The following is a 72,089-nucleotide window of genomic DNA, read 5'->3' as shown; positions in this document are numbered from 1 at the left end:
CCATCTTGGGTTTTCCTTGTATATGCTAGTGTTATGTGATGTCCCTTTTAATGTGAATGCATTTGTGATTAGTCTCCCCACTAACCGATAAGTCTGCATTGAGTTAGATCTGATAACCGGTATACACACATAGGATAGTTAAAGGGAAAAGATTGAGAACCACTGATTCACCCCCCTCTCAGTCATGCATTGTGTCTAACAACCAGCTCATACTATCGAAGGAAAGGTCCAATTTGCTTCATTCGTGGACGTGGAATAAAATTTTATAAGGGGATAGATGGCAAAGGGCTGCCAAAAGCTCTAGTTATGGAATATATTGCAGAACAAGAGGAAGCTGACAAGAGAAGCAGCAAACCAAAACCTAATCATCATCTTGCCAAGGCAAGCTCGAAGAGGCCTTCTAGTAGTAGTGGCTCCGCAAGATCGGCTGGCCCACATCCTTTCATGTCAATGCCACCACCTTGTGAACCAAAGAAGGGTATGGTACACGAAAAGGGGCCCATTGGATACTGTCTTCAAAAATGAAATTAGAGAGGTTGCATATCAGAGCCTTGCTCGTTGCATTAATGGCAATGGGCTTTCTTTCAACATTGTTAGATCACCTTATTTTTAGGACATGGTGCATACCCTCTGCAATACACCTTCTGATTATGTTTGTCCCAAGTATGAAAAGAGAAAGCATCCATAGAGACACAATTGAAAGTCATCAAAGATACATGTGTAATGTCCCCTAATAGGACCCTCTTATATTCAGTCTTAGAATCACAATTTTAGTACATAGAGAGAACAATAGAAGGACATCGATGTCAACTAAAGCTTGGTCTGGAATATATTAAGCACATCCCCATGCATACCACCAAGAACCAAGATGTTATTGCATGTAACTTAATAATAGTTCTGATCTGATCTAATCGATGGTGATGTCACTAGATGCTTTTGATTCCTTTCCTTTATATCTCTCAATGTGAGGGAGAGATCATACCTATTCATCATGTATGCCCTTTGGCAAGAGACACACCCTTTCACCATTAGCACCCTTTAAAAGAGTGCAACTCTTCATTATTTCTTCCCTTTGAAAGGGACACAACCTTTCACAATCAGATATGCACTTCTTATTTAAATCAAATCTGCACTTTTGATCCCCAAAATTATCCCCTCAAATGATGTTCTCCTCTCCATTTTATATCTCATGTTTGAGGGAGTCACAAATATTCATCCCATCTCTCTTGATTATTCATTAACTTAATTAAATTTAATTATATTTAACTATATTCTTTTATATTTTAATTTTTATTGTTTTGAATTTTAATTTTATTATTATTATTATTTATCATTAAATTCTATTCCAAAGTGAGGACATTACAACATGGTCGGAAATAGGTGTATCCATCGTTTCTGATGCATGAAAAGATTGTAAAAATAGGCCATTAATCAATGTTATAGTAATGTGCCCTAAAGGGGTGATGTTTTTGAAAGCAGTGGATTGTGAGGGGCAAGTGTAAGATGCAAGTTTCATTGCCAATATCCTCATAGAATCTATTGACATGGTGGTGCCTGAAAATGTTGTCCAAGTCATAATAAACAATGCTAAAAATCGTAGGACTGTTATAGTGGAGACTACACGTGGTCACATTTTTTGGACACCATGTGCAATCCACTCAAACACAAAGGGCGAGGAGATTCAAATGTTTGTGATAAATCATCATATGTCACAAGCCATATTCAAATTCTTCTCCAAGTTGGATTTGTTGAAGGTAATTTAAATTTTTGTTTTTTAGTTTTTTAGTTTTTTAGTTTTTGTTTTTTATAGTTGATATATGACGTGTATTTTATTATGCCACGTTGGGTTGCTGAAATACAATTTTCATTTCACACGCTCATCTTAAGACGACTTGCGAAGGTGCGAGAGGCCTTGAGTGCTATGGTCATCAACACCTTGTGAGTGTATCGAAGTAGTCCAACACATAAAGAGCTCAAAAGGTAACGGCATTGATCCTTGATGATGAATGGTGGGATCGTGTGGAATATGTTTTGAATTTTATCGAGCCCATCATGAGCATGTGATTAGGTATGCTGATATTGATCGCCCATGTTTGAGTGAAATTTATGATGGCATGGATTGCATGGTGGAGAAAATGAAAGAAATAATACAAAAAAAGGGAATTTGACCCAATGTAAACATTTTTGAAAGTGTTTCACCAAATTGTTGTTGACCATTGGAACAAGCTGGCAACCCCCTTACATTTCTTAGTATTTTCTTTGACGCCAAAGTTTTATAGCTCAGATATGCTTGTATCACCAAAGAGGATGCCACCATATAGAGATGTGGAGGTTGCTACTAGCTATAGGGCTGCCTTTAAAAAGATATCTTCAAATGAGGAGACTAGAAATATTGTCTCGAGGGAGTTTTGTCAATTCGTCTTGACAAAATATCATGATGTTGCAACTCTTCAAGCCAGGTCTGGGATGGATGCTAATGAGTGGTGGTATGTACATGGTCAAGGCTCTATTTTCTTGCAACCTCTTACAATTAAACTTCTCCCAAGTATGTATCTTTTTATTTTGTTTTTTTATCGTTTTCCAATTCCATTTGATGCTATCATATTAAAATATTTTTATTTTATAATTTATAAATTTATAATTATGTTTTAACAGGTTGCAAGTTCTTCTTCAGCTGATCAAAATTGGAGTACATACTCCATCCACTCAGTCAAGCGTAATCATTTGGGTGCAAAAAAAAGTAGAGGATTTGATCTACATACACTTCAACCTTCGTCTATTGTCACATAAGAAGCTTGAATATAATACAAGTGCAACAAGGAATTGGAATCTAGCTTGTAAGTGTGTTGATTTAGATGTTAGAGTTGCATAGCTTACCCAAGTCTCTATAGATGAGGCAGTTGTGGAACTTGACAGAGACGTAGCTAGTGGGAGTGGCATTCCAATTGTGGTTCAAATGATGGTGAATTTGAACCAAATGATGACCTTGGGCTTGGGCTTGGGCTTGATGCTTCAAATGAAGATGAATATAGAGATTAAATCCCATATGGCTTGTAGTTTGAATTTCCATTATGTCAATGACATTTTGAGACTTGCAAATTGAATATTATCATTTTTGCAAATTATGAATATGATATTATATTTATGATAATATGAATATTTATTCGCAATTATGGATTTATGTATGGAAAAGTTACATTGTATGGATTGTATCATTGTAATAATGGTAGTGACAGTTTATATTTTATAATTTTGATGTTTGATGTGTGTGTGTAATTTTGATGTTTGAACATGTGTGTGTGTGTGTGTGTGTGTGTGTTGAGGAGACTAAAAGTAAGAAAGATAGAATAGGAGATATGATAGGCATGAGAAGTGTAATGTCCTCGACTTCGAGTTTAACCTATTTGTTCTAAAAACTAACAATTCCAACATGGCTAACTATCCTATAACCAATCATAGTTTGGTTCAATAAGAAAAACTCGAAAGGTCGCCAATAAACTACCCAACCCAACTAAGCCCAAGAGCACGCAACATCCAATTATGACAACTCGCCTCTTATCCCACAAGCGACAGGAACATCCAACTATGACCAATTTCATCCCTTGGGGTAATCTATTCCCTCTTGGCCCACAAGCGGTAGGAACGTCCAACTATGATCAGCTCCATCCCTTGGGGTAATATATTTGCTTCTCGGCCCACAAGCACCAACAACATCCAACTATGACCAAATCCATCCCTTGGGGTGGTCTACTTAGCTCAAGGGAGCTGATAAACCACATCTCCCTATCTTATTTCCTCCAACATTACATTTGGCTGATTATGGGATATATATAATCATTGATGTAATACACAATGGTTGTATGCCTAAATCTGTTCATATATCTTCTCAGGATCTGTTTATAGAACTTCTCAAGATCTGCTCATATATCTTTCTTAAGCTCTGCTTATACACTTCCTTAAAATCTACTCGTAAAATTTGATTTCAATAATTTCTGATCTGCTTATAAATTTGCTAATGAATGGAAAGATATTCCTTCAGAGTTTCTTTATCTACTCCTCTTCCTTCTTTTAGCTTGCTCTAAATGGAAGAGGTGTGCCGTTTAAAATCCATCATAAATGACCTCCAAAGTCCTTCCTTTGACCTTTTCACACATCGCCCCATTGCTAACGGGGATCCCCTCTTTTCCGGCTTTCTGCGTTGTTAGGTTAGGGTTTTGGTTCCTTAGTGGGCAATTTTGCGTTTCTCGTGCCCGAGTCTCGGAGTTTTGATCATGCCTAGTGTCGCCTACGGTTTTTGAAGTTATAGGATCAAGTTGCAAAAGTTGATATTTAAATGATCCTAAGTTTTGTCTAAGTGTTGATCTTTTGAACGTTAACGTGTTTTTAAACACGCGCATAAGTGATTTTAAAGTGCCAAGGTATTCCAAAACCTTTTGGAGTTGTTTTCTCGCTCCTAGGGTATTATTTAAATTGATTTTGCACTTTACTCCAATATTTTCCTAGCGTTTTGCTCATATTTTGGGGAAATTTGCCTAAGTCCAATCTAAATTTAAAGTTTCTAAGTGATTTCGAGTGGTTAAAATGATAAATTCCTAAGGGAAATCCATATTCCAAGGGTTAAAGAGTCAAATTCCATGCTAGAGGTGCTTTTCCCCTCACATTCCAGACTACCCAACCCATTCCCCTACTCAAAATTCACACTACACATGGGTTTCCCCTGAAATCCATACTGGCTACTGTTTATCCATACCTGGATCGATTTTCCTCTGGATGTGCTAAAATTTGGCTAAATGTCAGGATTTATCCAGACTGCCATTGATTTTCCACCAGGAGTGCGGACTGGAGTGTGGATTATAGTGTGGACAACGTTAAGGATGATTCCATGTCTGGGTCGATTTTCCACCAAGATATTTGTGAGAAGTGACTGCGTCTTTTTGTCAGGATTTTCATCCAGACAGAGGTCGATTTTCCACTGTGAGTATTTTGAAGAGTTTTGAGTCCGGATTTTCATCCAAACTGAGGTCCATTTTCCACCAGGGAGCATTTTTCCAAGTTAAGTGAGTTTGGAGTGTGGATTTTTCAATCCAGACTGCAATCGATTTTCCCCTGGGGAGTTTTGTGTGCATTTTTTATGAAGTTATGCATGGATTTTTATCCAAGCTAGGGTCGATTTTCCCTTATGGGGCAAATTTTGACACTTAAATGATTTTTAAATGGATTTTTCAATCCCAACACAAGTCGATTTTCCCCTGGAGGCTTAATTTTGAATTTAAATTGCAATATTTTAATAAATAAGCCCCATTTTTAATTGTTTTTAAATAAAGATTAATGATTATTTAAAATTTTAAAAGCAAAATTAAATAACTTGCAATAATTATTTAATATTTTAACCTTCTAGAAGCAAGTTAGGTTTTTTTACCAAGCAAGTATTTAAGCAAGTGTTTTGTCCCACATTGCTTGTGTGGTGAAAGTGAGGTAAAAGCAAGTATTAGAGAAGAGCCTTAGCATTATTTTATTATTATTTTTGCCAGGGGTCTCCATGAAAGATGATTTTTCTCCAAGTTGGGTGAATTTTAGCAAGTGATTGAAGTGAAATGTTGGATTGAGGATTCCTTCCTCCTCTATTTTTTACAGCTTGCTCATCTATTCCCCTTTGCTGCCATTAAAGATCAGCTCCAGATTTTCGATTTTCCAAGTTTAGCGATTTTTTGCAAATTTGGTGATTTTTGGTAAAAAGTGGCGATTTTGTGTTTGGAGACTTGGGCGATATTTTCCTCCATTTTTTTTGCTTGTTGTTCCAGACCTCTATTGTTGCAGATCAAGGCTACCATTGATGACATTTTCAGAATTTTAGTATGGCGCCATAGTTGGGAAAATTTCGATTTTCCTTGGAGAGGTGTTTTGTGCCACATTTTGGGTGATTTTCATGCATTTTTGGTGGCTGCCATCATTTCCAGCTTGTTGATTCGCTTCATATCTGAGGTTTGCTTCAGATTTGACCTCCATTAATGGCTGTCATTAATTTTCAGATTTCAAATTTTATTGCCCAGCCAATTCCAACTTAGGCGATTTGCATTTGGAGGTGTTTTGTGGAGTTTTCTGTGCATTTTCAGAACCATCTTATTGTTGTTGCAGGCCTGAAAACTCCATTGTTAGGCGGTTGTCTTCATAAATTTTTATTTCCAACCACCTAACTATTTTGGCGATTTTGCTCGAAGCTGTTTTCTTAGCCATTTTCCATTATTTTCAAGAATTTTTAACTACTTTGCAAGGTGCTAGTAAGTCTGAAGTAACCAATTTTCAAACTTGTCCTCAGAAATTATTTTTTTACCAACCACACTTACATTCCTGAACATGATTATTTTCATCATTAAAACTGATTTTTATCGAGTTTATGCACATTTTTGAAGATTACAACATGTTTTAAAAATCTGATTTTCAAGTTGTCTTCAGAATTATTGACCACCATTGTTGATTGCGGAAGGTGTCTTCAGACATACTTTGTGTGAAAACACAACCTTTCACACCTTTCCTTAGTCATCATTAATCTGGTATACTAATTTGCATTTTAGCTTGCATATTTTCTAAGCATAAGGAGGTATCAATGAATTTTATGGAAGGCTTCCATGCCTTAGTGTAGTCACACTTTGAACTTAATTGTTAAAATTTACCAAGTGTATGGATTATTTTCCTGACTCCATGCTCTAAATTAGCTAAATCTTTAGAAAGTCAAGAATTTTATTAAGAGCATTATTTATTTTTCTAAGTCTAACTTCGAGCTTCGTACAAGTGCGATGTCAAAGTCTGGATATAAGGAAAGGAAAGAACTATTGAAGATGCTGGAGACTGGATTTTATCCAGAGCTTAAGATTTCATCCAGATGGAAGGAGATCACTGATACAAACATGCATTTCCTAAACTTCGACGAGATGCAATGTCGGATGTTCCGAGTCGGAGATCAAGTTCCTTCCCCAGCCTATGCGACATTATGAAAAGTGGCATTTTCCATGCCGCTTGATCTACACAGTCCATACAATGCAATGAACTGATCCTAGAGTGTGCACGATGTTACGATCCGCTCACAAGAATGATCAAGACTCCTAAGGGTGTTGTCATCGCCTACCTTGTTGAGGATGCTATTGCAGAGGTGTTCGAAATTCCACACAGAACGGACATGAAGGATGTAAACAAAGATGAATATGTAGAAAGATACACAAAGAAAATAAGTGATGGGGATACCGCAGGGAGCAATATTTGATGGATGGATGTTCTCCTTCATCCAGGATTGTCTTAGAGGAACACTAGTAAATTGGTCCAGGATTATAAGTGACAACTTGGATTTTCAGCTGAGGAATGTAGAGCGATCCAAGTCATTCGACATGACTTCTTACCTGGTATACCTCCTTGCACGGTTTGTTTCATACAGAGGATTAATATGCAAAGGTGAAATTGGAAATGGACAAGAACAGTTCCGGAGTCATGAATGCTACCCCCAGCTGAGCATGTATAGAATTGAAGACTATAAGAGAGTGAATGATGCATTCACTATGTACATCACACGGATGCTGCAAGGTGGAATCCACAGAAGATTGTCCAAGGAGGCAATAGAGTTAATAGAGAAATATGGATCGTGGTATATGCAGTTTCCCACTTTCACATACCTTAGGATTCATGGGTTTCAATCTGAACCCTACAGACTTCCTAGGTATCCAACCGACAGAATGATATTGTTGGAAATGGTGAGACAGCTTCTAGAGTTCGATGTTATTCAGAGAGAGAAGCACAGGACAGGCATGACATTCCCTATTTCAGTTGGGAAGACATCAGAGATTTGTCAGTCCACCATAGCCGCCAGCACTGCGAGTGAGGAGCTTGCATTCTATCAATTTACTACATATAAGAAGAGAGAAAGATTTGATCCAGACAAGAAGGTCAGAAGGATCAGGGGAGAGAAGTTCATTCACAAAATTGACATAGAAGATTATTGGGCTAACCTGATGGACGAGCAAGTAGTGAAAAGAAGAATGTGGTCCAGAATGTCAGTGGATTTCATGAGGAAGTGTGGACTTTTCCTCATTCATGATCAAGTATTAGATGACAAAGATCCAGAATGTCAGTGGATTTCATGAGGAAGTGTGGACTTTTCCTCATTCCTGATCAAGTATTAGATGACAGAGATCATACACATCCACAGTACGAGAGCGAAATGAAGAAGGCAATCTTATTGCCAAATTGGTTAGAGTCAGAGGAGATTGACCTGAATATATTGATGAGAGGTCTCTTGAGTTTCTCCCGCATATGGGTAGATATACAGATGAACAAGTTAGTTGATATGGGTGTTCCATTCACTTATGAAAGAATGAAGTCGGAAGAGTCCATTTTCGAGGATGCTCAGAGGACTGTCAATGATGTCAGGATTCATGCAGACAAAGAGAGTCAAGCTCCCAAGAGAAGGAAGAACACGTCAGGGGAAGTCAAGGCCAGAGGGAAGAAGATTGGGGAGGTGAAGAAGAAACAGAAGACTATCATTCCTCCACTTATAATTCTTTCACCCCCTCCCAGTGTCTCATCAATTGAAGTGATTGAATTAACAGAACAGAACAAGGAGACTCAGCAGTGTTCGAACACAATGATACTTCCAGGGAATACTCAGGAATTTCATGCCACAGCGACATCTGCACCTCCTAATGAGAATGATGATCAGTCGGGATCCCCTACTGTCCTTTTGGAAGTTAGTTTGGGAAATGAGATATATGATTTAACCAGGAATAATCTTGATGATAATGATGATGTTATCTCGACATTGAGAGGACTTGATTGAGAAATGTGTCTCGATGATGGTATGGATGATGAGAAGTATGGAGAAAAGTAAACAAATGATAGAGGTACAGCCTATTGATGATATTGATGACGACCTAGCTAGGAGTGTTAAAGAGAAAGAGCCCAAGAGAGCAGAGATTTTGTCGCACATAACTAGAGATGAGACAGGAATGCGGATTGCGCAGATTGTTGTTCCTATTGCAGGTGTGACAACGGACATTGCTACTCCTATGGATTTCCAGATCACTTCAGTTGCCCTTAGTCGTACATCCAGAAAGCAAGAATTTCAGGAGGTTAGTGAAAACCTCAAGGCAATCGATGCAAGGATAGACAGAGAGATTGCAGAGAAAGAAAGGTACAGAGAAGAGAATATCAGACTTAAAGAGTATATTGCAGGGACAAGGCATGGAGATCCCACCCTTATTTCCCTTATTGCAATTGACCATGGAATACACTCACACTGTGAGGTAGCGAGAGGTACACTATCAGAGGTGGAAAAACGGATTGAGAGCACAAGAAAGCAGGCAGATGATTTCCTTACTCAGTTTGTCCATGCATATGATAGGACAACAGGGCTCGCATTCAGAATCCAGTATTTGGAGGGAGTTTGGAAAAAATTCTGGCCTATTCAAGAGAAGACTATTCCACGCCTCCAAACTTTGAAGAAGGTTCCTAATTCCACCTTGGTCAGCGAGAACATTGTGCACAATGGAGACAGATATGATTTCCATGGCTAGTATTGTTCATTAGCCATGAAGAAATCAACTTATGAGAATGCCCAGTCAAGTTGTATGGAGATGGAGGGATTGATTCAAGACATTCAGATGAAGATCCTTGCCTTGATTAAGGAATTATTGGTTGTTGATGTTAGTGATGCTAGTGGTTTACACTTAGCTGAATTAAGAGACAAGATGAAATTTATGTATTTTTGTCAATTGGACTCTTTGAAGAAGAGTCGGATAGATGACTTAGTCTCTTTGTTGATTCATGTTCATAGTTCGTAGAAGCTCATGTCAGAATGGGAGAACACTTTGAATGCTTGCTCGAATTCATTGGACGTGATTGATTTACAACAGGATACCTTGCCTAGCATTTCCATGGAGGAGTTAGATTCAGTATTGGCTAGATTTTTGGAGTATGCTAGGAGAGAGAGAGATGTAGGGAGGAATCTTCTAAAAGATTCCCTATTTGATGACTAGGTATCTTTTGATTGGGCCATATGTTGGTGGCACCGTTTTTTATGTAACCCTAATTAGGGCAATTCTAGGGTTTTGTTGGCATGATCTCGATCGTTGATCTTAGATCAATCTTGGCCATCCATTTTGTAAGAGACTCTATATATGCCCCCTTATCTCTCATTTGTAAGGGAGAGTTTTTGTAGAACTATTGGTATATGCTGCAGCTATTTGAATACTAATCATTGTTCAAATGTTGGTGATTTTGCTCTTCAAATGTTGTCTTTGCATTCATGGTTCTCAATTCCTCCAAGTTAGATCAGATTTTATATTAGAATTTATTTTCATGTATGTTAGATTGAGTGGAAGATTTGTTGAATTCATTTGTGTGGAATCCTTAATCCATACCACTAGCCTCTTGCCGCTGGTAAGTGTGCCTTGTGTGGTCAACTGGAATTTAAGTAAGCTTAACTTCAACTATTACACGTCCCTTGACAAGCATCAACTTGGATGGTGTCAACGTTTGATGGTGATAGCCTGAAAATCTTTAAGTATACCTTAGACGATTGCACTAAACTTGTGTCAATACCTGATTGTGAGACCTTGCCCGGTTTGATTCCACTAGATCCATTCATCATTTCCTACATTCCTAGGTTTAGAATAGACTTCCTGAACCCTATTCCTTTTGCCCCCCTTTTTTAGTAAGTAAAATCCACAACCATATTGATAAATCTTAAGTTGTCAGCACACCTATTCAGCATCATTCATGATAATCCAAACATTTGCGTAAGTCCCCAAGTGAAACACAACAATTCACATCGACCACTGAGTTACTCACTCGTTAAGACCTAACATGTAGAAACCTTGGAATCATTTTAGTTGATCTCATTCTTAGCATCTAAGGTGATTTTGTTCAAGAGAGGGTAAATTATCTTGGTAATTTATTCTATATTGTTATGTGCATAAAATACACATCAACAGGTATATATACAACTCCTAGGAATTCCTCGGGCTCAGAACTCCAATTTGCGTCCTATTTTTTTTGCAAACAATGGCGATAACCCCTGTATTAAGAAAAAGGTGTCTACAACCATGTCTTCAAAAGGTGGAAGATAGCACCTCCAAGTATGCTCATGGGCATATGCAATCTCTTCTTGGTCATGGTTGGGCAGTAATCTTATGTGGGTAGTTAGAGGCACCTACTCCCCAATTTTGCTTTAGATTTTCTAAGCATGGCACATTATTGCTTCATCAATTGTGAAATCTAGAGGATGTACTTAGTGTTCATATTTAGGTAAGTATGCTCATGGGCATATGCAATCTCTTCTTGGTCATGGTTGGGCAGTAATCTTATGTGTGGGTAGTTAGAGGCAGCTACTCCCCAGTTTTGCTTTAGATTTTTTTAGTATGGCACATTATTGCTTCATCAATTGTGAAATCTAGAGGATGTACTTAGTGTTCATATTTATTGCTTGTAGTGCTTCCAGTCAATAGAGTAAAGTGTGTAGCTAAAATCTTTTTTTCTGTGGGGTAAAAGTTGGTATATAAAGGTTTTTCTTAGTATTGCTAGGTTAAGACCTCGTATAGAACCCTAAAAAAATCAAAAACTTAGAAGTTGGAAATATAACAGATTATTAGTTAGATATATATTCAAATTAAGAAATATCTCTAAGATTAATCACATATATATCAAAGTAGATTATGAACCACGAGGACCACAAACTCGTACTAAATGGAACTAAGTCCTTACCAAAGGACCAAACTGGGTATTTCATCGAAAAAGGGCACACTGTAACGTAACAATAGGGATATTTGACAGCTTGACCAAATCAAGCCAACTCCCCTCGAAGGGACGAAGTTAACTAGTCAAGTTTGAGTCAGTTCTAGCAGTTTTGCACATAAGCCTTGGCTTTTATAACCTGCAATTTATGACATCTGATGTATTTGTAGTGTGATGGCATCTCTTGGTATAAATCAGAACCCTCGGTATCAATAGATGCCACCCAATCTATTTTCTAGTTTATACAGTCAACACTACAATTACTTCAGAAATAGGAATAGAGCAAAAGCAACTCTTAACTTCTGAGATTCAATTACAAACAATTTCAAGGTAAGTGTTTTCTGTTTACTTTTACGCATAAGGTGCAAACGGCACAAGGAAGATAAACTCAATATCCAGGATTTTTATTTCCTCACATTTTCAATAGATTGATGTACACAACAGCCTTAATGATGCCATAAACCTAAATAACGACAGACCACAATTAACTTTCATCATTAAATTTTAATAGATAATAAAAAAAACATTTCGATTACAAGCAATTTCAAGGTAAGTGTTTTCTAATTACTATTACACATAAGATGCAAACGGCATAAGGAAGATAAACTCAATATCCAGGATTTTTATTTCCTCACATTTTAAAAAGATTTAAGTACACAACTGCCTTAATGATGCCATAAACCTGAATAACGACAGACAACAATTAACTTTCATCATTAATGGATAATAAACAAACATTTACTTTCCAAAACACGCTATTCAAATTTTTGATAGCATATATTTATTATAATTTGCATGAAAACTTGTTCGAATTGACCTCTGAATTCAGTCTTATGGTCCATATGTAAGTCAATGGACATCTTTATTTATTGTAATTGTGTTGAGAAGTCAATTCAAACTAAAATATAGATCCATATTATTTAGATGCCTGTAATCTATGTGGCTACAGATCTGTAGCATCCTTGCACTCCTGATGAGACATGTCCTTTTTACACTACATAAAGTTTAGCCTACTAGGAAATCTCAGTTGAGTTTTTTAACGTCGTTGTAGCAAGAAACTTAAAATTATGGCAATAGGCAAATATGGCCTTTGTCAGTCCTATTTCAATGTCCATTGTGACCCTCTCCTACAAGCCTCTAGACGCTTACATTGCAATAACATAAGAGTGAGATTCTTTACAACCTATACTGTGCACAGGAGCTTAAAGTCACGTTGTGAATAGCTCAACACAGACTACCAAGTTCACACAGTCTCCTGTTCTCATAAAGTTAAAGTCGAGCAAGACTAAATCACGTGATAGACAAGATTTCCCATTCAAATATGATAATGATCAAAACTTCTGAGGTAGCAACAAAGAGAATAAAGTTATCGACAGTAATTCAGCTTATCACTAAAATACAGAGAATTAATGTAAACTACCCAGCAAGTAATATACCAGTAGGCATTTTCTAAAAACAATTATTCTCTCTAACAATGGATTTGAAAACTAGGAAACTTGCACGGGTCTAAATAAAAGTTAACACTGAAAATATACTAAGTGCTTGTTACCACATCTGAAACAAGCATAATGACAATAATCAAACAGAGAAAAATGCAATAACCTTCTGCATCAATCTCAAGCCGATGCTGGCTTAGCTTCACCTGATTCTATCTTTGTTTCATCTGATGCTGCTTTACTTGCCAAAAAACTAAAACCTTCTGGCACTGGTCCACTGCGATGGTGAGGAACATGTTTTGGAATGGGAGTGTTATCCACTACAATCGCACAATGGTAGTCATCGGCAACAACCCAAGGCTTCCATTCTGCAAATAAAGTACAGAAAAGGTTATATCACTTACAACTGAGATGATAATTAACCATCAAGTAAAACAATTCAAAACTAATCATAGCCTTTATCTCGTCCATCTAGGCTTATGTTTAAGTTTTAAAAACACTGCGAAGCTTAACCCTTTGCATTTATTTTTTAACAAGAGCAAGAAAGGGGACAAATTTAAGAGAGACCGATTTCTACATGACCTGTTACAAATTTTAAACCAGATTTATAATAAGCAACTCACTAAAATTTAGTGCAAATACTGATTATTGGTCGAAAAGGCATCCAGCTATCTACAGAAATAACAAAAAAACTGAGCATGAAAATCTGCAAGAGTTTCTTTTCATTTTTAATTTTTTTCCAGTAGAAGTAATTAATATAAATAGTTGAGCTAAAGCCGACTCAAGTTAACCAAAGCTTGCCAATCCACTTACATAGAAGTTCCCTAAAAAAAATTCAAGATTGAAAATACATAAAATTGAAAGCAATCGTTACATAAATGTTTCATTGACAAAAATTTTAAGTGACAATTTATTAAATTAATTTTTAATAAGTTGTCAAAAATAAATAAAACATTCAGACGATGACTTAATAGTTAATATTAATTAATTTAGAAACAATAAAATAATAAATTACTGCTGTGTCACTTTATTAATTATATTTATCCAAGTTGGCCTATCTTCTAGATACTTCTTGGAGACCTTTATAAGGGGGTTCTTGGTTATGGATTGCTTATGCTTTGGATTTGATATGATAATTTATGAACTTCTGAGGACAGAAACCCTTGGAGTTGAAGGTGTGGACAAAAACCCATCCCTCCCATGGAGTGTTTGCAAAGCAACAAGCACTATTAAGCAAATTTGTTAAGTCTCCTTTGGAGAAAAATTTGATGAATGTTTCTAGAATAAAGCTATTTGCAGTTCTGTGGTAATTGGTACCAATCTGAGAAATTAAAGTATTCTAAATATTTTATTACATTTTTTATGTGAGCTCAATTGGAGATTTATTATTATCTGTCGTTTTACAGGAGAGTGTCATGATTTTATAAGCGGTGGGTTTTAATTGTTTGGGTTGGATTTATATCAAAAGATTAGCGAATATAAGAAGTGTGGCAAAAAAAGTTAAAGTGGTCCGCTCTCTCCAAAGTTAGGCATAGGGAAGAAATAAGGAAGTTCACGGATGAAGTAGGTTGGACATTTATATGCAATGATAAAGATTTCTTCCTTCTATCTGTTGTAGCTGCTTCATTCTCATAAGCTTTTGAAAATTTATATTCAATATTTAGTGTCAACACAACAAGAGAAATTGAAATCTCCAGACTACCTCGAATTGGTCTGAAGAGAAAGGATGGAAGGAACTCGGAATTCGACAAAGTGAAGCGATGGCATTTGTTCATTGCAGAGGTTTGAGAATTGATTCTACAGACCAAGTGAGATTCATCTTCATAAGCAGTGGGAGTCTTATATCAACATGATTTGTTGAAGCGCCTCTAACGCTGAAGCAAATGTGTTTATCCTAAACCTTACAAGCCAAACAAATGAGAGAGATTGCCCATCGACAAGTGTGTGTTGGGAAAGAGGTTCAATATGTAATGTTGTTCCAAGTGTAGTACAGTCTAAGATTGCAATAAAAGGTTTGAGGGTTGAATAGTTGTGTTATTTATTCTTTGATTCTCTATCCTATTGCAATTTCATTTACAAGTTCTGAAAAACATATTTGTTAAATCTGAAGCAAATTTAACAACAGAACTGAATCTATTAACACAAGTTCTGAATTGAATACATCCTTTTGTATAACTTGTGGAAAGCATTTTGCATTTTGCTTTTATTCCTATTTAGTGATATTTCAATGGTATCGGAGCCAAAATTCTACCAACCTGTGGGATGCCAAGGATGATTATAGAGATGGAAGAAAGGAATAATGTAATTACGATCTCCAAAATTGCTGAATGGTATAACAGATATCAAAGGATGAAGGATCTACTAACATTTCAGGAATATCGAAGTCTGGCAAGGCTTACTATAATCGTGAATGAGGAGGTTATCAGAAATTTTGACGAATACTTAAGTGAACCTGAGGAGGTCAACGCTACTGAATCTTTTGATAGGTGCTACGTAAGAAAAAGGAATGAGGAAGTGGATCCTGAATCAAGAACTCAATCAGAGTCAAAAGAAGATCAAATTGTGCCTAGTCAAGAGGGAGTTGATGCTTGTGGAGAAACTGAAATGGATGAGAAAAGTAAAGAGCTGAAGCCAGAAGAAAACTCAAAAGTTACCATTGAAGAAAGGACTAAAAAGAAAGAGGAGTCAATTGCTTATGATCTGCATTTTACAAATGATCATGGGAAAGACAACAATCAGCTATATAAGGATATGATAAAGCAAGAATCAATTATTGCACCTACAAGTGGAGAATACATAAGTCTTCATAGTGACTACAAGATTGAAGAAAAGGCTTTCCTGGAATTGGCCAAACCAGCATTGACTGATCAATTATGGAGAGCTATGAATCCTACTAATGTTCCATTGCATGGACCAACTCTACATCTTATTGGTAAATAATCAAATTGTGATTTGAATAGTGATGATGTTCATAAATATGAAAGCAATCCAGAAATTTGGTCATGTAGTGAGATTGAATTTCCTTGCTTTATACCCCTGATTGCATTGGAGAAATACATGTCAAGATCATATGAGGTATGCTGTCTTAGAGAGCTGATTGTGGAGACTAGGAGATTGTCTAACAAGAAGGTCCTCCAGATTGATAATGTTTGGTTTGTCATCGATACTTCACCATGGAGTTGGTTGGAGGCAAAAAACATCATAGCTAAGTAGGTGCAGGTATGGATCAGTTTAATGACAGCTAAGGTACCTAGAAGAACATGTGACTTTCAGCTGGACACACCTCATAGACCAGAACATATGAGGAAGCAACTTACCGTGGAAGAAGATGCAATAAAGAACAATGAAGACACTTTGAAGAGGCAGAAACAAAATTCTGATTTTCTGAGTTTGACCAGCACTCCTTGCATGGAGGACACTCGAGAGTGGATTGATAAGTATGAGGTAAAAGATAGAAACTCAGATTGCTCACAGTTTGATTCCGTATCAGCAGTTGAAGAAGAGTGTAATATCCCCAAAAAGGATACTAAAAACAAGACAATAATTTCTGCAAACTAGGGCACAAATCTGATAACAAAAACTTTTACAAACTAGGGCATAAATCTGGAAATTTATTTGCATTAAAGAAGTTTCAATCCAACCCTGAATTTCTAATCAAATTTCAGATCAGAATTAAAACTGAAAGATAAAAAATTCTGATTATTATTATGCTCAGAAAAAAATGACAATTTAAACCCTTATAACTGCCCCAAAATTTCCAGAACTAAGAATCAGACATTTCCATCAAATACATGTGCAGATATCATACCAAAATATTTCTTCTAACCCTAGCCAACCTTCCAAAAGTGGTGCTGGACTCCCAAATTGACCAGCAATAAGTCTGAAATTGACTATGTTACCCCAAGTTTCCGGGACGGGGGGACGGGTTTCCGAGATTTTATTTTTTTTCCAGAGCATGGGACGGCAAGGGACAGCTATATATATATAGGGAAATCTGAAATTTTAAATATATTCATGAATTATATATTTACATAACATTGTAACACGGTAATATTCATCATAGCAACATAATAACATTTATAAATCAGAATCTAGATTCTAAAATCATTGAATCAATGATCATTCATCGAATCATCATAGAACTAAGAACATAGCATTAAATGAATCAAATCAAATCATCATAGAATAAGAACATAGGATACCATCATGATCAAATGAATCAAATGAGAGTTCAAATTTCAGTTTCATACATTCATAGATATAATTCATTGAAACAATGAAAAGTATCACTATCAAGTATCATATCATATATCAAAATATTTAAGTAAGCAAACGTTGTGTTGGTGTACGTTATATCATATACTGAACATTAGAATAAAGTACCCAAAGATAATTTATCCTCTCTTGAACAAAATCACCGCATGTGCTAAGATTGCTAGAAGATCATATGGCGATTCCAAGATTTCTTTTGTCAGGTCTTGACGTGTGGATAAGCTCAATGGGCGTTATGATATGCTGGTAATACACAAAGGGACTTACACTTGAATTGTTCAATTCGCAATGAAGGTTTAGACAATGAAGCTCTATCATTTGGGACTAGGATCATGAAAAACTGAAAAGGAGACAAGGGTTTAGAAATTCTAATCTATTCCTAGGAATTCAAGAGACGGTATTGATTTGGTGAACTCAATAAACCACACTTTGCTTCGCCTCGCTTAGGACAACTACACAAAGCAGATGCAATCTTCAAGGGATGTGCTTATGATTGGAAGTTAAGCATACACAAAGGAAAGCTCAAACTAACTTTACACAATAATTTAAAAATCATCCATTCATCAAAAGTATGAGCGGAGATTCACCACAAATCAATACTTATCAGATTTTACATTCAATCTAACATACATGAAATAAAATCTAAACTATTGTGTTGAGGAAATTGAAAACCTTGCTAATCGTTCAGATAAAAGAGATTACAAGGCCTTAAGAGAAAGCACACAAGTAATGTATTATCCAAAAATGACCTTCTTGCAACAATATTTCAAAAGCCTCACACTCTCCAAATGAGAGGAGGCAACCTTATTTAGGAGTCCAAAAATTTTGAATGGCTGAGATCGAACAATGATCAAGGGCCAAGATTAAAAGTTCAAAACCCTAATTAGGGTTTCCCAAAACTCTAATAGTTTGAACAAAAGAGAAGATGACAAGTGGCACAACTGCTAATTTCACTGAAGAAACTGTCATTGAATCTAGACACATTGACTTGGAACTATCTGATTGGTCGAAGATGACGAGGCGCCACCTCAACGTGTTGGATGTCCTCCTTGATTTCTCCAATTTGTCAAGAAATTGTTTAAGTATGGATTTCGATTGAGAGCTTGTCTTTAATTCTTCAGGAGATGAAATCCTTCAAGAAGTTGCCCTGATTGCCTCAATAGGTTTGGGATTGTAGATGAAATCTCCCAAGAAGTCAGAAATTTATTTTAATTTTTCATATTTTCACCGAATCTGAGGACTTTTCTTTTTGATACCCTGAAATTCCTTCAAGTGCCTTGAATTTGGAGAAGAATTTCTCCATGCCTTCACCACAGTGGAGGAAATTGGAATTTTCTCTGAAGTATTTCCCATTCTTAGCCAAATTTTGGCCATCTTCATGCTCGGACAAACCTTGCTTGTGGACTTGTCTTCAATTCTGAATTTGGCCTAAAACTCCATTTGTGTTTTCTGCGATCATCCTGCCTCAACCGTCATCTATGATCTGCAAAACCAAAAGAAAACTAAGTTAGGATTCTATCTTTGAGTGTAAATTTTGAAGGTTAGCAGCCAAGTGTATCACAATTTTACTCTTTCTCCAACACTTACACTTTAAAGGGGATTTTTCAGCACTTGGATATTCTGAAAATCTCAAGAAAACTCTTTGAATATAACCAAACTCAAGAAGTTCATGTCTGATTTCAATCCAAAATCAGAATATGGGAATAAACTGAGTCCAAGAAAATTCGATTAAGTTCATTCTAACTGACTTATAGAGCAGAAAATGAGAAAGAAGAGAAGGAAAATCCGTTGTATTTGTTCTTTCTCCTTGAGAACTTTCGAAAAAATCAGGTTAGAAACCCAATATTCTGCTCACAAGACCCATTGTCACCTTTGAAAGAATGAGAAAGAAGGGGAAAGATGCTGCTTAGGATGGAAAATCAGAGGTCCGTCTCAGAAATCTGTGAATTTGCTCTTCAAACGGTCAAGAATCTTCTCCAATCTGTGTGTAAACTTGTTGAAAATCTCAGACCTGCACAAAATCTCTCTCAAAAACCCTTTCAACCTGCACAAAACCTCTTAGAAACTCTCTCCTCTTGCTATCCAAAACTCGAACTTCATGTGAGAAAATGAAAGAATGAAGTGTATTTGTATTGAAGTTCGAATTCTTCATTTAGAAACTCAGAAATCTTCAAAAAAATTGTTTCTATTCAGTCTTTAGTCTTCTGAGTTTGCAAAGAAAGTTTCTAAATTGAATTTGAGTTGAGTTGTCATCTCCTTGCCAAGTTCGAATTGTGAATCTCAGTCTGAATGGAAGTTTCTATTTTGGTTTTCAGTTTATGATTTGAACTTATTCTTTCTTTCCATGTCAAAAACTTTCTAAATCTGCACCCAGTTCGAATATCTTGCTGACATCGCATGAGAATATTCTCCTTCTTTCTATTTAGCATGTTTCTTAACCATGAAGGTGGACTTTACTTGTTTTGTTTCCCTTTTGCAAATTGTTTGTGGCCTAAGTAGAGGGAACTATAACCACAGGACTTATAAGAAGATATGAATTAAAACTATCATGGCATAGTACGACACAGTTATAGAACATGAAGTAACATAGAATGAGAGCAGTAGGCAACAATGTATTATGTGCAACACAGAGATATATCATATTATATTCCACCAAAACTGCCCTTCCAATGTGCTACAAGATTTACTTATATAGTGCTTGCGGTTGGTTAAGTCATCAACCGTCATACAACCGACTAACCCGTAATCACACTTAACACTATTGTTTTATTTTAATATATTCCCAAAAAGGTCTACTTTACTAATTTTCCTGCTTGCATCATTCCCCTTGTAGTCTTCCAGACGACACAAAACAGAAAAAGAACTATCTACTAAGATGGATGAGAGGGCGTCCCTGTTCCAGATGTGGCACGCTCTCGGAGGATCTTCAAATCTCTTTCAGCAGCAAGTTGTTTTCCCCGGGTCGCTTTCAGAAGCCTCAGGGCATCCATTCGGTCCTTTTCGGAGGCAGCCAGCTCTTGTTCCTTTCCCAGCCGCGTGGTTCTTTCTTGTGCCACTTCTCGTTCCAGCACTTTCATTCTTTCCTTCAGCTCACTTTCTCGCTCCAGGGATAGGGTATGTTCTTCTTCTATTTTGCTAGCTTTCCAGATCACCCCTTGGAGCTGTAAAAATGTAGAACGGAAGGTCTGCTCCATGGTAGTGAGGGGCCTAATTATTTCCTCCTCTCCTGAAAGTCCTCCAAGAACCTGTGGAGTCCCCCAATTTGCTATCATCTCGGGTGTTTCCTTATCGGGCCAACCCTGGTTCCTCATTTTCTCAGAGAACTCCCTCTCACAGCCCTCTGTCATAAATGCCATAAGTGCTTCCACTGCCTTCACTATAGCACCCACATCAGATCCTCGAGAATGATCTATCATCTTCTGTGTAGCTGCCCTTATTACTTCTAATTCTGAAAAGAATTGCTGCGCAGCCACTTCAAACCCTTTAGCACCCTCTTCTGGTGAAGACGTGTTGTGCCCTTTCCCAGTTTCTCCAGTCCTTGGGCTCTCCTCCTGCTGATCCAATCTCAACAATGGTGAGGGTGGTGGAACCTCGATGTCCATCTAGAACCTAGCCAGTAGGCTATCAGCTTCTGCCTCCATATCGTTTTCCCCTCCTGGATGAGAGTCTCCTGGATGTGTTTCTGCTTCGGCCTCCATATCCCCTTCCTGATGTGCTTCTCCTGTGTCTTCTCCGCCCCTGGTTGGATCGCTATCTGGGCCAGTTATTGGTGCAACCACCAATGCTATGGCTCTCGCTGCTTCTACCCCCTAGGTGTGTTTATATGGAGAGTGTGGGCCCCTGCATTATGTTGCAGCAAATCCACTAGTCTGGATTGGGACGGGGCTCCCTGGAATCCTGACACCAAGTGTGCTGTGGACAGAATTTGTGGCGGCCTAAAAAGTATTATTTTCTTTGCTCCCCATCCAGGTGCCGCTAATGTGCCTACTGCCTCCTACAGCCTCACTCCTTCCTCTGTTTGAGCCATGCCCGTGGCCTCTGCACTCTTTTCTCTCTCCAAGGTGGTTTGGTTATGCTCAAAATGGAACTCTCCTTCGTCCTCGTCTGATGAAGAGGAAGACACTATGAGTGCCTCCTCTTCTCCTGTTTCTTCCTCTTCCTTCGAGCTATCTTCCTCTTCCATTCCACCCTCCATGTTGCCTAATGGTTCTTGCCTTGCCCTCTTCCCGAGTGCTTCTGTATGTACTACTGCAAAAGTGTCCAGATGTAGCCAGTAGTGCATGGCTGGTTTGTAAGGCTCCACCCTACTTGCCGCCACAAAGTGCCCTCTATGCTCTGGTGCCACCTGAGTCCTTAATGCTTCCAAGAAGAGTGCAATAACATGGTGAGGCATATACAAGGTTTTGTGTTTGAGAAGCATGAACTCCTTCACCCGGCTGGACAACACGCGACCCTAGTTGTATAGCTTCCCATTGTTAAGTCCATACATTAGTAGCAACATCCAGATTGCAATATCTGAGGCCCTGCTTCTTGTTGTCAATTTACTCTTCAAAACGTCCATCACGCATCTCCATTCAGGTGACGTGATGTATGATTTTTTTAATCCTCTTCTATTGTTGTTCTGCCAAATACTGTCCCATTGCTCCTCCTTCAGGTTATTCCCACAAATTTCTTCTAGAAGCCTCTTTTTCTGACTGGTTGACATCCTGGATGATGGTTTCTTCACATAATACCCCTTGCTGGAAATTCCAAAGACTTTAGTGAATTCTTTGGGTTCGTAAGAGATTACCACTTGCTGCCCCACATAATCTATTGTTGACCCATGTAGATTTGGCTCATAACCATGGACCACTGCGCGTAATATAGGTTCAAATTCCTTTATGTTAAAGATTGGCATGAAAATTATCTTGTCTACCTGCGCCTTTCTCAATGCTTGTTTGAGCGGGTGATCTTCTAGATTGTTTGCCCACCAGGTTCTGCATTCGGTACTTGTCACCCCCTCGAATGCCAAATCTTCCACTCTACCCCGCTCCTATTCCTGATTCTTCTTGCTTGAACTTGGGGTAGCCATGGTCGTTATATTTGCCCGCCTCTTGGAATTTCGGTTTTTATAACTGATGTCATAACTTTTGGTGCTAGAGTTGACGTGACTTCCTTTCACCATGTTGTGCCTTGCTGGCTTACGCTCCCCTCTTGCTATGCGTACCCTTAGTGGGCCTTCGTGGTGATGTGCGTCCTCCCCGGGCTCCTCCCCACACACTCCCTTCACTTCTTTCTCTGCACACGTACACTGCGTACGCCTCCCTTCGTCATCTTCGTACACTCCCTTTACTTTATCCGCCTCTCCTTCTCCAAAACCCTCAGCTCTGTGTACGCCTTCGTTTGCCTCCATGTACGCATTATCTGCCTCTGCGTACGCATTGGCTATGCGTGGTACGCCTTCAGGAGACCCCGTGTACGCGTTGGCTGTGGCACCTTTCGGAAACACCTTGCAAGCGTTGGCGTTGGTGGCTATGCGTACGCCTTCCTGCGCGTGATCCACCACGCCGCCCGCTTCGGCTATGCGTACACTATGCGTGGTACGCCTTCAGGAGACCCCGTGTACGCGTTGGCTGTGGCACCTTCCGGAAACACCTTGCAAGCGTTGGCGTTGGTGGCTATGCGTACGCCTTCCTGCGCGTGATCCACCACGCCACCCGCTTCGGCTGTGCGTACACAAAGGTGTACGCAATTCACCACGATGCCCACACTAGCTCCACCATGTACGCTACTAGCTCTTTCATGTACGCCATTCCCGCGGTTACTTTGGTTCGCTTCCCTTAGTTTGGAGTATACTTCCCTCAACGTGCTTTTATCTCCTTTTTTCCGCCCTCGTGCTCCACGCACTTCCCTTAAGTGACCTTCATGCTGCCAAGTGTCTATTAGTATTTGCTTTTCTCCTTCCTTAGCTAGGGCTTCATTGTTTGCTATAGGATGCACTCCGTCAAATATTAAACTCTTTTTCTTTCGACTTTTGCCTCCCCTTAGGTTTTTTCCTTCTTTATTGCTCCCTTTTTTAAAATAACTTAACCATATCGCTTGTACTAAGTTTTTGATTTTTTCCTTTTTCCCTTCTCTTTTCATTCCCATTGGCTTCATTTTCATTTCCCTCTTTTTAATTTTTCTTTTATTTTTAAAAATTTTTGGGACCCTTGTATCCCACTTCTCGGGTGTTGGATACTTTATTAAGTCTTGTCCCAACATGTTGACCACAACAATTCCTCTTTCTTTGTATATTTTGAGCTTCGATCCATTCACCGCGTCCTTGATTGGGATGTCGTCGCCGTCTATGGTTGATAATTTTATAGCGCCGTTAGCCCCAACTTCTCTTATTTGATAGGGACCTAGCCAACGGATGCTGAACTTCCCAGGTCGGAGTTCATTGCGGTCGTTGTACTTGAGCACCAATTGTCCTGGCGAGAATTTCATTCGTCGCAAATGCTTATCATGCCAGAATTTCCTCCTTCTTTGGGCTACTTCGGTTGCCCATTGTGCCATCGTCCGACGTTCATCCATCCGCAGTAATTGAGCCAGTCGCTCCTTCAGGTTTTCTGCGTCCCCTAGCCGGTCATGGACTACTATTCTCAAACTAGGTACAGTATATTCTACTGGCATCACGGCCTCCTGCCCATACATGAGCTGTAAGGGGGTGTGCTCGATCGTGGCTTTGTAGGTGGTACGGTAGGCCCACAACGCAGCACCCAACCTTTCCACCCAGTCCCCTTGCTCCACTGCGCAAGTCTTGTATAGAATGGATACCAATACTTTGTTCGTTGATTTTGCTTGCCCATTCGCCCTTGGGTAGTACGGACTTGAGAGTGTGAAAAAAATTGAATTCCACTGTCATGGTGCGTACCACCTGATTTACAAAATGCACACCCCTATCACTTTGTTCGGTGATTTGTATGGGTATTCTGAACCTAGTTACAATCTGTTCATATAGAAACTTGGCAGTACTGAGTGTTGTGTTATCCGAAAGAGCTCTAGCCTCGACGCACTTTGTAAGGTATTCTGTAGCCACGACTATATGTCGGCATATGCGTACGCACATTGCTTATCCTGAGTGGCCCTACAAAATCTAGCCCCCACCTCTCAAACAACTCTTGAGGCTGGGACGGAAAGAGAGGCATGAAACCCCGTTTTAGTGGCTTCCCTACCCTTTGGCAAGTGTCATAGCTTGACACCCATTCCTGAGCATCGCCATAGAGTGTAGGCCACCATAACCTTGCGAGCAAAATTTTTCGTGCCATGGCATCTAGTCCCATATGCCCTCCTGCTAATCCTTCATGCGATTCTCTAAGAACACCAGGAATTTCTTCCTCCAGGACGCACCTCCGCAGTATCTCGTCAGGTCCCATTTTGTATAGGAGTCCATGAATAAGTTGGAACGTCGTGCTTTTCAGTGCCAGCGTCCTTCTTTCACTAGGAGGCATCTCCTTCGAGAATGTTGTTGTGGATAAATATTGCCCAAGCTTCTCGTACCAAGATGGCAAGACTGCTATTTGGAACAAGTGGCCATCTAGAAAATCCACATTCACTCCCCCTTCTGCCTGTTCACCTGATTTTATTCTTGACAGGTGATCAGCCATTACATAGCTTTTTCCTTGTCGTACCACAATGTTGAAGGTAAATTTTTGAAGTAAGATCAGCCATCAACTTACTCTCCCTTAGATGACCAGTTTATTAACCAAGTACATGAGTGCCTGGTGATCCACGAAGAAGGTAAAGGGTGTGGCCAGGAGGTAGTGACGGAATCTTTGTACCGCGTACACCATCCCTAAGGCCTCTCGTTCTGTGGTGCTATAGTTTCTTTCTGCTTTTGACAATAGGCGGTTGGCAAAGTATATAGGGTGATCCAAGCCCGTGGCTCTTGCCTGTGCCAAAGTGGCGCCAATGGCAAAGTTGGAGGCATCTACATGCACATGAAATTTATTGTCCCAATTTGGGTATATAGGATAGGTGCACTTACAAGTCTGGATTTGAGTTCCCTAAAGGCTTCTTCTTGCTCTATGTGCCATACAAATGCCCCCCCCCCCCTTCCTCGTGAATTTTTCCAGCGGAAGAGAGACCTCAGCAAATCCCTTAATGAACTGCCGATAGTACCCCACATGGCCAAGGAAGGATTTTAGTCCTATAACATCCATTGGATTTTCCATTTCAATGATGACTCTTACCTTATCTGGGTCAGTCTTCAACCCTGCTTTGCAGACGATGTGGCCAAGTAACCTTCCTTGTGGAACGAGAAACCGACATTTCTTTGGATTGAGGGCAAGTCGTGCTTGACGGCACCTTTCCATGCACTCCCCCAATATTTTCAAATGATCCTTCTTCTCGCTATATACTGACCAATCATCAGGGAATGCTTTAAAATTTCCAGTTGCCATCTTGTCGAAGATATGCAGTATGATCCTCTGGAATGTGGCTGGGGCGTTGCATAGTCCAAATGGCATCCGATTGTACGCATAAACTCCATCCTCCACAATAAATGTGGTTTTCAGCTTGTCTTATTCTGCTATGCTGATCTGGTTGTAGCCCGAAAAGCCATCCATGAAGGAATAAATTTCGTGCCCCGCCACTTCCTCTAGTATACTATCAATGAAAGGTATCAGGAACGGATCCTTGATAACTACAACATTTAAACATCTAAAGTCTACACAGATACGGATCTGATTCCCTTCTTTCTTGAGCGAAATCACAATGGGTGAGACCCATTCACTGGTTTGTACCTGGAATATGATTTCGGCCTCTAACGTCTTTTCTATTTCCTCTTGCACCTTCGCCGCATAATTCTTGTTCATGCGATAGGGGTGTTTCTGTACCGGCCTGGCCCCTGGTATTAATGGTATGCGATGTACGCATAATTCTGGAGGTACCCCTTTCAAATCCTTATATGTCCACGCGAACACATCTTTATATTCGAGGAATATTTTAAAGGTTGTTGCCTTCGGTACGGGGTTCCAATCATCCCCCACTAGTATTACTTTTGGGTCCTTTTCTTCCCCAAGGTTGGCTTGTCATACCTTTGGTTCCACATATTGTACGACCTCATTTTCTCCAAATTGATGAGTCGGGGCCCCATCTACCCGTGCCTCCCCTTCCTGGTACTCGGCAAATTGTGGTGAGTAGGTATTGTCTTCCTCGATCTCAAGGATCTCCAACACATTGCACTCTGGGTGGAAGATTTCGTAATTCCTCCATCTGCCAGTGGAATAGCCCATTGATAGAACTTCTCTCGTCCTCTGAGCAATTCCCTAAGCGGAGTACTCCCTCTTCATCAGGTTCCATCTCACCATCCTCCCCTAGTGCATCTTTCTCGGACCCAAAGTCTGAAGCCACTTCCTGACTCACTACTTGGTTCCGTAGATCAATGATATATTTTTTCCCTTCACTTTGGATTGAGAGAGTGTTTTTCTTCCAATTGTGATCTGCTTTGGCCATGATGAGCCATCCTCTTCCCAAGAGTGCATCATATCCCTTCCTTTCTAAAGATATAACCATAAAATCCAAAAAGAACTGTTGGGTTCCAATGGTTACCTTTTGTCCCATGAGTGTGCCAATTGGTTTTATTCCATGCTGGTCTGCTCCTACCAGGTGGAATGCGGGTTGCCACAGTGTTGGTTTCCTCAAGGCCTTCCATCCACAATCGTATTGGTGAGTTTGTAGCCCATGATTTCCATTTCTACTACGGCTGGTGTTCTGCCCACACCTATTGTCATCAACATGGGGTCAGCGGCCTCCTTTGAGTGGTTCTTTTCTTCCACTTCCTCCTTGTCCTTGTCGCCTGGGGTCTTTTCCTCCTTTCTGGTCCCCTCCACCTGGGTTATGACTATCCGCAGATGTGGCAGTGTCTGCAACAAGTCCGCTACTCGGACCGGCACGGTGGTTTGTAGCAGCTACTTCATTATGGTTGCTTCAGAGGCAGCTCGTATGGTGTTGGTGGGTTTGTTGGATACTGTCTTTGGTCGTTCCTCACCCATTTCCCATTCTACTTCCTTTTGTGCCTCCTTCAATCTTTCCTTTTCAGTACCCGGGTCAAGGTACGTCAGTTTCCTTGCATGAGATCGGGTAATGTTCAGTACTTCTGGTTCTGGCCGAGCTACCTCTAGCATGTTCACGCCCTTCTGTCTTGGGCACTCTGCATCCTCGTGGTTGCCTGGCCCACACCATTTGCAGAGTAGCCCTCCTACTTGTCCAACACCACTCTGGCAGTCGCGTGCAAAATGGCCCCATTCGTTGCACCTTCGGCATTGTATCATTGGTCTGCCTTTTGCATCATATTGGATGCAACCACATGGGGTATTATTATTGCTATTGTTGTTACTCCCCCTCCGACTATTCCTATAGCCGCCCGGTGAGGCATCTAAGTTTGTGTTCTTTGAAGGTGTAGTTGGTGGTGTTGCCTGCTCTTGCGTGTAGAGTACCTGGGCACTCCTTGCCATCAGGTTGTAGGGGCATTCTTTAATGGAATGTCCCAACACGTGACAGATATCGCAGAAGGCTTTCTTCGGGCAATTGGTTTTTGTGTGCCCTTCCAATTTGCATTTTGTGCACCAGAGTTCCATGCCCTCCCTACTTTCTTCCTTCTGAGTCCACATTTCCCGCATCATTCGCCTCATATCCTTCAAGAGTGCTTGTATCGTCCTAGACGACTCCTCGCTTTCTCCATCACTACTATCTTCATCACTTGTGCGCTTCTTACCCTTCGACGTCTTGTTCTCGCTTTCAATGTCCATGGCTCTATTGTGCGCGTCCATGAAAGTAAATGGGGGTACTACCTTCATCTTTCTTCGCAGAGATGGGTTCAGTCCTGTTGCAACCTTTTTCACACATCGCCCCATTGCAAATGGGGACCCTCTCTTTTCTTGCTTTCTAGGATTTTTTTAGTGTCCTATGATCTTTTGCTGCAGTTTCACCAAGCCTTGTCCAGTTCAGAGCATTTCAGGCCCTGACGATTGAAAGTTAGTTTTTGCAAGTTATGTGATTTTGAAATGCGAACACCACCAGAGTGCTTAGAAAGGCCAAAGGACGAAGATCGCAATTGATTTGGACGAATTTGGGCAACTTTCTATTTTTAGAAAGTTTGCTTTTTTGCATTTTCCTATTTTTTAGGAAGTTTCGTTTTTGGCACTTTCAGCCCGATCCCCGGTATGGCTATTTTTAGAGAGTTTTCCTAGATTTTAGGGATGTCTGCTTTTTGCTTTTTCAGGATGGGAATCTAAGGCTTGCACTTGCACCACTAACCAGCTTCGACCGGAACTCGAAAATTCCAAGTACCTAAAAAGCTAAATCCCTAGATTTTAGGCTTTTTTTTTTGCTTTTTCAGGATGCAAACCTAGGGTTCACACTTGCACCACTGACCAGCTTGACGGAACTCGAAAATTCCAAGTTTTGACCTAAAAAGCTAAAGCCCTAGATTTTAGGCTCTTTTTTGCTTTTTCAGGATGCAAACCTAGGGTTTACACTTGCATCACTGATCAGCTTCGACCGAAACTCGAAAATTCCAAGTTTTGACCTGAAAGGCTAAATCCCTAGATTTTAGGCTTTTTGTTGCTTCAGATGATCCACCTAGGCATGGATTTCAAATTTCAAGTTAATCTGGTTAAATTTGATTAAGCTGTGAAATTTTTGAAATTTCTCTAAAAATTCTTCTAAGTCTAGCTAACAAGGGTTTTGAAGTATTGTTGCAGGTTCAAACTCCACCACAATGCGGGAGACCATGTGTTGAAGACTCTTCAAAGTCCGCCATGCATTGGGAGGTCATGTGGGAGCACTCTTCAAAGTCCGCCATGCATTGGGAGGTCATGTGGGAGCACTCTCCAAAGTCCGCCCAAGGTAAGAGAGCTATGGAGGAGCCAAGTCTAAAGTCTGCCAAAGGTTAGAGAGCCATGAGGAGAGGTGCTAGAAGTCCGCCCAAGATGGGAGCAACCTCCAAAGTCCACCCAAGGTGGAGAAGCCACCAAAGTCCCCCCAAGATGGGAGCAACCTCCAAAGTCCGCCCAAGATGGAGAAGCCACCAAAGTCCACCCAAGATGGGAGCAACCTCCAAAGTCCGCCCAAGAGCACCAAGTCTAAACTCCGTCATAGGTTGGGAGGTCATGAAGAAGGAGTCTTCAAAGTCCGCCTAAGCTAGAGGGCCCTCAAAAGTCTGCCATGTGTGTGGGGTGCCTAGGGGTAAGGTCTAAAGTCCGCCCTAGGGGGATGTGTTCTAAACTCCGCCCTAGGCCATGTGAGATAGTTGGTCTAAACTCCGCCATGTGTGTGATGCCACCAAGGGGTGCCACCAACACCTTCCAAATTCCGCCATACATGTTGGGAAGGCTATGAGGGGCCTTGCTAGAAGTCCACCCATGAAGGAGGAGTCTTCAAAGTCCGCCCAAGATGCTAGGCCATGAAGAAGAGCCTTGCCAGAAGTCCGCTCTAGGGGATGTTGCTTGAAGTCCGCCCTAGGAGGTGTCTCTAAACTCCGCCCATGCAGATGTTGCTTGAAGTAAGCCATGATTTGGAAGAGGCCATTATAGCCAACACACCAAAGTCCGCCTAGGCCATGAAGGAACCCTGCCTGAAGTCCGCCCTATGCCTTAGCCTTCAAAGTTCGCCTTGGTAGAGTCCTTCCTAAAGTCCGCCCAAGATGAAGACAACCCATTAAAGGTCCACCTACACATGAAAGTCAAACAAAATCAACATGATGTCACAAAAATCCACAAAGATTTCAAAATTAAATCCAAAATGAAGAAAATATCTAAGGATTATTAAATGTCTTCAAAGTTAAATCCAAAAATGGAAAGCTTTTTTTGGAGGAAAAGAATATTGAAAGATTATTGAGATATTAAATAAAATAAAAAATGGAAAGCTTTTTTGAGGAAAAGAATATTGAAAGATTATCGAGATATTAAATCAAAATGGAAAGTTTTTTTTTGAAAGGGAATATTGGAGAATTGATAAATATCTTCAAACTTAAATCAAAAAGGAAAGTTTTTTTGAAATATTGTCTTAAAACTGGGAAACATGAAGTTAAATTAGAAGAGTATGAGTTGGATGATTTTAAGGGTTTCTACTTGAAGATTTAACCTTGTCTACAAATACTTCATTATCAACTTCATTATTACACCAAGAAGTTCAAAGTAACTAAGGAGAGCTTAGTAAAGTATTTCAGTTTGAAGATCATCTGGAGAAAATTCTGGATATTGCTGGAAGTTGGATAACTTTTTGGGCAAAAGTTTCACAGATTTTGGAGAAAGGCAACTACTGCGAGGAAGATTATTTAACCTTTTCTGAATTTTCTGAGTGTTATGGAGGAAATTCTAGCCAATTCGAAGGTGAAATTAAATTTATGATACAGATTTATGAATTTTCTGAATATTTTCCAGAATTTAATAAATGATTTTTTCGAAAATTTTGGAGAAAGAAAATTATTTTTGGCCAAGAACAAAATTTTTTGAAAGTTTTGACACTTGGTAGTAACCACAACCAGCCTTAAGATTGAGGGTTCTTAAGGTGAAAATTCGATTTTTATGGCTAAGTATGAGAATAAAAATGGAAAATTTTCCAACACTTAGCCATTTCGCAGCCCCGTTATTTTCAAAACTTTGCAAATTATTTTCGAACTTTAAAATTTCATTGTTTGCCTGCAGGCCCTAGACATTATGAAATTCCAGGTAGACAAAGATGCTCCTCCAAAGTCGAGGATGACTTCAAAGTGGAAGAACATCAGCGACACCAACCTCGGACACATCAATCTGAGGGAATTTAAGAAGTGAATGTTTGGTCTGGACAACCTTGTGGCTACCACCATTGCGCGAAAGATGATGAAGAGTGGTATCGTGCATGTTGCTGGCTTCCTCCCTACCATGCAGTGCAACAAACTAGTAGTCGAATGTGCCAAACACTACAACCCCATCAGTAAGGACATTGTTGCACCTGATGGAAGAGTGCTGGCGAATGTCAGCGATGAGGCCATCAGAGAGGCCTTCAGGATCCCAGAGTACCACAACACAATGTATATGACAAAGGATGAAGCTGACGGTCTGTACCAAGACCACCTAGAAGAATATGATGCCATAGTTAACCATTCCTGGCTAGACAAGCCGAGGAGGGGCGCCTCCAAACTCCAGAGAAAGAGCCTAGTGCAAGCATACTTCAAAGAGGACATTGGGGACATGATTCTCCTGCTCAATAGAATAATAGGAAATCCTTAGGGAGCTCCATTCGAACCCTGGATGTATTATTTCATTAATGAAATAATCAATGGAGTAAAAATGATAGACTGGGCCCGGATGATCAGCGACAACCTAGACAGCCAGCTAAGGACCCTGGAGACGAATAGGACTTTCTTCATGAGTTCTTACTTGTTTTATTCTTTGGCCAGGACCTACAAGTACAGAGGTCTTACTTGTAGAGGAGAAGTTGGGAACAAGGAGAACCAGTTTCCAGTATACGATTGCTATCCCCAGCTCCACATGGAGGAGAAATTCCATTTCAAAAGGGTGAATGATACCTTCCTGATGCACATTACCTGGACACTTCAACGTGGCCTGCACCAGAGGCTCTCTCAAGAGTCTATGGACTTCATCGGTCGGTTCGGGTGTTGGTACATCCAATATCCAAAATTCACTTACCTCTGAATTCAGGGATTCTTCGGGCCTCCATACAAGCTTCCAGCTTACCCCACCAACCGAGTGGTGTTGCTCGAGGTTGTGAGACAATTGGAGGAGTATATAGTGATTCAAAGGGATAAGCAGAAGAAGGCAGGAACGTCCTCACTTACAATTGGTAATGGGCTGGAAACATGTCCATCATCACAAGCTGCTGCAACCGCTGAGAAGGAGTTGGCTCGGTATCCATTCTATCAATACAAGGCAAGAAAAGATTTCGATCCATTCCATATGATAAAGAAGATCGAAGGAACAACGTTTGAGCACAGACTGGATCTAGAAGACTACTGGGCTAATGCAACCGATAGCTTCGAGATCAGGAAGAGATTCTGGTCAAGAATCCCTTTGGGTATGGTGAGAGCAACGGAAGTATTCAGAGTTGCCGATCAGGTAGAAGAAAGCCTAGAACTTCAACAGTCGGGCTTTGAAAAGATGAAAAATGAACCCTTAGTCTTAATAGATTGGACAGAGGAAGAAAAATCAGATCTAGCAGACCTCATGAGGTCGGTGGTTGAGTATTCAAGCTGGTGGGCGTCTGAAAAGACAAAACAGTTGAAGGCCAAAGGTGTGACCTTGACTTATGAATTAATGGGAGTAGATGATACTCTGTCCGTCAATCCTTGTACCTCTGTCGGTGATGCTCGAAATCCAGAAAGTGTTGGGTCTCGAAAGAGGAAGGAGTTGGTTGGAAGCTCCACAAAGGTCACAGGGAAAAGGGTTGTAGGTGAGAGAAGAGAATCCAGCGAGAGTCACTCCATCCTAAGTGTTGCTTCCATTGCGCCCGATCAGAGTGCAACTGGGGAGCAAGAGATGAACATCTGTGTGATGGATGATGAAGTAAGAGTGCTTTCCCAGCCAGTTGAGGAAGTAGTGGAAGAGGTCTTCCAAAGTCCAAATAGAGAGCAAATGGAAGCACCTACAATCTTCTTGGATGGCATACCAGCAAACCCAGGAGAGGCAGATGATGAGTTTGATCGGAACACTGTAGAGCAATCAACCATTCTGGATTGGCTGAGAGAAAGGATAAAGGCCAAGGTTCCCAAGGAGGCCCGCCCCGAGGAGGTCACCGCAGCATTCCTGGAGAAGGTGAATGAACCCACTATAGTTAAACCACCCAAACTCGCCAGGAAGTTTTCCCTAATTCAGAGAGACAGTGCAGGATTCAGGACAGTCCAGATAGCGGTGCCCAAAGAAGGAAAGACTAGAGACAATGTCACCGCGGATGATTACAAGGTTACCACCATAGAGCTGGGTAAACCCACCCAGGACCAAGAGGTCCAATATTTTGATTACTCCTGCAACGTTCTAAAGACGAGGCTAGCTTATGAAAAGGAAAAGAGGAAGAAGGTTGAAGAAGAGAACCAACAGTGGAAGAAATATGTTCTCCATATCACCAGCCCACTCAACCGTGAGGTCCCGGCTACTCCGCCACAGCCTCTTCAGCAGGGATCAATGAAAGACTATGATGATATGAAGGGCTCGTACACTCAAGAAAAGGAGTGGATTTCAAACGCTTCGGTGCGTGCTGACACACTAGAAGAAAACTTAGTATCGGCACATGAGGCAACTTCTTTATTGATCGATCGTATCCAGGATCTAGCCTCTAATTGGGAAGAGGTGGACGAAATTCATAATGAAATACTCCCTCATCTGAAGGTTATCCAAGGCATGTCGAAGAGAAGCTTAGTGGATGTAGTCATCATACAGACAGGAGACAGGTACGACTTCAGCACGTGGTACTATACTCTAGTCGCTCGGATTGAGGTTTTGAAGAAATCCGAGACCAAGTGCTTTGAGACAGAGGCAAGTGTTAGAAAGATCCTGGGCAAGGTATTCCATGTGGCGTCAAAGATCTGGAAGAAGGAAAGCCTAAGGGAGAAGCATTTACAAGCAGAGAACCTGAGAGCCAGGTTTCAGGCAAGCTTCTTCCGGGATTCATGGATGATTGACAAAGGCGATCTTTCAAAGATTGTAAACTTCCTCTCCATCGATGAGAACTTCCTCACCCAAGCAGTTGAATGGGAAGGCATCCTTGCCACATGTACCGATGATGTGGACCTCATCGACTTCCAGATTGGCAGTTTGCCAAGTGTCACCATGGAGGAGGTCAAGCTCATTGTGTCCAGATACGTTGAATCTCTGAAAGAAGAAAGTGGCCACTCACCTCAATGAAATTAGCAGTTGCGCCACGTGTCACTCTTTCATTTGTTTGAGCTGATAGTATTTCGAGAAACCCTAATTAGGGTTTAAGACTTCCAATCTTGGCCCTTGATCGCTGTTTGATCTCGGCCATTCATTCATTTTGAAAAACTATATAAGGTTGTCTCCTCTCATTTGGAGAGTGTGAGGTTTTTGATGTATTGTTGCTTAAGGTCATTTCCAGATAATATATTGCATGTGCGCTGCTTTGCAATCTCTATTATTTGAATGATTTGCATGGTTTCAATTGCCTCAACACTTAGTTAGAATTAATTTAGATTTGCTTTCATCGTTGTTAATTTGAATGAAGGATTTGATAAGTATCAATTGATGGCGTATCTTCGCTCATACTTTTGGTAAATGGATGATTTCCATTCTATCGTGCAAAGTTAGTCTGAGCCCATCCCCTGTGCATCCCAACATCTCGATCATAAGCACAACCCATTGAAGATTGCACCGGCCTTGTGTAGTTGTCCCTAGTGTGGCGAAGCAAGGTTTGGTTTCTTGAGAGCACCCAGTTGATACCGTCTCCAGAGTTCGTAGGATTAGATTAGCCTTCCTAAACCCTATCTCTTTTTCCCTTTCTTTTGAAAGTCTAAATCCCAGAAAATCAAAAAAAAAAGAAGAGCCTAAAATTGCTAAATCCATCTAAGTCCAGCAGTTCAAGATACTTGTTAAACGTAAGTCCCCCTTGAAATTTCAGCATACACTACCCAAGAAGCTATTCCACTAAAGTCGCTTGTTCACACATATAGACCTTGGAATCAGTAGTGATTTTTCAAGAGAGGATAGAATGCCTTCGGGTATCCTATCTTAATGTTTGGTAGATGATAAAACAGACACCAACATAAAATGGCGCTAGAAGGAGGGCTGAACAATTGACATCCAGATTCTATCAATTTTTGCTTGAGGGAGTAATTTTAAGGACTTTTTAACCCTCCTCCCAAGCGCAACATAAAATGGCGCTAGAAGTAGGGCTTGATCATCGTCAAGTTTTGACCAGCTAAAGTAACCTATTCTGGATAGTAGATATGATGTAGCATGGTATTGCCGCATGAATTCCCATTCAATTTGCCTCTTGAACAGCCTAAACAAGGACTGAATCAGTCGTACATTGCAGATCAATTGCGAGCACTTGCTTGGAAATCAAAAGTAAATTATTCTTAGTTCAAACAAGTCAGTCACATTATTGCCAAAGAAGAGGAAAAGGGTAGACAAATAGAGACTGTGATCAAGGAAAATCTAGAGAGACAAAGGATTTCTGCCCTTCACAAGCAAGTTCTGAAAGAAATCCGACAATTTTCTTTCCAGTCCACTAACATGGTAAGAGATGGATCTGCCTATCACTCCTCCTGAACCAGGAACAGACCCCAAACCAGTGATACAACCAGATTTGAGCTTCAACGACGAACAAGAAAACATCATCATTGAGTTATATAGCTTAGCCTGGTCTGTGAAAAGAAATTATCCTGACTGGTGTCGAATGTGCTTCATCCTCGAAGAAGAAGAAGAAGAGATTGCTAACCGCATCAACGCACAAAATCAGAGAGAACAAGAGGAAGTTAATCCAGCCCCTGAACCTGCTCCTGCACTGCCTCAGCAAGAATAAACGTTACGCTGGATCTCATAAATTCTTTCTCCCCGGATAAATTTCAAAGGATCCTCAGATCAGCACAAAGTTCATCCAAAGAATTCATAGAGTTGGAACGACCCACAAGATCTAGACAAAAGAGAGAAGTTTCACCAGAGAAAGGAGAGAGTCAAGCAGAAGAAGATAGACCAGAGGTGGAAGACATTTCCAAATTATTCCAAACCCCCTCCCCTCAAGTCCCAAGCACTTCGCCTTTAGTGTCCTTTACACCAATTATCCAACAAGTTCAGCCAGTGATTCTCCGAGCAAACATCCCAATGGCGTGGCGACCGGCCAATGCATCCCCTATGGTCTTCACAGCCTATAATGCGATGCCAAAGAGTCCTGAGCACTTATGTTCTAGGTTTCATAGTTGTGACATAAGTCGCTCAGCTGATGAACATATCAAGATTTTCGAAGATCTCCTGCGTAATAGAGATATCCAGCATGAAGACGTGGCTTGTAGGTTGTTTCCTTACACCTTTGATGAAGAAGTCTCGCACTGGTATATCCACCTACCAGCTGACTCCATTCATAATTGGCAAGAGATGAAAGATATCTTCTTAGAAAAATTCAGATCGCCAATCTCTCCATCTAAATTATATCAACAGTTTGTGGAAATAAGAAGGCAAGAGCATGAGTCTATTAGCACTTTCAATAATAGGTTTCACAAGGCATATACAAGGCTAAGAGATCCCTACAATCTGAATAATGTTGTTGCACTGCCCATTTACTATGCAGCATTGGATCGCCTCACTTCCATGTTTGTAAAAACAAAAGGCACCCCCCCAACCAATTTAAAAGAATCCTATGCTTCAACTATTTCAGTCAGCAATGATTTGGAAGTAGGTGCCACTACAGGACCCTTGAACTATCTAGGAAATCCCGCTGCACAAGGACAGGTCCAAAATATCAATAGAGCATTGTCTCGGAATACCCCAGTGATGAACCCAATTCCCATAGCCAGTAATCAATTGGTTCTTCATCCTGGAAATCCTGTCTCGCAAGTACCTCCGCTGCAACCGGTATATCTCCAAAACGCGACAACTTCAAGTCGGACCTCAGAGGAGAAAGAAGAAATGAGGGAATTAATCAATCAAGTAAAGAAACTATCGGCAGAGGTGACCTATTTGAAAGGACAAAACAACCAAATGCAGAGAAATTATCAAGGAAGTCATCCAGGACAAGGTTCTTCTGGATATACAAGAGACGGTCAAAATTTCCAAAGAGACAATCCAAACTACCAAGGGAATAATCAAAATTTCCGAAACAGTAATCAGGTTCCCTAGAAGAGAACATGGAATGCTGGGCCCAACAACGGTACGGTACCATCCCCCTTGGATAGCCAACCTGCTGCAGACAGTCGTCCCGCAGACAAAGTATTCCTAGCAGAAGCTGCACTATCAGGATGGTGTAGGTTGCACAGTACTGATCAACATTCCGAGCTACAATGCCATGAATTCCAGGTAGCAACAGACATTTTCCAAAGCGAGAAAAGGAATTCGGGAGTAGAAGAAGCTCCGCCAATTGGGTATGAGATTGTTCCTGTAACAAGATATGATCAAGCTTTGGTCATAGAAAATGTCAGATCCCCACTCCAGAACGGTCCACCATACCAACCTAACCAAAGATTCCCACCCGCATCTGCTAATAGCCCTGTGGAACTGCCACAAGGTCAAGTTAAGCCTGAAGTCCAATTAGTATCAAACCAACCAACCACAATCAATGGCTATAACTTCCCCCCATTATATGATAGTGTTTTGGTAGAAGGCACTAGGGAAGTGCAAGCATTCCGACAAACGTCCGAAAATCAACCTCGTGTATACCAAAGGAATGCTCGATACAATGAGCCTCTAACCACATCCATTCCTCCCAACGACTTTCAGACCCCGCCAAATACCAATGCTACCAATGCACCAACACCTCCTAGGGATTCTCCTGAATATCACCAACAGAATGTCCAACCCAGTGGATCAAAACCTGTCAATTCCCATCAAGTTGACCAAAGGCGACCAACGGTTCCCCAGCTAGAGCCAATTCACACTCAACAAAAGACAGCCCTAAGGAGGAACTAAAGAGGCTAAGTTCATTTGTATTAGAAGAATTCAAAAGGATAAAAGTCAGTCTGCCTTTGATTGAATTGATGAAAATCCACAAAATTAGAGAAACAATCTTTGGTAGTATTACTGAAGTTGTGGCACCAAGAATCCCTCAACCAAACGCAGTCAACAGAGGAACGGTTAATATTCCCGCTAATACCAATGTTGTATCATCCGATGTCCCACAACAATCTCCAAATTTTGTAGGCATGATGCAGACGTCAGTTGAAAACCAAGAAAGCATCACACCAGAAGAAGTCCTCATGGACACAAACATATTCCAGGAAGAAATTCTGGCAAAAGAATTATCACAGAGCTCACACAGTAGAGATTCTCCCTTCAAAGAGCAGGAAGAGGAACCAAAAAAGAACCAAGTAGTTTTCTACCAAGGAAAAGATGAACTTGCTCCATTCCTGTTGTCGGTAAGAATATTTGGTAAAATGTTGCATAATTGCCTAGTAGCCTCCAGGGCCTCCAACAATGTAATGCCACTGGCCGTTTGTCAAAAATTAGGACTCGTTCCGGCAAGGACTAATAAGAAAGTCACACAGCTAGATAAAACTAAGGTACCTGTGATGGGAGAGCTCGACAATATTCACATGCAATTGGCAGCAGACCCGAGAGTGCAAAGTTGCATTGATATCTCTGTCGTAGACATCCCAGATGGATATGGCATGTTGCTAAGTAGGGATTGGTCCAGAAGACTGAATGGATACATTTCCACTGACTTCTCTCACATGTGGTTCCCATGGAAAGGGGTTCCTAATCAAATCAAAATTGATAGTACCCCAAGGCTTAGACTAATGATTACAGAATATGGAGAAAACAACGAAATATTGTTCCTTGCTCCCAATTATCACTACTCACTATTGCCTGTGGGCTATTGTGACTCCTATCCCACTATTGTGTATGTTGCTCAGAACCTTCTGTCGGGCTCCCTCCTTCTTCAACTATCCGATAGAGTTTCAGGCACCTCTCCAGTTGCTCTTGGATGCGCAGGGATCTCCTCACTATGTCTTCTGGGTTCCCTTCTTGCTCCTCCCGGGATTGTCGTCTTCGATCTTTGTTGATTATATTTGGCATTAATTATTGGAACTACGGAGGTTGCGCCGCCGTGTTGAGTCCTTGTGCGCTTCTTCCCTTCGATTCCTTTCTTTGTACTGTTGGATCACTTGCTGCCTACATTGCTCCCTTGGTACGTTTTCTCGTTCCTCGTCAAGTTCCAAGAGTACACGTGCCAACAACCATGGAAGACTACCCAGGAGATCATGTACTGTCTGGTTCACCTTGAGTTCCGCCCGTACCGTACCAGACGAGACAACGCTCAATTCCGCTTCTCACTGTACATACCGGTCCACAGAAATGTCCCACGCGTGAATCAGGTCTTGTGTCAACTGATCCTCCATGGTTACTTCGATATTGTCCTCTACGTCACTGTCTATTACAAGGATGCTTTGGTCGAACAGACGACCCATTATGCTTCCATCCCGCCAACCTTCCCTCCTGAGACCTCCGGATTCGACTTAGGCAACGGCGCCAAAATGTTTGTGGCCTAAGTAGAGGGAACTATAACCATAGGACTTATAAGAAGATATGAATTACAACTATCATGGCATAGTACGACACAGTTATAGAACATGAATTAACACAAAATGAGAGCCAAGTTGCAGCAACAAACAACAGCAAATTTCATTACATAATCATTTCAAAATGAGCCTTTAAGGTGTTATATAACAACTCCTAACAATATGATTTGAACTCCACCCTCCAAACTTAACCTCTTAATCCTCCAAGGGCTCACAGCAAAACCCTAAAATCTGCTCTTATCAGCTCCTAGAAGTTGGACACACCCTTAGGAAAATTGTCACATGTTTTTAAGATGTCACTTAAGTACATGAAAAGGGGGCAACTTAAATCTCATGGCTAGACATCACTTTAAGTTGCCTAAAAAGGCATGCCCAACTTAAAATAACTTGAGTTCCCTTAAAATAACCTGAGTTCCCTTAAGTTGCATAAAAAGACGTGCACTCAACTTAAAATTAGAATTTAAAACAAACCAAAGATTTCATTTCTTACCCCATTGATGCTCTGCATCTTCTTCCTCTTGGTTAATCCAAGGAAAGGACAGCCAAACTACTACTCATTGTCTTGATTTGAGTTGGGGACATTACAATCCTCCCCACCCAAAAAATGGTTGCCTACAAGCATTTGAAGACTAGGATGCTTAAGAATCTCCTCTCCTTCCCACATTGCATCCTACAAAGGCAAGTTTTTCCATTTGATAAAATATTCAAAAATTACCTTATTCCTCAACTTTTTCTCCCTTGCAAAATTGTTTATGGAATAAGTATCAATTTACCCTCTTCATCCATGGGAGGCAATTCCGTAGAAGGTGTCACATGCTGTCCAAGTGCCTTTTTGAGACATGACACATGGAATACATTGTGAATCTCACTTGTAGATGGCAGCTCTAGCTCATATGCTAGTTCACCAATTCTCTTATAATTACCTTGAAAGGCCCATAAATTTGGGTTTAAGATTTTCTTGCCCACTTACCTTCAAGGAAGATTGTCTATAAGATTGAAGACACACAAATACCAAGTCTCCCACCTCAAAAGACCTCTCAACTCGATGGCGATCAGCATATTTCTTCTGTTCTTCCTGTGCAATCTGAATATTCTCCTTGAGTGCTTTGAGGATGTCTTGATTTTCTTTTGCCCACTCGAGAGCTTTTCGAGCTCTAGATTAAGAAAAAACCAAATATATAAATTTAAAAGCCTCATAGCCATACAAGTCTTTGAAAGGGCTCATGCCAATGCTCATTAGATATGTAGTGTTATAACAAAATTATGCAAAATGTAACCATTTTGCCCATGCTTTTTGCTATCCCGAAACGTAGTTCCTTAAATAACCTTCAAGCCACTTGTTTACAATTACAGTTTGACAATTTGTTTGAGGATGATAACTAGTGCTATGATCAAGTTCCGTTCCAGCCAACTTCATCAATTCTTGCCAAGAAATGCTGATGAATATGCGGTCCCTATCACTTACAATCCTCTTTGGCTCTCCATGAAGTCTGAAAATTTGCTCAAAAAACAACCCAGCAACTTGTGGTGCTTTAAATTTGAAAGGCATAGGCATAAAATGAGCATATTTAGCAAGTCTAACCACTACAACAAAAATACAATCCTTACCATTCACCTTAGACAGCCCCATAATAAAATCCATCGATATTTATTCCCATTTCTAATTGGGAATAGGAAGTGGTTTTCGCAGCCCTACTGGAAAAGAAACTTCAGCCTTGTTTGTCTAGCATTCTAGACATTCCCTTACATTTTTAAGAACATCATCCTCCATACCTTTCCATGAAAATCTTTCACGAATGTACCAGTATGTCTTCAGATAACCAGGATGACTAGCAAGCTGATTATTATGAACAGAAGTAAGAATCTTTTGTTTAAACTTACTTTCAAGCACCAAATAGATTCTACCCTTGTAATAGGTGATATCATTCAGCACTTTATACTTATCATCATCAAATTTATCATCTAGAACATCGCAAGCATGCTGATTTTTTGCATATTTTCCTAATATGTGATCCTTCCAAGAGGCTGAAATTTTTGAAAGAGAACAAAATGTAGGATTTCTAGACAATGCATCAGCAACCACATTATTTTTTTCTTTTACAAATTCAATGTCAAAATCATACCCTTGTAACTTACTTACCCAACGCTGCTGTCTTTCATTCAAACCTTTCTGCACCATGAAGTATCTGAGGCTATTATCATCAATCCTCATAGTAAATTTGCTACCCACAAGATATTGACAAAATTTCTCAAGTGTGTGCATAATTGCCAACATCTCCTTATCATATGTAGAGAACCTTCTTTCAACTTCATTCAATTTACAGCTCTCACAAGCAATGGGATGCTTGTCTTGCATCAAAACAGCCCCAATACCAACACCGGATGCATCACATTCAAGTACAAAAGGTTAAGAGAAATCTGGTAAAGCAAAATAGGACAAGTACTCATTACCTTCTTAAGATGATCCATGATCCCTTAAGACTCATCCATACAAACAAAAGCATCCTTCTTGGTCAAATTTGTCAAAGGAGTGGTTAATGAAGAAAAGCCCTTTACAAAACATCTATAGTATGTGCATAGACCAATGAAGCCCCTCCGATCAAGTATAGACTGAATCTTCTCCATATGTGCCTTCACTCCACCATTTCCAATGGCATATCCAAGATACAATAGCTCGGTCATGCCGAACTCACACTTAGAAGCTTTTGCAAAAAGGGTATTAGCTGCCAAAATACTCAATACCTCATCAAGGTGTCGAAGATGCTCCTCCAACGTCTTGCTATATACTAGGATGTCATCAAAGAAAACCAGCACAAATTTTTGCAATTGCTTGTTGAAGACATGGTTCATAAAAGACTAAAATGTAGCCGGAGCATTTGATAATCCAAAGAGCATTACCAAATACTCAAAATGTCCATAGTGGCATCTGAATGTTGATTTGTGCACATCCTGCTCACGAACTCAGATTTGATAGTATCTAGATCGAAGGTCTATTTTGGAAAAGTAGACCGCTCCATGTAGTCATCCAACAACTCATCAATATGCAGAATAGGATACTCATTCTTGATGATCTTCTAGTTAAGTGCACGGTAATCTATGCACATCCTTAGTACCATCCTTCTTCACCAAGACAACAAAAGAAGCAAAAGGACTAGAACTAGGTCGTATATTAATTGCATCCAACAACTCCCAAATAGTCTTCTCAACCTCATCCTTGAACCACTTGGGATGACGGTAAGGATCTGTGACAACTGGCTTGCTATCCACAAGCTCAATGACATGCGCAAAACCATGATTAGAAGGTAAAACATGTGGTAAATTTGAAAACACCAAGCAATGCTTGTCCAACAAGCCCTGTAAGTCAACATTATATCCGTGGACTTATCTGTAATAAAACACTACACTACCCACTCAGTCTTTGAATGTCGAAAAATTCTCTCCATCCTCTTAGCTGAAACAACTCTACGTGTATCTAAAGATAAGCCCCTCAATACCACCTTTTTACCATTTGTTGTAAAACTCAATTGCATTGTCTTGAAGTCCATCAAATGTGGACTTATAGCATGCAACCATTAAACACCCAACACAACATTGGTCTCGTCAATGATAATCACATAAAAGTCCTCAATAAGGGTGTAATTTCCCAATGCCATGCTCAACTGTGGAACAAGATTTGCACAACGCAATATGCCATTCGTTATCCTCACACAAAACCTTCATGCTCCTCCACTTTTAGACCCCTCTTCTTCACATAAGATGCATCAATGAAGTTGTGGGTAGCTCCACTATCAATTAATACAACAACCCGATGTCCCTGCACAACACACTTAACTTTGAAAGCACTATAATGAGGAGTGGTAGAGAGAGTTATAATCGCACCCTCCATTTGTGCCAAATCATCTTGATGCTCATCTTCGCCTAACTCCCCATCCATCTACTCTTGTTGCTCATCATGAACCTGTGTCCAGGTGTCCAAGGTTCACGACAATCAAAGCAAAGCCTCTTCCATCTCAACTCGTCCCTCAAATCCTTTCGCTTCTCACGACAATCAAAGCAAAGAAAAGCTTAGATATCTCTCCCGTTGGTCTAGTATATTCTAGTTTCCTATCCTTCTTCCATGACCAATTTTGTTGTGAGGACCTCTACCGAAACTTGCTAGGAAACCTAGCCTATGGTGTAGATAACTCCATATTCCTTGCTCGCTTAATAGCATCCTACAAGGATGTCGAATCAAGCACTGTGACCCAACCTCTAAGAGGTTCTAACAAACCTTCCATGAACCAAGAATTCAGTCTCTTCTCAGACACATCAATAACCATAACTGGTAATCGTGGAAACTCTAAAATATATGCATCAAGTGTTCCAACTTGTCTCAACTAAGCCAACTCTCTAGAATGTGCCTCTAAATCCTTACGGTCAAACATCTCTATCAATATAATGCAAAATTGGTCATAAGAAACTATTGCACCATGTCCTTGTGTCACTAAACCGTGATACCAACACCCATGTGCAGCCCACCATGTCCTTGTGTCACTAAACCGTGATACCAACACCCATGTGCAGCCCCTTCAAGGTGAAGGTGTAGCAAATTTGATGGCATCGATCTCCTTCATTTGGTTCAAAGCAAGGTAGGTGTCCAATTTTTGAATCCACGCTCTAGTCGTACACTTGGATGATCTATCAAATCTAGGTAGGGATAGATGTCCCAACCTCTTCTACAATCCATAATTTTGCTTCTCTTGATTATTTTGGTTTTGCTTGGGCCTTGTGTGCTTTGTGACCTCCAAGTAATACCTAAAAGAGATGGCTGATTGATAATCTGGTCCCAAGGCTTGATTCTTGTATAAAAGTGGGTATTAATGTTGGTTTTTGTAGCTAGGTCGGATCCCTTCTGGGGTCCTGCCTACTACACAAATATCAAGTGGCATGTCGGCCTTGATATTTAAATATCTCAGCGGCTATATCCAATATAGGGCAGGCCCTATTTGGGCATATGATCTAAATGTAACTTGTAATTTGCTATGAGGCAAGACCTAATTCAAATGTAATTTGAACTTGTATCTTGGTGCCAATTATGTATTAGGCCGACCAAGAAAATTAAGGGTATGTTTCATATAAGTACAAGGTGACTTGTAGTCACAATGAACTCAATATAATCAATCATCTCTCTACCTTATGTGATTTGTCCTAATCAAGACATCTATAGCAGCGAATATGATCACACCTATATCATCATTGAGCGAATTTAGGCTACTTGGAGAACTGAAGTTATTCTACCTTGAGCGAGCTTACTCTAGGCAAGGCAAATCATCTCCTAAGTCTGTGATGCCTGATGAATCTGCTATCCTCAGCCAGCGAACATCATCCAGGATCAGCGTATGACATTCTGGGAATTTCGTTCATATTCAGATCTGATCAGATTTGCAGATAAGTGTGTACTTTGGTGATCATTTGTTGTGCCCTAGCTGGGTTAATTTGTAGTTTGGTTGTGCCCTTAATATATATTAGATCTGAGATATTCTTGCTGGGTTTTTCACCTCCAAGAGGGAGGTTTTCCCAGGGTATCACTGTGTTATGTGTGCATTTCATGTTTTCTGTTTCTTACTGTCAATCTGATTGCTAAAATTAACATGGTATCAGAGCTTGGTTCGAATTAGGGGTAATCAGATTGATTGTAGTTGTTCCTCCTCTTCCTATTTGCTCTTATCACTTCATTCGAAATGTTGAACAGACTCAAGGTTGAAGATAGATTGGATGGTGCATCCAACTTCACGTCATGGAGATTCCGAATCATGTTTGCATTGAATGGAAGTGATCTTGCAGACTTTGTGGAGAGATCATCCATTGAACCTGAGGCAGAAGAGGAAAAGACTTCATGGAGGAAGAAAGATTTTCAAGCTCAAAGAATGCTGGTTGACTCCGTGAAGGATCATATTGTACCTATCATCTCCAAGTTGAAGACTGCCAGCGAAATGTTCAAGACATTGGAAGAGATGTACGAAATCAACAACACCAAACGTGCCCTAGCTTTGAAGCAGCAGCTTCATCACATCAAGATGATGAAAGGTGAATCCGTCATAGCATACTTCATGAGGATTTCTGATTTGAGAGATCAGCTCTCATCCATTGGGATGGTTGTTGATGACAGTGACTTGACCATGCTTGCTCTCAATGGTCTTCCGGCATCTTGGGAGTCTTACATTCAAGGAATTAGTGCAAGATCAGGCCTTCCCAAGTTCGATCGTTTGAGAGCAGATTGCATACAAGAAGAGTCACGGTTGATAGCAAGAGGAATTGAGCGTGATCATTATGATGTAGAAAATCAAGTCCTTGCTTCGCATATGGATAAAGGCAAAGGAAGGAAGTAGGATAGAGACAGAGATTCAGATCCTGCCCCTAAATCAAAAAGGAAGAAGGACTTATCTCACATCCAGTGCTATAAGTGTGACAAGTATGGTCATTTTGCTCGGGATTGCAAATTCAGGTCTACTCCTCTTGCTTCTTCTGCAGAAGTTGGCATAGGGACTTCTCAGGAGGAGCAAAGGTCAAATGAAGACTTCCTTTTCGAAAAGGAGGATATGTTAGAGGGAGCTTGACATCTTTAGCTACAGAGGGAGCTTGTCAGGCTCAGAGGGAGCCAGTTTCTTTCAGCTTCAGAGGAAGCCACGTCTTTTGGTTAATGCATTCTTCTCTGGGAGAAGTTTGAGGTGAAAGCCCTCGTTCCACCCTCTGCGAGTAGGTATGGTGGATCCACCCTCTACGAGTAGGCATGGTGGTGATGCATTCTTCTCTGGGAGAAGTCTAAGGTTAGAGCCCTCGTTCTACCCTCTACGAGTAGGCATGGTGGTAATGCACTCTTATGTGGGAGAAGTTTGAGGTGAAAGCCCTCTTCCACCCTCTGCGAGTAGGTATGGTGGGTATCATGGAAGAAATTCCATAATGTGCTTGTTCACCCTCTAGGAGTAGCTATGGTGAACGTCTTATGTGTTTCATCCATGGGAGTAGCCATGGTGGTAGTCACTATGTGACTTGTTCAGAAGGAATCCTCCCTAGCTAAGAGGGAGTGTTGGTTTTTGTAGCTAGGTCGGATCCCTTCTGGGGGCCGACCTACTACACAAATATCAAGTGGCATGTCGGCCTTGATATTTAAATATCTCAGCGGCTATATCCAATATAGGGCAGGCCCTATTTGGGCGTATGATCTAAATGTAACTTGTAATTTGCTATGAGGCAAGACCTAATTCAAATGTAATTTGAACTTGTATCTTGGCGCCAATTATGTATTAGGCCGACCAAGAAAATTAAGGGTATGTTTCATATAAGTACAAGGTGACTTGTAGTCACAATGAACTCAATATAATCAATCATCTCTCTGCCTTATGTGATCTGTCATAATCAAGACATCTATAGCAGCGAATCTGATCACACCTAGCAGCGAACCTGATCACTTCATCATTGAGTGAATTTAGGCTACTTGGAGAACCGAAGTTATTCTACCTTGAGTGAGCTTACTCTAGGCAAGGCAAATCATCTCCGAAGTCTGTGATGCCTGCTGAATCTGCTATCCTCAGACAGCGAACATCATCCAAGATCAGCGTATGACATTCTGGGAATTTTGTTCATATTCAGATCTGATCAGATTTGCAGATAAATGTGTACTTTGGTGATCATTTGTTGTGCCCTAGCTGGGCTAATTTGTAGTTTGGTTGTGCCCTTAATATATATTAGATCTGAGATATTCTTGCTGGATTTTTCACCTCCAAGAGGGAGGTTTTCCCAGGGTATCACTGTGTTATGTGTGCATTTCATGTTTTCTGTTTCTTACTGTCAATCTGATTGCTAAAATTAACAATTAAAGGTCTAGATTGTAATGAACCCGTGGATTTGCTGTTAGAATGTTCTTTGTTTTCTGCAGCTTTGCTACTTTCTTCCCTTTCTATATACACCAAAGTCCTTCCATATGCTATGTTACGAGCCAACTGACTCAAATAAAGGTTGTTATCATTCAACGGTCTTATCATGTCTGAAAACATTTGTTTTGCTTCTTCTTCACTTGATGATGGTGACTGATTTGAACTTGCCATTAATCCTTTATATTTTTCCAAACTATGACCACCTTTTCCGCACATGCAATCAGCCCAAACAGGCTGCCAATTCTTGCAGCTCTGATACCATTGTAATATCCCCAAATAAGATACTAAAAACAAGACAATAATTTCTGCAAACTAGGGCACAAATCTGATAACAAAACTTTTACAAACTAGGGCATAAATCTAGAAATTTATTTGCATTAAAGCAGTTTCAATCCAGCCCAGAATTTCTGATCAGATTTCAGATCAGAATTAAAACTGAGAGAAATAGAAAATTCTGATTATTATCATGCTCAGAAAAAAATGACAATTTAAAACCTTATAACTGCCCAGAAATTTCCAGAACTAAGAATCAGACATTTCCATCAAATAAATGTGCAGATATCATACCAAATATTCCAGATTTGGGTCAAAATATTTCTTCTAACACTAGCGGACCTTCCAAAAGTGGTGTTGGGCTCCCAATTGACCAACATTAAGTCTGAAATTGATGCTCTTCAACAGTCCACAGAAAACTCAAAAATTAATGATTTGCAGCAGTGAATGTTCCCAGATCTAAGTCTCCAGCACTGATATTGTCCTCAATTTGGCCTCCAAACCTGATGAATTCTTGCAGCCCAAAATAAACAATGTGCTAGGGTTTCCCAAATCGGAGTTCCTCCACCAAAACACACTCTTCTGACTAGGGAGAGCCTGTATGTTTCACCAATATCAGGGACACTCAAGGGATTTAATCCTCAAGCCAAGTTGCAAAAGCAACAACAGCAAATTTCATCACATAATCATCTCAAAATGAGCCTTTAAGGTGTTATATAACAACTCCTAACAATATGATTTAATCTCTGCCCTCCAAACTTAACCTCTTAATCCAAGGGCTCACTGGTAAAACCCTAAAATCTGCTCTTATCAGCTCCTAGAAGCTGGACACCCCCTTAGGCAAATTGTCACATGTTTTTAAGATGTCACTTAAGTACATGAAAAGAGAACAACTTAAGTCCCATGGCTAGGCATCATTTTAAGTTGCCTAAAAAGACGTGCCCAACTTAAAATAACTTAAGTAGTTGCATAAAAGACATGCACTCAACTTAAAATTAAAATTTAGGACAAGCCAAGGACTTCATTTCTTACCCCATTGATGCTTTGTGTCCTCTTCCTCTTGGGTAATCCAAGGAAAGGACAGCCAAACTACTGCTAATCATCTTGATTTGAGTTGGAACATTACAAAGAGCATGTGGTAAATGATTCTACTCACATTTATGTTGATGATCATTTGATTGAGCATGATAACAGCCTAACTTCAAAACGAGAGTTTTGTGGAAGAGATGTTGTGAAGGGAGTTGTGTCGGAACGGTAGGATTATGAAGACAAATCAGAACATTTGTTTGAAGATGTTAGAGCTCAAAAGTCACATCACTTGGAAAGTCAATTGAGGTTAAATGAAGACATTATTATTGAATCTCTAACTCACATTGATGATACTCATAAGATAATGGCAGATTATTCGTGGAAAGCTCAAGGGGGCCATAAAGGCCTTGAAGGAGATACATGTAATTTTCAGTTGCATACTTCTTTTGGACCAGCCTTTGTTGAGGAGCAACCTCCCAGTGAAGAAGTTGCAAAGAAGGCTCAAAATATGATCAAATGAGAAAAGATTGTTAATACTCCTTGTGGACCATCAAGGGATGATAGTGGTGCAATTGGAGAAGAAATTATCCTCGACTCAAAATGGAAGAGATCTCCTTGTCTTTTGACATCTCATCATGAGGAGGGTGATTTCTTGATTGAACATGATGCTACCCTAAATTCAGAAAATTCTGATTTTCTGATTGTTGACAGTAGTACTTCAATTGGGACAGTCGGCAACCTTGAGGAGGATGTTTTTTGGTGGGGTGCATACTAGGGGACAACTATAAACATGACGGCCAAGGGGATGTAGGCTTGAATTAAACCTGAAGCATGTGATCTTCAGTTAGAGACATCTCTTGGAGCAGCATTTGATGAAGAACCTTCAACAATGAAGGGAGTGTTTGAGGCTCTTGAGGACACTATGGAAACTGCCATTCTGATTTTTTGCTTGAAAACAACAGTCCCTCACCTTTGCATAATCATGAGATAGCAGCCACTTCACATAAGGATGATGGTATTGAGGAGTCTCCCAATATGATGGGCACTCAAATTTTGTGTGAGGAATGTCATGAAGGTCCAAGCCACAAAGGTTCTGATTTTGTACATCAGACCTGGGGAGATGTAAAGAAGTCACAAAGTACATGTGATTGATGGCTACAAAGAGATAGGAAGACCAAGTGGTTGACTGCCCAAGAAAGACAACAATTACAAGAAGAACATTCAAATTGGTGTGAGCTAGAGAAGAGGTATGAATCAGAAAATTTTATGGGGATAACTACTTTGCATCATGAGGTTCATTAGTTTCCTTTTTTAAAGAATCCATTGAAAGCTCAAATCATAAAGGAAGATGGGATAGTTGAGCACACACTTGGTGGATCAGCCACTGGTGTTATATCTATACATGTAGAGGGAGGCATAAGTAATTTGGTTGGGCTCGTGGTCATTCGTGGAGAGTTTGATAAGGAGTTATCTCTTTTAGAAGCTCGCATGGTAGAACTTACTGTTTTGGGACCAGCCTATGAAGGAGTGTACATGGATGGGGGCATCGGTGATTCTTTAATGAAGTCTAAGACTGCCCTAACTCCGAGACTTTTGACACATGTCATGGAGATACTTTCTCTTGGTTGGTATGCACTTGGAGAAGTGGAGACACAGCTGGTTTATAAACAAAGGTATGGAGAAGTTGTCATGAAGATACCTGGTTCTGAGTTGCAACTGTTTGTGTTTCAGCTGGGTTATGATCTATGCTATACACATGAGCATAAGGGCAGAAGTGTTTCGACCTTAATTCATGGGTTAGTACTACATACATTGTTGAGTAATGACTGTTCTACATCGAACATGGATTTTCTTGGAAGTGCTTTGAAGGCAGCAGCTGTTTGGGTGTTTTGGAGAGACATGGATCATCTCTTTATCATTAGAAATTGGCATAACGATGAAGCATTATCATCATTGGTCATTAGAAGCACTTCTTACATCATCATGAGTCTGATTTTACAATTTATGGGTGCTGTTCGGGTTTGCATCAGCAGCCTAGGATGGACTGATATGTTTTTTTCGTGCACCTATGATGGGTATTTTGCACACCCATGGAAGACCATGTGGAGTTGGAGAGTTATTTGTTGTTGATAGCTTCTTGCGATACTTCTATCTCCTCATTTTTGATGAATGGGGCAGTGTGATGATTTAGAATCCATTAATCAGCATGATAGTGGGAATGTCATGTCCTCTCCCTGATCGTTATACGTAACCTAATGAAGCCATTATAATTATTTATATAGGAAATCTTATTAATATTTAATTACTAATAATATTATTTTTAAATTATTTAATTAATATTTATCAATATTTATTAAATATAATATTCTTGAAAATATTCGAATAAAAATAAATTATGCATACCCTTAACCAAGTCACATCTTTCATAACTGTTCATCAATCATTATCAATGTTCATGATTAATCATCTTAAATCGATATTGTTTAACATTAATAAGTCGCTTGTCAAGATGCTTAAAAAATGGTGATGTCCCCGTCCAATCAAAGATTAGTTCTTTGAGACCATTCAAATTCGGGAAGTCTCCCATGGAGACGATTTGAAAGTAAGTTTCAAAATCGTGTGGTAACCATAAAACTCTGACACCGATAAACAACCAAGAAATAAAGAAATTATAATATGGACTTATCAATAATTGGTCTTGATATCATCGAATGGAAGTAATGGACTCATCGACCTCTTATCCTGAATTGATAAGCAAAGAATTACTATTGAGTGGCGGATATCAATCTAAGTAATGCTAATCAAGCATCAAAGAAGATAGTCAATCAAGGTTTAATAAGATTGGTCAGTATTTACAGCGAATGCTAGACAAGCATCAGTAATTGATTAAGATAAATATCTTAGCCATCGATTACAATGGATACCGTTAGAAGGTTAATCATCGATAATAACAGAAATCGACAAGCAAGAAATTCATATTAAGTAACAGCTATAATTATGATGATCGATATCCCTTAACTATATTTTCAAGAATACCTAATCGATAATTAGAGAAGATGTAATAATCAAGGTTATTGTCAGCGGTTGTGATTAAGCTATGAGAAGTCCCGGTAATAATTAGTTATCAGCAATTACTATAATCAGACCGAATTATGTATGAAGGCGATGATGAATAGGCACGAGTCCTGTCTATTGCAATGTAACTCATCATTTACCAAGATATAAGAAAGCAGTCCTTATCACTTCAACGGAAATCATGCATTAGAAAAACTTATTTTCATCTATTATCCTTAACGGGATCTGCACATTGAAGAAATTGCCTACTTGACTAGATCTGTTGCAAGTGAATGACTATATACATGAGATGGATGGAACCTTGATTGCAAGGGTCAACAATTAAGAAAGAAAGTTCGAATTGGATCAGTGGCAGCCAACTACGGTTGCATAGCAGTATGCCACATCGTGTTTTAATGTTTGGGATTTAGGCCTGCATTCTATTTGGAATAATAATCAATGAATAGACCCTATATATATATAAATGTACACACACACACATATATATAAATACTAATTCATATAATAATTTAAGGAATATGAATTAAAGCATAGGAATGTATAATAATATATGTTAATTATCGGTAAATTGGTAGCTCTCCCACTAGGGGACATTACAGGGAAGATTTCAGAATAACAGAGATGCAGGGTTCAGTACTGCAGGTTGCATCAAAGTGGAGCAGCAGAATGATATAGTGTTTTTCATATGGCTAGTTTGAGACCCTGGTGGTACAAGCAGAGAATTGCTTGAGGACAAGCAATGTTTGGGCCGGGAGGACTGTAATGTCCTCAATTTTTGAAGTGACGATTTATTAAATTTATTTTAATTAAGTTGTCAAAAATAAATAAAACATTCAAACGATGACTTAATATTAATTAATTTAATAACAATTAAATAATAAATTATTATTATGTCACTTTATTAATTATATTTATCCAAGTCGGCCTATCTTCTAGATACTTCCTGGAGACCTTTATAAGGGGGTTCTTCGTGATGGATTGCTTATGCTTTGGATTTCATAAGATAATTTATGAACTTCTGAGGACGGAAACCCTTGGAGTTGAAGGTGTGGACGAAAACCCATCCCTTCCCATGGAGTATGTACAAAGCAGCAGGCACTATTGAGCAAATTTGTGAAGTCTCCTTTGGAGACAAATTTGATGAATGTTTATGGAATAAAGCTATTTGCAGTTCTGTGGTAATTGGTACCTATCTGAAAAATTAAAGTATTCTGAATATTTTATCATATTTCTGGTGTGAGCTCAATTGGAGATTTATTATTATCTGTCGTTTTATGGAAGAGAGTATGATGATTTTATAAGCAGTGGGTTTTAATTGTTTGGGTTGGAGTTATATCAAAGGATTGGCGAATATAAGAAGTGCGGCAAAATAAGTTAAAGTGGTCCACTCTCTCCAAAGTCAGCCATATGGAAGAAATAAGGAAGTTCGCGGATGAAGCAGGTTGGATGTTTATATGCAATGATAAAGATTTATTCCTTCTATCTGAAGTAACTGCTTCATTCTCATAAGCTTTTGAAGGTTTATATTCAATATTTGGTGCCGTGGGATATTTTCATTGGTCAATCTCAACACAGCAAGAGAAATCAAAATCTCCACATTCCCTCGAATTGGTCTGAGGCGGAAGGATGTAAAGAACTGGGAATTCGACAAAGTGAAGCGAGGGCATTTGTTCATTGCAGAGTTTCGAGAATTGATTCTACAGACCAAGTGTGATCCATCTTAATAAGCAGTGGGAGTCTTATATCAACAAAATTTGCTAAAGCGCCTCTAACTCTGAAGAAAATGTGTATATCCTGAATCTTACAAGCCAGACAGATGAGAGAGATTGCCCATTGACAGGAGCGTGTAGTATGTTAAGTATTCTTCCACCTGGGAAAGAGGCTGTTTAATATGTAATGCTGTTTTAAGTGTAATACAGTCTGAGATTGCAATAAAAGGTCTGAGAGTTGAGTAGCTGTGTTATTTATTCTTTGATTCTGTGTCCTGTTGCAATTTTATTTACAAGTTCTGAAAAACATATTTTGCTAGATCAATAGCAAATTTAACAGCAGAGCTGAATCTATTAACACAAGTTCTGAATTGAATACATCCTTTTGTGTCACTTGTGGAAAGTATTTGGCATTTTGCTTTTATTCCTATTTAGGGATATTTAAATAAATTTATATATTACTCAAATTTTGTAATCCTGGATTCAAACCTTGTGACCAAACCAAGGGATAAACTAAACCTTGCAACTTTACCTAAACGAAAAGTTCCTACACAATCACATAAATCAATAATCCATGATATTGAAATCAACCTTTAAAAATTGTGTCATTCAAATAAACTAATGTACAGCATGGCAGATATAATGGAATGTAAAGTTAAAGGTTGTTTTCCAGCTCATGGCAATGGATAATCCATGAAATTCAAAATCAACCACTTGCATCATTAAAATAGCCCTAAATACAGTGGAGTAGCATGTTTGGCTCACAAAGAGCCCTTCAGATATCAATTGTTACGAATGCAAAGACCCACACAATAAGGGATGAGATCCTGGGGGAATTTTGCAGAATGGACACTCTCAGTCCTCGGCAATAAGCCAAAGACCATCAATGACCTGTACAGCCGGTGCCAAAGGGCCGCAAAAAGGAAGAAGTGTTTATCCCCGCCCCACACCAAAAAAAATACATAAATAAGAGTTTGTTTAAATTTTGCGAAAACAAATTTTCTTAAAAAAAGGGAATAAAGCATCCTTAATTTCTAATTAGAATAAATCATATGGCCGAGGGCTGAAACGCAATGTTCACTAAGATCACAGGCAAGCCAATCCCTTTGACCTGAAGTGCTGGCGGGCAAAAACGCAAGTGGGTTCAAAGCATCTTTAATGTGCGAATTGAAAATACCATAATGTGGAGGATTCGAATTTATGCATTACCTTCTAAAGGAAGGCTAAGAAAAGTGTACCTGCCATTTTGGGGATCAGGGTAAGTTCACTGTTGGCATCGTCAATGAGCTCCTCGACCTGGCCACAGGCGATCCGTTTCTCGATGACTTCCCAGTCTTGTTCTTCCTGGCACACCTTCAAGCGGTGGTTGGTGAAGGATTCCACATGCTTCCTGTAGGGTACATTTGGTGGAATTATTTCAACTTCCTTGAGGGTCTTTTGGTACAGAGAGATGAGAACTTCTCTTGCGTTGGGGACTACCTCTAGACCCACAATGCCTGTGCTTTCCTTCACCTTGGCCAACAATGGCCCTGTAAATCTTTTTAAGAACATCTTCCTTCTGTGTCTCGTAGCCTCAAGAGCCCCCTTCTGTTGGAAAATAGGCCTCCTGAAACTTGACAAAATAAATTAAAATAGCAATTGTACTTCTACCGTGTGTATTCCAACCCTTGCGAATCATTTTATTTTTTATTTTTTATTTGTTTTTAAAATAAATGAGGGATGGAGCTTTAAATTGATTTAGGAATTTTTTATATTTTTAATTGAAAAATGTAGGAAAATTAGAATCCAAGAGAAGTTTGGAAGAAGACTATTAAAAGAGATCACAGCCATTACATCAATATGATAAAACTAGTTGAGATACAATCCATCACCATCACATAATAGAATAATAACAACAACAACTTATTTTAATGTCTATCAGGCTAAACATTAATAGCTTATGGTACAATCAACCTTGCCATCATTGACTTTGCATTTCAAAAAAAAAATTATACAAGATGATGATGAGCTCCCCCAATTTCTCAACACCCCCCTCATTGAAAAGACTATACCAAGAACCAATTGTCAAAACATTATCATAATTGCTTTTGATGCATTTATAAGCACCACACTCCAAAATGAAGTGTGTTTCAAATTCAACTCTTACAGAAGTGCAATGAGAGTTAGTTTTTAATTGAGCAATAAGACAATTGGCTCTCCATGGGATACAAGCCTTTATGTACATATGGGATTGAACTCCTTAATATAATAAAAAAAAATCTCCCTAGCACTTTACTACAAGTATGCTTACTAAATTTATCTATAACAAAAGCCTTAATCTCTTTGTTGTCTATGGGGCATGCATTTAAATAGATATTTCATTTACATCCATTTGTTGTTTTGTCTCATCCATGTCTTCTTTCTTTTGCTCAAGTTGTCACTAAAAGCAATCTTAGGTAATTTACTTGCTTCCATTTTTTCAATTCTTTTTAAATATCCTATGAGACACATCATAGCAATTACGTCAATGGACCACCCCCGCTTCACTCAATAAAATATCAATAATTAATGGAACATAATTTTAAACTTGCTTGAGATCATGCGCTTTTATATTTTCTCAATTTGTTTCCACTTCTAAAATAGACGTTTTGCTAGCCCACGATTCACATCCATATAAAGTAAAACATCCAAATGATATCCTTACTAAAATCAACAACACAGAATGAACAATTGGAACTATCAACTTTGCAAGAATTGGTTGATAGAATAATTAGTTTTGTAAGAGTTAGCTGACAAGATTACAATCCATAACCATCACGTAAATGAGCAATAGTATGACAGCTATAACAAAAACCAACAACGAATTACAACAAGGATGAACAAAGTAGTTGGAACAATTAGTTTTGCAAGAGAAGCCCTAGTCCTTGAGCAATACGAATCTTCTTGTTTTTTAGAAGTTGATCCGCTTGGCGTTTGATGCATTATATTTTAAGATTCATCTTTAAGTTCTTCTTGGAATCCGCTTGTAGATAAGAGAAGAAAGAAGCAAGACAAATAAAATATGTTAGAGTAAATCTTTAGAATTGCAACTTCTAATGATTATTATGATTATTAAAAATTGTTTTGCATTTGTGTCTCCATATATGCAATAAAATAACATGTTGAATTCCATCAGCAATAATATTATTATGAACCCTGAAACCAAGCAAGGCCTCCTTCCAATTAAGTTTATATTCAAAAATACTAGGCAAGTCATGAAACACAAAATTCCATTGATTCTTAACACGTTGGCATCCCCAAAAAATGTGCCTCATCTCTTCATGTTTTTGGCAATAAGAGCAATTAATGAATTGGACCATAATACACTTCAACCTACCCTCAATGGACAATTTACAATGTAAAATCTTCCAAGCCATTTGTTGGATTTTGCGAAGATCAAGAGGTCAATGAAATGTACAAAATAGAGACATAATATGGGACAAGAATAAATTGTATTCTCATCAATAGAAATGATCAACAATAATGATTCAATAGTTGTTACATACAATGTAGATGAGCCTTCTTATATAGGCAAGGCTAGGGATATGTATGAGCACACAAATATGACATGTGGCTCAATAAGAAACAAGGGTAGGTAGGAAATAGGTGTGGGTAGGTAGGAGAAATAATATAATATTCCACATGAGGTGGATCACCCACCGAAGGTGGAATTATCACTCCACTATAAGTGGATATGATAGTGTAATAACAAGATCAACACCATAAAAGGTGGAATCTCTCCTACACACACTATCCCAATGTGGCACAAACACCCAAGTGTCTCATATCCAAACTACTATGAAATGCATTATCCTAAGTAAACTTAAGTAAGTGTAATAATATCCATGATGAATAATTATTTACACCAACACCCCCCCTTAAGTGCAACTTAGGGGAATGCACTTAAGTCTACAATGCAACTAAGCAATGCAAGATGGGTCCCGGCTATGAGGCCATGTTAGGTACCCATGTACAAATGCAAATGCATGCAAACCAATGCAATGAAATCTCTCACAAAGTGGGGAAAGAGAGAAAAACCCAATGAGAAAAAACCCTCCCCCAAAAGAGAGATGAAAAACATACTAGAGAACTCTCATAGAAGAATGTGAGGAACAAAACCCCATGTGAGGAAAAAGTCCCCCCCATATGAGAGAAGAAGAGAAGTCAAATTGTGATCCCCCCTCAATGTAGAATCTGCACCAATGATAGAAGCTCAATGTATGAAGAAACTGCTCCACGAACGTCGAACAACATTCCTCCCCTTAGGAAGAAACAAAACCAAAGGTGTATCCATGAAGTCTCCCCAATCATGAAGGGAAGATATATGAAGAAAACTCATGATGAAAGGAATCTCTGAAAACTGCTCAAGTGTCCCCATGTCGATGCTGAAAGATACCCCCTTCAAAGGTGGTAAACTGTGCCACACTGCTGAAAGGCACTCCAAGATCTAGTGGAGATGGATGTAGAACATGTCCCAAAGACTCACATGTCTCCTCAAAAGATAAAGAGACCTCCTCCAACTGTTGTACATAAGTATCCACAATCATGTCAACCTCGAAAGAATGATCATGTGGAGAATGAACAAGAGGGTTAGAGTGTGCCCTCGCAACAATCGAAGAAGGATCATCTTCATCAAAGAGAAGATGAATGTCATCAATGATGTCTCCCAAATCTGCATTGTAGGATTCCACAAACAAACCTGTAATATATGTCAAGTAATCATCCCATGAATCTGAAGCTGGAAGACAATGAATATCCTGCTGCACTGAATCACATGAAGGCAAAACTGTCGCACTATCTGCATCATCAGGTGCAATAGGTGATGTGATATCAATATGAGGAGATGAAATACAAGGCTCAAGAACGGGGTCACATGTGAGAATCCCCCTGTTCAAGTGTCCAAAGTTCTCCTCAAAATCTGAACCATCACAATAAGTGTGATCATAATGTGTAGAATCATCAAATGTGAAATCATCATCATCAACAAAATCTGAAAAGGAGTATAACCGAGATGCATGATCAACCACCCCAGTTGCAATGATAGCTCTAGTCTCCATGTCTCTAATGAAAACTGAGTCAGGTGTGAACTCCACAACTCTCTTAGTTGCGCCATGTGTGATTTGATAGATAGAAAGGAGATTGTTTGTCAAGTGGGGTACACACAACACATCATTGAAGGAGTTATCCCCAATGTCAATAGATCCTTTCCCAATCACATCCATGTATGTATGATTGCCCATCAAAATCTGTGGCATGGTGCAAGGCTCAAATGTAGAGAACATAGACTGCGAAGATGCCATATGATGAGAAGCCCCTGAATCTAGAAGCCATCTCTCTGAATCATGACTGATAGTAACACATAGAGCTTTTCCTTTTCTTGTTCCAAAAGAGTGAGTCTTTCCACTTGTAGAAGCCATGAATGCTTGCCCTTTTCCTTTTGAATGGGAGGAAGTTGAAGTTGATGAATCATCCTTCTTGTAGACTTTAGGCAAATCAATGTTATGCTTTTTGATGATATGTGTGAGCTCATCAATCTTCTTAAAATGGCAACGATGCTCCTCATGACCAATCTTTTTGCAATAAGCACAAGTAGGTCTTTCTCTCTTTGGTGAATTATCTCTCTTGGAAGAATCTCCTTGTTGTGGAGAAGATGGTGCTTTTTCTTTAGGCTTTGATTGCCATTTCTTCTTGTTTGAGTTGTCCTTTCCTTGATTTCCTTTGTTCCCTTGATTTGCCACTAATGCTTGAGACTTAGAAGCCTTAAGAATACCCATGCTTATCAACTTAGTTTGTTCCATCATCAACATTTCATTGAAAGCATCAAATGTAGGCATTGTGTAGCTTGAACCCATTGTCATCCTATGGGTTTGGAAACTAGAAACAAATGCTGCATATTCTTGTGGAAGCTTGCCTATCAAGTTGAATATCAATTGAGTATCCTTTTTATCAATGCCACAATCTTTGAGTTGTGCCCTCAACTCATTTGCCTTAGTGACATAATCTTGTATAGTATCAAAGTTCTTGGGATCTAACATGATGAGATCACTATCAATTTGATATCCCCTAATCTCATCAACTTGACCATACAAGTCTTGAAATTTTTTCCAAGCATCCTTGATTAGAGTACACTTCTCAATATGAAAAATGAGATCCTTTGATACATACTTTCTCAAGGTACCAATTGCCATGATATTTTTAGTGAGCCAATCTAAGTGACCAACTGGATCAGCCTTAGGATCAGCTGGAGCAACAATAGTTCCATCAATGTAATGAGTGAGTCCTTTTTCCATAAGTTTACTCCATGCATCAGTTTTCCAAGTAGCATAGTTATGTGGAGTTAAGAGAGGAAACTTAGAAGAACCCATAGCAGCAAAAAGGAAGGAACACAAGAGCACAAAAGCACAAGAGACACCCCCCCAAATTCACTCAATCAATGTACCCCCCCTAAAGTGATGATTTTGGCACTTTATACTTAGTGCGATTACAATGAGCCACTTGCAAAACAACGCAAAGTGGACTTATGATGCAAATTTTACAACTTCTCAAATGAGATACAAGAGACTTCAATCAATAGTGCAATGAATCTAACTGAGATTCAAGCAAATATACAAGTACCAAGAGAGCCAAAAATGGCCAAGATCTGAAAGTACAATTTCTACTTACAATGGCATCAATCTGATAGTATCATGTGAAAGTAGATGAAAAAATACGCACTTTAAAAAAAAACAGCACCTGAAAAGGAGGTCGGATGACCCCAAACGAAGCCTCTGAAGTTGCAAAAACTGGGATTACTCAGGTACAGTCACCAAAAACTGCATTTTCTGAAAAATCCATGCATCAAAATAAAAAAATTTCTTCACCACTATGGAGAGCACAAAATTCTAGCCCATTTCAAATAAGATTGCACCCAAAAAGGAGCAAAAATGAGCAAGTTATGGCCATTTGAAGTTGAACTGCAAAATCAAAAGGCTCAATGAGAGGGAGTCCAAAAATTTTCAAACCCTGCTGATGTGGCGCTGACGCCAGCAATTCATGCGATTAAATTTGACGGCCGTATGACCGTCGCAAAACTTCACCCTATCTGCTGACTGGGCGTCCGTACTGTACGGACGGATGACGTGGTCTGCTGACTATGTAGTCCGTACTGTACGGATTTGCTGACTGTACAAGCTGATTTGGCTACTGACTGTATGTACGGAATCTGCGTGGCACTGTACGGATTGATGACGTGTTGGGTGACTCGGATGCCGTACGGATTGTTTTATCCGCGGGCCAGTGGCCGCCTGCCACGTGGCGGGCGCGGTCCTCCGGTCTTCGTGACTGGTCGTCTGTCCGGAGGTCTCTGCCGGCGGTGGTCGCAAGTGCCGGAGAGGAGCGGTGACAGAGCCGAGGCACGCGGGAGAAGAAAAGCGGGCGGCGACGAGAGCGGCGTGGGTGCGGGTGCGGGCGGAGCTGCGAACAGTCTGCGGCGGAGCGGAGAGATGTGGCAGCGGCTGGCGTCGGGGTCCCGGCCGGTACGGGTTCTGCGGTGAGGACGAGACACTGCGCGTGACGACGAAACTCGGCGGCGTACTGTGCAGTACGAGTGGCGCAGACCTGCAACCTGCGGGTCACGAGGGGGGGTCTGCGGACCCCCCAAAAAAATCCTTTTTTTTTTTTATTTGATTTTTTTCAATTTTTTTTGCTTTCGGATTTTTTTTTTTTTGATTTTTAATTTTTGAAAAAAATTTCAGAAAAAGGAAATTTTTTTTTTTTTTTTTTAAAAAAAATATAAAATATTTTCGAAATTCGTACGATATAAGCAAAATTGGAGAAAAAAATTTTCTCACCAAAATAGGCCGACTTTATAACCAAAATTCATGGAAACGGCCTTCTGGACGCAATGGCGGGGTCAGATCTGGTCTAGGACACCTCCAAAGGATGCTGCTTCTTAGAACTGCCTCTTGACGTCACAATAATGTCTCTTCAAGACGAATCAATGAAGCCCCAATGGCTCTGATACCATGTTGGATTTTGCCAAGATCAAGAGGTCAATGAAATGTACAAAATAGAGACATAATATGGGACAAGAATAAACTGTATTCTCATCAATAGACATGATCAACAATAATGATTCAATAGTTGTTACATACAATGTAGATGAGCCTTCTTATATAGGCAAGGCTAGGGATATGTATGAGCACACAAATATGACATGTGGCTCAATAAGAAACAAGGGTAGGTAGGAAATAGGTGTGGGTAGGTAGGAGAAATAATATAATATTCCACATGAGGTGGATCACCCACCGAAGGTGGAATTATCACTCCACTATAAGTGGATATGATAGTGTAATAACAAGATCAACACCATAAAAGGTGGAATCTCTCCTACACACACTATCCCAATGTGGCATAAACACCCAAGTGTCTCATATCCAAACTACTATGAAATGCATTATCCTAAGTAAACTTAAGTAAGTGTAATAATATCCATGATGAATAATTATTTACACCAACACCATTAATTGAGCCTCTAAATATCTTTTTGACTTCCAAATTTGAGCAAAAATATTTGCCCATAACTTTTCACTAAACTTGGAATTTCATTTCATATTTAGGCAAAAGATTTCATGGCAAATCAAGAAGCAATTGCATATATATCTTTTTGAAAGAAAATACTAAAGAAGGATAAGATGACAACCATATCCAATTTTTGAAAAAAATACATTGAATAGGTGTACGTAGTTTCATAAATAGTTTTAGTGGTACCAATGATTGCACAAGGATCACAAATGGCTTGTTTTGTTTATCAGATTAAATTGAGATTTAACTATGACAAAGCAATATTAGAATAGATAGCCTCTTCTTTCTTTTCTTTTCTTTTTGTTTTGGCAAATTCTAGATAAATCAAAATAGTAATATGAAGCATATATGAGTGCTTTGGGTAAGTTGACTCCACTTTTTGGTCAAAAAGTGGAAGTGTTTTTCCTATTATTTAGAATTTGTCCCAATTGACCTAAATATTTGAAGCACTCAAAGAATGAATTTTTAAAAAGTTGGTAATATAAAATGTAGTGCTTGAAGTCTATTTTCCAAATATGTTATTTATTTTAATATGTAGGTGATACAAATTAAGTTTCAATAGGCATTTCAAAAAACCATTGTTTAAAAGTCATTTTTTAAGGACCATACCATGCACATGTATGACAAGCATATTTTGACCAAAAAGAAAGTATTTTTTTGAATACTTTTGATTGATGAGGATTTTTTTTATTTTTGTTTTTTGTATATTTTATTTTTTGTTTTTTGTTTTGAAAACCCCCCCTGAACAACAAGCATAAATTGACCTAAACTTGTCATTTTTTTTTAATTTTTTTTTAGTGTGTAGAATTGTCCCTAGTTTGATGTCATATAATTTGTTTTTCAAATAATTTAAAAACAAAAAAAGTTATTTAAAAATTTAAGAAAACCTATTATTTTAAGTTTATGGACCTCTTTCATTCGAAATTATTTTAAAAATAGAAAAAACAATTTAATTTTTTTTAAATGACATATTTGAAATCTACACTCTCATTTAAAATGAGTTTTAATTTCATAAAAGAATTATGTAAAAAAGGTCTTCAGACATATGTCCAAAGTAAGTATTTTGTATGGATACTGACATGGCCTTCAAGTTGCAGGTCAAACCAGGTCCAAGGCTAAGGGTCAGCTCCCCAAGCCTTTTTTTAAAGTGAAATCCAAAGCAAAAATCAATGTTGGAATTTTATTTTTTTGAAACGAGATCTCATTCTAAAAACTAGATCCTGTTTCAAAAACAAAATGGGATCTTGTTTCAACAACAAAACAAGATCCCATTTCAAAAATAAAACATGGGATCCTGTTTCATAAATAGGATCTTGTTTCTTTTTAAATTGTTTATTTTTTATATTGAAAATGACTTATATATACATGAAAAATAACATTTATTTTTTTTATATTGTTTAAGTTTCTATGTTGAAAATGACATATTTACATGAAATATGACATTTAAGTATAAGTCACATTTCAATATGTTTTTTTATTTTCTTATACTTTAAGTTATGTTTCATGTATATATTGACAGGATGTTTGAGAGTGGTTTCAAATCTCTACGACTTATAATGTAGATTCTAGATTTTATAATATCTTATAATTTTCAAACTTAGTCAAATATCAGTAATCAACAAGCTCTTATTAGTATTTTCTCGCTCTCTCTCTATATCACTCTCTTTATCTCCCTCGAGCTCTAGACCTATCTCTCTCCATATCACTCTTCCTCTATCCTTTCTCTACCTCTCTCTGTTTCCAAGGTTAAAATTAATCATAAAGATAATCAGATATGAAAGAGCGAATCACAAACTCTAAATCCAATTACAATTAACTCCTAAATGACAATGAAATAAAGATGCAAGAATTGAATGAATAAAGCTTAATCAAACTCCTAATTATACATCGTGGCTTCCATTTCTCTTCTCCAAATCATGTGGTAGGTGGATCTCAAGTGTTGCACTAGGATTATGCATATGATTGACACAATTATTTTGAAGATAATGATTCTAGATTGAAATTGGGAAATGAGGCTTTCTTTTATAGATTTTCAGCTGAGATGGGGGGAGAAATTGAACTGAAGTGCTGATTGATAGTTCAACTGATTTTGATTGACCAGTTAAGTGGATTGATTGATCTATTAACATGGTAGATTGATTTGTTAACTCATTTGATTGATTAGTGGACTGAATTGATTAGGGAAATGACTGAATAGATTAGCCAGTTGACTAGATTGATTGAGGAGAGGACTAAATTGATTGATTGGTCAGAAAAGGTCATTTGGAGTGAAAAGGGGAGATTGGAGAGTTAACTGAGTTAACTGATTTGATAAATAAGTTAAGATTTTCAACATGTGTTGTAGGAGATTGAATTGAAATTCATTTGAATTTGAATTGAATTCATATTTTGTGAAATTTGAATTTGGGAATTTAGATGGAATGGATTGAAATTTGAATTTGGTGATTTGGATGAATGAATTAATTAATTAAATAATTTAAATAAAATTATTCAATCATTAGAAATAGGATCAATTAAATAATAAAAAATTTCTAATTAAGGGAATTAATCACAATTAATTAAATAATTAATATTTAATTAATTTTTGAGATAGGGTTAAATGATTAATTAATTAATAGATAGAAATTGAATGATTAGTAATGTAGAAAGTGATGATTTGAATTAGTTTAGAAGAATAAAATAACTTAATTAAATAATTAAATAATTATTTAACTAATAAGATGATAAATTAGTACATGATTGAAGAGACATTTTTAGGTGTTTACATTTGCCCCTCTTTGATACAATGTTGAAACGACGTTGTTTCAAAGAAAACGATTTTTTTTTGCCCCGGTGATGCTTTAGGTGTAAATATGCCCCCTTGGGAAAAGTGGTTGAAAATTTATGAAATTGAGACCATTTTTCCGATCCAGTTCTACTGAGCAATCGTTTCAAGTTTTGCGCCAATTTCAATTTCGTTTGTTTTGTCTACAAGTGTGTTGAAGTTCAAGAAGACCATGACCGTCGAAGTGGTAAAAACCCTAATTTTGAGCTATAAATAGTGATTTTGCCCTTTCATTTGCTCATTTGCATTCATTCGAGTTCTTGGAGTTTCTTATGATTTTCGAGCTTTCCTACGACTTTGCGAGCATCATGGTTGGCTTCCAAGCGTGATTGCACTTATCTGATCAAGTATTTGTTGGCATTGTGTTGTCATTGATGCCAACCGGTATGGGATAACTACCAGTATGAGAGATGTATGTGCAACACTGTCATGGAAGAGTACAAGATGAGATATCTTTGATATCACCTTGTGTTGCAGAACACTGGTAAGGTAAGGAAGAGAATATCATTCAAAGTAATGACCACTGGTGTCACTGATACACAAGTTAGTGCCTGACTTGTGTGGATGGAATGGCAAGGTTACCGGTACCAATACAATGTATCACCATTAAGGAGAGTATGTCAGCTGATAAGTGAAGTGTTGAAAATGGGCAAGATGCTTGGATGTTGTTTGTGATGAAGAGGCGGAATGTTACCTAAATCACATCAACACCGGAGGATAAGGATGTACAGGTAACCGGTATACTGAGGGGTTGCAGGTGAATATGCAGTCATCGTGTGAAGAGATGACTGACAGTGAATGTGACCACACTGGATCACATGTGTTTGTTTAAAGATATGTTGCACAAATAGGGAAGCCACGTGAGTACATTGCAAGATGTAGATGACAAGGTGTCACTCCACCGGTAAGTGGAGCTTATCTCCTATTATGCATAATGTGCATTATAGTTATGTGAGATAAGGAAAAAGAGGTAAAGGCAAGTGTCTTAAGGCTCACACCGGATCTACCGGTGAAACAAAGGAATGTCTCAAGTGCGTGAAATCGGGGTTATGCATTGGATCGAAAGAGAAGGCATGTTGGGATGTTGGTGTGATTGAAGTATGTTGAGTTTGTCTCTTTGACAAACTGGTTGAGATACGGTCCGAGTTTATCAGGGAGAATGCAAGGTTGTGCAGATGCAGTCAAAAGAAAATGGTCAGATTGAAGATGGAGTTTGGTGAAGGTTGATGACATAGTATCATCAAGAGCATTTACCAATATGTATATCCACCGGTAATACAGACAAGGGCAGATGCAGAAAACTCCCATCTGATGAAGATGAGCATGTTATGGGTAGAGATGTCTGGTGGTCAGTTAAGAAGTTCCACCAACAGTTCAACAAAATAGTAGGCATGAAGAATTACTGGTACAGTGTAAGATACCGGCAGGGTTAGTAAACCGACAGAAAAGAGGAACCGGTAGAGTGTTTGGTTGGTGATTCTATCTAGACCGACATGAAGATCCAAGCTGGCAGTTGGTCAATGTGGATGCCAAGTAGTGATGAAGTGGCAAGCTTGTAGAGGTCGGTGAAGTGTCGTGTAGGGATAGGTCTTTCTACAAGTGTGCATTTAATATGGATCCCGTGATTTGTGGATCCAATCAGAGGAGTGTGGCTCGAGGAAGAATGAATGATAGAGAAAAATCAGGGAGTTGTTGGCACCTAGACCGAAGCAAGAAAATCAGTTTGTGAGAAGACCTCGAGAAGGAAACAACAGAGGTATTAATGGCGTTTTGACAGATGCAAGTCGAGATACAGAGCCATGTTTTCTATATTTGGAAAACATGTATTGGAAGGCACGACAATGGCAGTGATGAGAAAACAGTTGTCTGAGCGATCAAATCGGATAAGATCTGATTGGATTTGGTTTGCCTCGAGGTTGATGAGGAAACCCTAACCGCCTGATATTTGAATTATTTTTTGGCGGGAAAACCAGGTTATAAATATGTGAGCCAAAGATATTGTTAAGTGTTGTTGCGAAGTGTTTGAGTGTTGCATGAGAGAAGCTAAATCGGTTAGAGAGAAAATAGCTAAAGATAACAGTGATTGAGAGAGTGAAGGTTAAACCGATGTTAGGTTTTAATAGAGGGTTAACCGGTATGGTTCGAGCAACCGGCATAGCAACTAAAGTGCATCTAAAGAGATAACCGGTAGGAGCTTGTATCAGCAGGTAGACAGTTGAGAAGACGGAAGAGCAGAGCAGCAAGGAGGAGATCTGGTAGAGCAGAAGAAGAGCAGAGGTGAACTAGTAGAGTTTACTGGCAATACAACAACAAATAAGAGCAATAGAAGAGTGAGTCAGTGCAGTAGAGAAAGTGTCTCATTGGTAGAGTGAGGTATATGAAATGGTTACAAGATTCACTTGTAATAGTATTACGAATTTTGTATTTGAAGATATCATTGAGATCACTGAGTTGTAGCTCGGTGTAGGGGTTGTAGCTCCTTTGGGTTGTAGCCCATAAACAAGTTAGGGGTTGGTGCTCCTTGGGTTGGTGCCCTAAATCAGGGGTTGTAGCCCATAAACACATTAGGGGTTGGTGCTCCTTGGGTTGTTGCCCTAAATTAGGGGTTGTAGCTCCTTGGGTTGTAGCCCTAAACATTGTAATAGAGATTATTGTGAGGATGGATTGGAGTAGTAGACTCCAGCAACATTGCTCACCAAGGTTTTTCCTATCTTGGGTTTTCCTCGTATATACTGGTGTTATGAGATATCCCTTTGTGTGAATGCATTTGTGTTTAGTCTCCTCACTAACCAGTAAGTCTGCATTCAGCTACACCTGTTAATCAGTATACTTTCATAGGGATAATTAAAGGAAAAAGTTTGAGAACCACTGATTCACCCTCCTCTCAGTGGTGCATTGTGTCTAACAATTGGTATCAAAGCATAGGTACCCTATTTTTCAAGCTTTCTCTTGCTTGGGTAGATTCTAGCTCAAGGACACAATGGTATGTTTAGTGTCAATCCCATCTCTGGTGTTTAATGGGTCTAACTATTCCATTTGGAGTTGTAGAAAGGAAGTTCACTTATCCTCTCTAGGGTATGATGTTTGGATGTTTGTTGTAAATGGTTTCCCTAGTAAATTTCGTCCTCCCACCGATTCAGATGCAGAAAGAAGAAACTAGTGCAATGAAACTGCTACGAAGGCTATTCTCTGTGGGTTAACAGATAATGTCTCCTCACTGGTGGACAGATGTAGATCGGCAAAGAGTTTATGGGATAAACTAAAGAAGATCTATGGAAATGAACCCTGCACCAGTGGATCGGTTTGTGGAAGTGAGAAGAACAATGTTGCAAACACCTATACTGATGACAGACGTAGATCAGATTGTTGCAGTAGCAATGGTGATGAGGAGACACGTCTCTTCATGGCCCATGAGACAAACTTTGAGAATCACACATCAGAAGAGGTTAATGGAGATAGATCCCATTGGTATGATATGTTTGGCAGTGATAATGAATAAGATGAAGAAGAAGGATACAAGGTAGATAGATCTAGCCAGCAAAATCTATTTGATAGTGAAGGTGAAGAAGAGGATGAGGCTAAAGTTTATCTTGAAGGAGAGCTTGTAAATGCACTTGAAGAACTCAGAAGAGTAAGAAAGGAATACAAGCTATTCAAGAATGTTATTGTAGTGGAGCATAATCGGCTGACAAAATGCCTTGAAGAATATGAGAAATGCATCTCATAGTTGAAGACTCAAGCAGAAGACACCAAGGTGTGTTGGTGTAATGATCTAGCATTTGTGCTAGAAGTTAAAGATAAAGAATATCTGCAGTTGGTTGGAGAAATGGAGATTCTCCAAAATGACCTTGAGAAATGTCAGGATGAGATCAAGGTAAGAATCCGGTTTGATGGCAGCAGTGATGCCTTGGACAAGATGTTGAAGAAGCAAAAGCATGCCAAGGACATTGAAGGCTTAGGAAGTGGTGTCAGTGAATGCTCCACTAGCAAGAATGTCCTCCACAATGACATTCTGTTTGTCTCCTCAAATGGAGAAAACAAGGGACCAACCTTCACAGTAAAAAATGCTCCCCAGAAGAAGGTTGACCTACCCACAGCTGGTGAAGACCTACAGACAAGAATGAAGACCGATGCTGCAAGAAGGAGGAAAGATGCAGATCCCAAAGGAAAAGGGAAGAAGGGAGAAGATAGCTTCACCGAAAGCAGGAACATGAGAAGACAACAAAGAAGACCTCCTACCGATAGAGAACAAAGGAATGCCACCACCCACAGGACAAAGTAAGTGTGGGAGAAGAAGAGACCAGAAGGAAGGGTTGCACAAAATGGACAACCAAGGATCCATCCTCAAAGAAGAAGAAATGGAGATGTTAAACCGATAAGATCTCCCCATGCATGGCAGAATAAATTTGTAAGTCATATGCCATCCTTTACTAGTTATTGCTTTGCATGTAATAGTTATGGCCATAAGGGAGAAGATTGTAGAAAGAGATCTAGAAGAAATAATCTAGGACCTCGTAGATACATACATACCCCCTCTCCCGGTCATGCTAGAAAGAATCCATTTGTTGTTCCTAATAATGTAAATGTTGTATGTTATAACTGCAATGGATTTGGCCATAGAGAGTTTGAATGCAAGAAGAGGAACTTGCAGTCATATGGAGTCCAGAACAACAACTATGCTCTGCAGAAAAGTGGATATAGAGCATATGGAAGTTAGAGGCCTTCATGGAACCAAAGGAGAAATTTCCCTGTAGGAGCAAGAGGTCCATCGGTTTCAGTTGTCAGTTACAACAACATGACCAAAAGCAGATGGTCAAATCGGTATGTCAAGAGATTCCCAAATCATGAAGTTGGGATGGATGTTGTGTGCTACTATAGCACTACTTTTGGTTGTGATGTAGAATCTGAAAATGAAAGGACCCTTCAGCAGAAGGTGGCAAGACTTGCTCCCAAGCCTGAAAATGGGAAGAAGATTGAGACCAAGCAGGTATGGAGGAAGAAGACAATGGACCGACATTGTGCATTCAATGCACATGTGATATCTCCTAAGGCATAAAGGAGATGCAAGATCTAAGAGGGAGCAATAAACTGAACTTCTCATTCACCCCCTCAGTGAAAGAAGATACATGGAGGAACAAGTTGTCATCGACAGGAAAGATGGAAATGAGAAGATAAGTGTGTGTAGTGGCTGCCTGGGCTACACACCTTCTGATCAGTGATTGGATCACTACTGTTGTGTCAATGTATGACAAGATAACAATTGGAATTAGATACAAGGTGACAAAAAATGTCAGGAGTCATAGGAAGGTGCTCTAGTAGTGATAATGGACAGGTACAAGAAACCGATATGTGCACGATGTTACCAGCATGAATACTAATAGGTACTTGTAGGTTATGTAAGGCAATGAGGTTGGAGATCATTGCAATAGCCTTGGTAGCATGGAATGGAGAGTTTATGTCTTAGGTGGTATTGGAAAAGACCTAAATGACATATGTTGGCTCGGTGGTTGATCATGCATGCTCACATGTTTTTGAGCTAACCAGATTGATCTATGACTTGATGATGACATTGTGTACATCCAGGATCATGTCATAGGTTGTGTTGAAATAGTGAAGTTGAAAGATCAACAAAGGATCACAGTTGCATGGCTCAAACCGGTATATGGTGAAGATTGGAGTCGTGGTATTGGACCTGACCAGAGATGAGGACCTGAGATGTATGACTCAGGGGGAGTTCCAAGTGCTTATGATGTTGAGATGACATGCTTGAACGTGTAAGTGTACTGATTGCCCAAACTGCTGATGATGGAAATTATTGTAGGATTACCCAAGATAATTTCATGGTTATGGGTATCACTTGTCATTTGGTTGGTTGTATTCATAGTACAATCACATTTGATTCTAAAAAGAAATTTGGGATCAAACGAGAGGTGATGTAGTTTGACGGTAGGTGAGTAGTATTCACTGACACACCCTTCTGAAATTGAGTGTTCTAACAAATAATATCATATTTACATGCTCAATTGGTGTCAATTGATAGTTGAAGTCCTCCAGCTCAAGTGTTGTGACTTGAGAAGATGTAACAAGTAGTATCAAAGGAGGAGATGCATCCAATGAAGATAAAGGGGGAGAAATAATTCTGTCAGTGACCGATATATACAAGGCAAAATGATATCCTGATAGTGCCCTTTACCATTGTTGTCAAAGGGGGAGAAAGATTTTATAGTATATCGCATACTAGATGTGTGAGAATCCATTGGATCATACAAAGGGGGAGAGAGATTATGTAGTATGCTAGATACTACATAAGTTGACATCAATGCCAAAGGGGGAGATTGTTGGAATTGTGTTGTCATTGATGTCAACCGGTATGGGATAACTACCAATATGAGAGATGTATGTACAACACTGTCATGGAGGAGTACACGATGAGATATCTTTGATATCACCTTGTCTTGCAGAACATCGGTAAGGTAAGGAAGAGAATGTCATTCAAAGTAATGACCACTGATGTCACTGGTACATAAGTTAGTGCCTGACTTGTATGGATGGAATGGCAGGGTTACTAGTACCAATACAATGTATCACCAGTAAGGAGAGTATGTCAACTAATAAGTGAAGTGTTGACAATGGGCAGGATGCTTGGATGTTGTTTGTGATGAAGAGGCAGAATGTTACCTAAATCACATCAACATTGAAGGAGAAGGATATACAGGACATCGGTATGCTGAGAGGTTGCAGATAAAGATGCAATCACCGTGTGAAAAGATGACTGACAGTGAATGTGCCCACACCAGATCACATGTGCCTATTTGAAGATATGTTGCACAAACAAGGAAGCCACATGAGTACATTGCAGTTTGCAGATGACAAGGTGTCACTCCACCGGTAAGTGGAGCTTATCTCATATTATGCATAATATGCATTATAGTTATGTGAGATAAGGAAGAAAAGGTAAAGGCAAGTGTCTTAAGGCTCACACCAGATCTACCAGTGAAA

General features: G+C 39.4%; 1 protein-coding gene across 1 annotated transcript; it reads right to left on the bottom strand.

The window, feature by feature from the left end:
* Nucleotides 1–13,057: 13,057 nt before the first annotated feature.
* Nucleotides 13,058–55,343, bottom strand: LOC131069231 (probable NADH dehydrogenase [ubiquinone] 1 alpha subcomplex subunit 5, mitochondrial). The gene is made up of 2 exons (XM_058004592.1): nt 54,925–55,343; nt 13,058–13,579 (listed from the first exon to the last, which is right to left on the bottom strand). The coding sequence occupies exons 1-2, from the start codon at nt 55,235–55,237 to the stop codon at nt 13,392–13,394; spliced, it is 501 nt and encodes a 166-aa protein (XP_057860575.1). The 5' UTR covers nt 55,238–55,343; the 3' UTR covers nt 13,058–13,391.
* Nucleotides 55,344–72,089: the final 16,746 nt, after the last annotated feature.

Source organism: Cryptomeria japonica, chromosome 7, assembly GCF_030272615.1.
Source record: "Cryptomeria japonica chromosome 7, Sugi_1.0, whole genome shotgun sequence".
Lineage (NCBI taxonomy): Eukaryota > Viridiplantae > Streptophyta > Pinopsida > Cupressales > Cupressaceae > Cryptomeria > Cryptomeria japonica.
Note: the sequence above shows the minus strand (reverse complement) of the source record. Positions and strands in the feature narration are given on the sequence as shown.

Bases quoted from the DNA above. Each gene is read 5' to 3' on its own strand.
- LOC131069231 (XM_058004592.1), bottom strand. From the start codon at position 55,237: ATGTTCTTAAAAAGATTTACAGGGCCATTGTTGGCCAAGGTGAAGGAA. The intron at 13,580-54,924 runs GTACACTTTTCT...CTTTATTTGCAG, and splicing joins CCTGATCCCCAAAATGGCAG to AATGGAAGCCTTGGGTTGTT.